Here is a 72,089-nt window from a genome sequence, read left to right as displayed (position 1 = left end):
ACACATAAATATACAATGAGTTTCAAGGCTTGACCTTTGGATGATATACATATTGTCACTATAAACTTGTAATTACGACTTATAAGCTAGAGAAAAATAGTATCACGTTTTGCAATACAGACCTCAGGCTGACAGTGCTATCCACTTGTGTGTGCTACTATCGAGCACAAGAATGTATCAAAGTACAAAAGTAAGAATCATATGCATGTCACAAGCATACAAGAGGTTAAACAAAATGCAAGTGACACAACCCACATTTCAGTAGAATCCCAAGAAATTTTACCGTAAAAGGTAAATTTTCCACTTAATGTCAACTACTAGAAGCAATATAATCCATAAACAGTATACTTTTTATGTTCTCATTCTTTATGCATTTCTTAACCTGACTCCTAGCTCAAATAACCTTCCTTCATATGACGCATGCCACAAGAACAAATAAATACTCAGAAAAATTTCCTTGAAACATAGCAGAACAGTCCCAATACAATATCTGATAAACTGATGAGAAATAGTTCATTGCTGATTGGGACTACGCTCCTTGGCTAGCTAAAACACACACTCCCCTTCTTGATCTCGCTCTTTCACTCGCCTTCTTAGCATCTTGTTCAATAACCATATCATTCCATATTTTCACAGAACTCCGGTCCACAACACAGAATTAGTCAATTTTTACGTCAATTTAATTAGGAAGAATGCATGCATGATTTAACAACTTTCCAAACCTACAATGTTTTGAACCTGCAAATACGTATCACAAAGAAAAGAAAAACGATAACAACAAAAAGCAATTTCCACACTTTAGATTATGCTAATTATAATGTAGAGCATGATTCTCAAACAATTTCCTTCCCAAAGAACAAGAAGCATCTAACTTCCATAACAAAGTTTTCAAAATTCATCATCTACAGGACTATAACAAGAGGGAAGGGGATAAAAGAAAATACGCTTCAACTACAAAACTAATGTCACTAACCTTTTGGGTGATCTTTACAAACAATGAATTTGTTTCCCAGGAAACAAATAGCCTAATTTGTAGAGAATAAATATCGTTTAAGTTTTCTGCACCAAAAAAGCTCACGTTATCCTTCGCTGCTGCGTTGAAATCATTATGCCTACAAGAAGAGTGGACAAATCAACACCAATACTATAGGAAATCCACTGCTTGGAAAATAATAGAAAGATAGTGGCAGACAAATGGCAGCCAGAAGGTTGTGGATAAGAAAGCACCGGTCGCATAAATCACTGTTAAACCATGTAGAGATAAAAATAAATATCTATTAAAATACTTTAGGAGGAGGCGGAGAAGAAAGAAAGAAATCCCTGAAAACATATTAAAAGCATTTTTCTATTTCCTCCCGCAATCCCAGACAGCCCAGTACCAAAACAATGAAATCAACACCGTTTACACTTTACCAACTTTTTCTTTAATGAGAAATAAAACTGTTCCTCGCATAGAAAAAATGTACAAAGATAGTGAACAAGGACTACACTTCTGAGAAAACATATCGGCAGCTGCTTTCAAGTGTGATAAATAACAGAACAAGATAGTGAACAAGGCTTGTTTGCCTGACCATTTGACTAGTATGATTGGAGGGGATTTTTTTATTTGCCTAGTCCCTTGAATACTAACCTCAAAGCTATATACTCCATGAAAGAGCCTATAACCAAACCCTATCCACATTCTCAGAGCATCTCTAGTCAATGGTGTATATGGAGATGTATAACATATATACATCCCTAGCAGGTAGTGAAGCTCACCAATGGTTAATTTTAAGGGAATGTAAAACACCCATCTTGACCGGTAGATGCAAGTACTTATATATTTTTTTATACATCTCGAGAGAAATAAAAGCAAAAGTCCTAGAGTTCAAAAAGAGGAGAGGGCCAAATTTACTACATCTCCCATTGGAGCAAAGAACCACATTGACATCTCGAGGAAATGTAAATGGGATGTAAACGGGGTTTTTACACTTCAAATTTGCATCTCTCCATTGGTGATGCCCTAATAAACCCTCTTTTTCCTTTCCGCCATATAAACCCAGAAAACTGCCGTCATCTTCCCGGAGATGTGCTATTAATATCATCCAAGCTCAATCATTTATGAAACGGGCAATCAAAGATTTGTGTATGCCACCGTAACAATTGAACTAAGGTGTATTTAGCAGTTCCTAAAAAGATTATCCAGCATAGTAATAGTTAACACCTTACACCAAGAGAGAAATGACACACTATCCTTCCTTTTAAACCCAATTAAAGCCTCCATTAAGACCTGCCCTAATTACATTTCGAGGGTTTTCCGAACCCCGAAACTAGCCTACTCCTGCCCTAATCAATAAAACTTAAAAATACCATAATTCAGAGCATTTCAATGAGAAATCAGAACCGCAAAGTTATCCTCACCGTATGAGAGCGCGACACCACGTTGATTCAGGGACCAAGGCGTATTCGCGCCCCGAAAACCCTTCTTCAACGACGTCGTTCTTCTTTAAATCCAATACAATTTCAGCGCCAGCGTCGTCGTCGTCCGTCGTAGCAGTGTAAAGGACCCCTCCATTGCGATCCTCCTCCGTCCGAGCCTCCTTCCACCACCTGAAACCGAACCAAAACGACACCAAAACCCAATTGGAAAAATCCCCAAAAGACAGAATTTCAGCGGGAGTAGTCGTTCCAAAACGCACCTGTAAGGAACGAGGTAGACCTTATCAACGGCATTGCCCAAAACGTCTTCGTTGTCGCCGTTGTCATCGTAGTCGTCGTGGAGGCGGGGGCGCTGGGAGCGGAAATGGGGGCGGAAGTCGAGGTCCCAGAAGGAGTCGTCGCCGAAGGAATCGGCCATAGCGTCGCGGTCGTGGTCGGAAAAGGGGAGGGAGAAGAGGGCTAGGGTTTTGGCGGCAAGGGCGCGTGCGAGGGACTTGCAGAGGTGGAGCGTGGAGGAGAGAGAGAGGTGGGGAGGAGGACAGAGAAAGCGGAGGGTCGGCTTGTAGGGGAAGAGAGAGGGTCGGAGCTTCTCGGAGATTCGTCGGGTCATAATAGGGAGTGAGTCAGGGACTCCTTTTCTCCTATTTACTCTTCGCCACACGAAACTAATTATATATTAAATAAAAAATATTGTTTTTTCTTTTACAAATAAAATTAAAAAAATAAAAATATTGTCATAATTCTATTAATTGGTGGATGACCTCATTATTTTATGATTTTTTAGCTAAAATGGTCAATGAAATTTGCATAACACATCATTTTGGTCCCTGGGATTGTCCACCATCCATTATTTTAAAAACTCCGTTAAGTGTCCTGAAGCTCATGGTCGGAAGTTTTGGCAATTTTCAAAGATTCGTAACTCAATCATTTCTTAACCAAATTCGACCCATAATATATCAAAATGAAGATAGGAAAGTTTAGAACAAGATTATGCTTTTTTGGAAGCCCAATGATTGCCGAACATGGCCTGAAAATAGCTGAAAGGTGGCTGGTCCGCGGGAAAACTAGAAACTTGGTAAACTTTAAACGTTCATAACTTTTTCAATACTCAACGAAATCGAGGGATTCAAAAACGAAAATCATACTTCTCGACGAGACGAAGAGAATGGTACCTTTCTCAATGACTAAATCACCGTGGTTTGGCCAAAACATGGCTCGAAAGTGGCTGTCTTGGGCTCAAGTTAGCCATTTTCTAGTCGTTTTCCAGCCAAACTGATATAATTAAAAGCACACCACAAAGTAGCACACCACAAAGTAGCACACCACAAAGTAGCACACAAATGTCCTATTGATTTTCCTTATTAACACTAATATTTGTCAATTGTAGCATATGAAAATAAAGGTCTTTCTCGTAGAAGATTGTTTTATCTAACTACTTAAAATGTCACAAAAACTTATTGCTGTCCCTACTGACCAGCCATCGAAAAATAATTATTAGACCGACTTACACTAATCTAAAGTCTATGAAATTTTATATGCAGATACTAGACACACAGAGCTACACTTCAACAAATGTTTGGGATTTTTGGAGTTGATTTGCTATTTAAATTAAATCGAACAAAAATAGGACAGAAACAAATTTTAAGTAGTTCACAAATTAAGAAAAATGAGTTAGGGGAATTGATATCCACCACCAAATAATCATGCAAACATGTTATGTTTCATTCAAATTCCTTTTATTTCCGAATGAAGATGCTCAAGTTGGCTCAATGTTAGAACTAAACCTATTACTCTTTCTTATATAGTATGTTAAGAGAATGGCATTTTCAACTTAACTTAGTTCCTAGCATGCAATCTAGAATGACGTGTTCATAGATTTAACAAGTAAAAATCATTAAGAACAAAAAGAGTTTGAGTCATCACAAGGCATCGTAAGTACTAGCGTTGTCTTACTTATCCTAGAAATTGGTTCACATGTTAATCTCAATTAACAAGTACTACTCTAGAACATATGTAGGTCCTCATTCGATAAGGGCAGGCACACACATATTCATAGCGTTAGAATCCTAGATATGCTTACTAAGTATGCATCTGTAGAAAACACATAAAGAATTCATCAATGAGACAAGTAGTGAATCAATTTTCATCCATTCATAAAAGTAATTCAAACAAAATGTCATAACAAACTTGCAATCATATTCGAGGCTTCAAAACAGCTCCTAATTACTAAAAATTTAGTTACATATTATTATCAAATAAAACCGAAAGAAAGACATGAGTTTGAGAAGATAAAACCGAGATAAGATAATGCCAAGATTTCCTCCTTCATTTCCTTCCTTCCCCAACGCTACTGCCTTGTCCTCTTTCCTTCCTTTCTGCAAAGCTGCCTTGTCCTATTTCTTTTATATATTTTTTTTCCTTCTCTTCTTTTTCCAACGCTGCAACTTGCTGCCCCATTTTCTTCTTCTTAACTCACCCACTAACAGTCATTTAGTGATGGCAATAAGTGAGAGGAAATGGTAAAACAATTGTAACTCTTTGGGTAGTATTTATGCCAATTACTCCCACTTAATCCTCATCTTTATTTCCATTTCCTCTGATATTTGAATAGGTGTCAGCTGACTTGTTCTTGGCTGCATCAGTTTTGGCTGCTAGATTTATTGGGTTTATTGCTTTCATTGCAGTTACAAACTGCTCAGTCTCTTGTGAACCTTTTAGTTTTAAAACGGCCATAACTTCTTCTACAAAAATGATATTAACAATCCACAAAATGGTTCAGAAAATAGACATTTGTAGCTTTCCAAGCATATAAGGCTCATTCTCTAATTCATTTTGAGTTGTTCACAACTTGCTTCCAAAGTCAGCTGGCCTACATAGGCAATTTTGACGAATTTGTTACTTAAAATCCCACTTGTGCTATTTTTCTTTTATTTGCTTGACAAATCCTTCAAAACACAAAAACAAAGTAAGTAGCTCAAAAATATAAGGAACTAACTAAGAAAAGAGAAGTGAATTTGATGTAAAATATATATAAATGTGAGCTTATCACAAACCACGGCGAATTAGCCATTGAGAAATGTATCATTCTCTTTGTCTCATTGAGAAGTATGAAGTATGATTTTCATTTTTGAATCACTCGATTTTGCTGAGTATTGAAGAAGTTATGAATGTTTAAAGTTTATCTAGTTTCCGGCGAGTTTTCCAGTTTTCCCGCATACCAGTCACCTTTCAGGCTATTTTCCAGCCATTTCTAGCAACCATGGGGCTTCCAAATAGGTATAATCTTGTTCTACACTTTCCTATCTTCATTTTGATATATTATGGGTCAAATTTGGTTAAGAAACTATTGAGTTACGAAGCTTTGAAAATTGCCCAAACTTCCAGCCAAGAGCTCTGGGACACTTAACAGAGTTTTTAACGGAATATACAGTTTTTTTTGGGGGGGTGGGGAGTTATACGTTAATGGTTTGATGTTTCTATTTCAATTCGCATATTATAATTACTATCATTTATGTTTTTGTCTTTTAATGTTGAATATACAGTTTTACTCCATTTTATTATCTGAACTTGAAGTTTCGTAACATATTAGACCCAAAGTTCTAATTTGAAAAATTGTAATAATCTTAGAACCCGAAGTTCTAAAACCTAATTCGACTCAAACCTGCAGTTATGACTATATAAATTTGTATACATATTACTTTATAAAATGTTTCACCATTTTTGGCTTCTCCCTTTATATATATAGATAACAAAAGAAACCATGACATGAAGTACTGGATCTACATCCAGCTAGGATGTGAACTTTTGTCAATTATGATTATGAGAGACAAAAAATGAAAGAAAATAAAAACGACCCAAACCCTAAGTTTATCGATCATTCTTAAATAGATTGTCAAAATTAAGAGAGGACTAGAAGATCCTCGTACATTATCTATGTAATTTATTTTTATTTTTTTTGGTGAATAGAAGGGGTGAAGACACCTCATATGAACTAAAACATATCATTAATAACAATAAAGCATCCCATAAGGGCACCTACAATGTCATATGTTGCATAAGCCATTGGAGAGGAGACTGAAAAGAACACAACCCAAGGTCCAAATTGTAGCTCTATTTAGCTAGTTTATCTGCAACATTGTTCACTTCCCTGAAATTATGCTTTAGCTCATAATGCTTAATTCATCTCATCAAATCCCTATAACTCTTCAAAAGCATAGCAAGGGGGTGAAAAGTATTTTGCATAGGCTGGTTCAACAATAATACTGCAGAGGAAGAGTCCATCTTAATGATTAACTTAGATATGTTTTTTTCAATAGCAAGCTGAAGTCTAAAATACAATCCCCAAACTTCAGCTTATATAATTTGCCCTTACCCTAGATTAATAGAGAAACCTCCCAGGCAATCACCATTGTGGTCACGGAGAATTCCTCTGGCATCGATTTTGCTCGAAACCATCTTCCGGCATCGATTTTGCTCGAAACCATCTTCCTAGATCCATCCACATTCAACTTGTGCCAACCATAAACAGGAGGCTCGCACTTCAACATAACATGCACCCGAGAAGATGGTTTATCAATTTTTTGAAGGGAATTCATCCATTCAGGATGCTGCTCCAACACTAACCTTTTTAGGATCACTAGGGAAGGAGAAATCCACATAAAAAATCTGGTAGTTCCTCAATTTCCAGATATACCAGCAAGCAAAGACAAACAAACAATTCCATTTTATCTTGTCAGACCACATTACCTTAGATGTCACATTAGCCATCAACCAGGCTTTCAAGTCCAAATTAAAAGTATTATGCAATTGAGTAGGAATCCATAGAATATCCCAAATGCATTCAGCTCTGCTACATTCCCTCATAATATGTGTGATGGTCTCCAAAGGCCAAGAACAAAGGTTGCAAAAGGAATCCACAATTAATTTTCTTTTGGTTCTTTGCTCATTAGTGAGTAACTTACCTTGACCAATGAGCCAAAGGAAGAAATTAAGTTTGGGGGGATTTTGAGAGTCCAAATCCCAAACCAATAAAAAATAGGCATGCACATTATAGGCCGTTTTTACCGTGAAAGTTCCATTTGAAATGCATCCCCATATAAGTTTGTCCTCTCCAGCACCAATAGTCCCAGTAGGTCAACTGATTATTTTTTGGACCAAGTTTTCTGGAAAAGCAGATCTTAGCTTACTAACATCCCACCAACCAACCCGAAGGAAAGATGAGAATGGAAAGTCCTACTCATGAAAGTTATTATTATTAATATGATTAATTAAAGGATCATGCAATACCCAATGGTCTTTCCAAAACTTGACACCATCACCTTTCCCAATTCTATATTTCATTCCTTTACTCAACAAATCAGTTCCATAAAGAATTCTTTTCCAAGTGTAAGAGTAGTTAGACTTCTCATGTAATTTAGTATCCAAAATAGAGCTCCCTTGTAAGTATTTCGCCTCATAGATTTTTTCCCAGAGACATGTATCCTTAGCATGAATTATCCATCCAATTTTAGTCAACAAAACTTGATTCATCTTTGCTGCTTTCTTTAATCCCACACCTCCAATGCACTTGGGCCTACAAACAAGGTTCCATTGACATAAGTGAATTTTCTTTTTTTTGCTGAGAGTCCCCCCAAAAGAAGTTTCAATTCAACTTATCAAAATGCTCACATACACTAGACGGAAGCTTAGTGGTTTGCATAGCATACACCGATATTGCAGAGGTGACTGCTTAGATTAAGGTGGCTCTTCCAGCCATTGAAAGGACATTACTCTTCCAAGAAGAAAGTCTACTCTGAACTTTATCAATCACACCCTTGTAAGTTAACTTAGAGATTCTACATTAGATCAATGGCATCCCCAATAATTTCCAAGATTATTAGACAAAAGAGATACACAAAAAATACTAATTTCTCTAGCCTCATTTTCACAAGTATTAGGAGAACAATACAACATAGATTTCTCAAAGTTGATTGCTTGGCCAGATGCTAAGCAGAATTTGTTAATACATCTCTTCATCACCCTAGCTTGTTTTGGTGTTGCATCTGCAAAGAGCATAAGATTATCTACAAAAAAAAAGGTAAGAGATGCCGAGACCAAATTGAGAAGCTTTAACAGATTTCCACTTACCATAATTGACTTCATTAGTAATAATGTGAAACAGCTTCTCAATACAAAGTACAAAAATATAAAGGGACAAGGGATCTCCTTGCTTGATACCATTACTAGGCGTAAAGCTCTCAGTTAATTCACCATTAACACATACCTGGTATTTAACAGAGGATATGTAGCCCATAATAAGATGAATCAAATTTTCAGGCAAGCCAATCTCATAGTGTAAAATCCCGTCCCATAATATGTACATTTTTCATATTAGCGGAATTACGAAAGTACTTTTATGTAAATTGCCATTTTAACGGGGTTGTAAAATGATCATTTTACCCCTATCATTCACCCAATATGGATCCCTTTTTTAGATTTTCTTCAAATTCTCCCCCTCTCTTTGACTGCCACATGGCAGCTCCCCCTCCCCCTTTTTCTTTCTTTCTTTTTCCTCTATTTCTCTCTTATTCGCCGAGTCTCTCTCAGCTCACTCACTCTCATCTTTCTTACACTCTCTCCCTTTCCCTAATTTCACACACCCACATACATCCAAAAACAGAGAAATCAACGGCAACGACGACACCACACACCACTGTGTGAGTCTCTCTCTCTCTCTCCCTTCTCCTCCGTGAAGCCCATGAAACCCATGAAGTTCCTCCGGCGAGCCCATGACTTTCAAGCCAAAATTCGGCCGGCTCCGACCACCTCACGACTTGTATCTGGTACAAAACTCTTCCTCTCATCTTGTATTTCATTTTGGTACTTAGATCGTACCCTAAGGTTGAGTAACGAAGCTCGGCAAGCTCCAGCCTCATTTCTCCGTTGAAATAGGGTTAAATGACCCAAACCCAAAGCTCAAGTCCTTTGGCCCAAATCCTTAGGCCGGGCTTTAAAGCCTAAACCCGGTCCAACCCAGAACCTAGGCCACACGTGGGCCTACACGTGGGTGCACGTGAGGTCAAGCCAGTGTTGGCGCGTGGAACACACGTTCCGCCGTCCACGACGGCTCCAGCTACTTTTCTGCCCAACATTCCGGCGACTTTTCTCGGCATGTGGTCGCCGAAGTCGCCACCTTACGGCGGCGCGTAGGGGTACCCGATGTCCCCTTTTATGTTTTTCGACGTCTTGAATCCGTTTATGATGTCCATTTTCTGAAATTCAATTGTTTGATTATAGTTTTATTAATTGGACCCTTTATGTGCTTAGGTGCAATTACTAGCGGTGTTTTCGTCCTTTCTTTTTTGTACGGTTCTTCGATGATAGAGTATCTGTGAGTGGACCCCTTTTAAAATGCATACATGAAAAGCATGATTTAATGGTTACATTTTATGAGTAAATTAGATTTAACTTTATTATTATCATGCTTTACTAAGAATATTTTGGAATACCATACTTTATCGAACTTATGTTCTTTATAGTATATATGATGGATGAGTATATACTATTTATGAACATGTTTTTACACTTCTTTATAATATATATGATGGATGACTATACGCTATGAAGATGTTTTTGAGATATATGTACTTCTGTTAGAAAGATTATATTCAATGTTTTGTGAGTATCTAGTGGTCACTGTTCTGCCTATGGGCGATTGTCCTGCCTACGGGTGTATGTTCTACCTACGGGTGTGTGACGGTCCTCCCTACGGGCGTATATCTTGCCTATGAGCGTATGTTCTACCTACGGGTGTGTGACGGTCCTGCTTACGAGAGTATGTTTTGCCTACGGGTGTATGTTCTACCTACGGGTGCATGGCGGTCCTGCCTACGGGCGATTATGATACCACTAGTTAGCACATTATATATGATATATGTTTTATGAAAGATTTTATGGCATGCTAGGGTTTTCAGAAAACTTATCACATTTTATGCTATTAGTTTTCATAAACTTTGGAAGTTAGTATGTTGTTGAACAACTATTTCTGTATTACTTATATATCAATTTGGTTCACTCATGTTTGTTTTGCACCCCCTCAGGACATAGGAATGAGGCGTACAATCCAAGCTACGAGGCATTCCCCTACCAGTGATATCGTGTCATCCCTTCTGATTTGACATCATTGTAATAGCACATTCCGCTTGTATTCTGAATTAGATGTACGCTCTGAACATTTCATGCATTATCACTATCATTATTATTGTTGGCAGTTGAATATTATTATATTATTTTAGTAAGTTGTATTTGAATTTTACATTGTGTATTTTGAGCGAAATTTACATGCATGTTTCACATGTTCTCAGTATATGCATTCATTAAATGGCTTGCGTCACCCTTGGGTGTCGCCCAGCACGTGGCCATCCCGATGTCCGGGGGACATCGGGATCAGGGAGTGTCACATAGAGCACACCATTGATAAAAGCTCCAGTTTAAGCAATCATAAGCCTTGGACAAATCAATTTTCCAAGCCAAAAAACCTTTCTTACCCTTGAACTTTCTAAACTTATAAAGAATCTCTTGTGCAATGAGAATATTATCCGTTATATGTCTGCCAGGCACAAAACTAGCTTGATTTGGGCTTATCAATTTAGGGAGAAAATGCATGAGCCTAGCTACAATAATCTTAGTTATGACCTTATATAAAGTGCAACATAAATTGATTAGTCTAAAATTTAGCATCTTTTGAAGGTTCTCAATTTTAGGCACAAGAGCAATTAACGTAATGTTTAAATCATGAAGCAATCTATGAGTTTGAAATGCTGTTTTAACCATATCAACAATATCATTTGCACATCTGCCCCATTGAGCTTGATAAAAGCAAGCAGGAAACTCATCTATACTCAGTGCTTTAGTACCTCCAATACTGAAAAAGCTATCCTTAACTTCAGCAAGGTCAATCTCTAAAAGTGATCCAATACCATCCAAATGAACAGACGGAAATAGTTTAGGTAGAGAAGTAACATGTCTAGACCATTACCCATGAGAGAATAATGATTGAAAGTACTCCACAGCAAGACTCTTTAGGCCATCAGGGTCTATAATCCATTCACCTTGGTCATTCTTCAGTCCCTCAATTTTATTTCTCCTTCTTCTCACAATCGTGGTAAGATGAAAAATTTTGGTATTACGATCACCATCTTGTAACCATTTCAATCTAGACTTTTGATGCTAGAAGATAGCTTCTTGATTGAAAATTTCGTTGAACTCTGAAATTAGTTCCGCTCCAAGTTGAGAAGAAAATTGTTTGGGCCTCTACACAGTGCTTTCTGGTACCAGTAATGCATCCAATGAGCTTCTTCTTCTTCTTCTTTAAGTACCCAAAGACATGAATATTCCATCTTTTTAGAGGCTCAACTAGAGCACAAGTTTTGTCCATGGCAAAACCATGAAAACTAGCCTAATTATCTGCAATAAGCTCATCAAATGTGTCATGCCTAAGCCACATAGCCTCAAATCTAAAAGGTCTTTAAAGAGGATTAGGGATATGAGAAGATTGAAGATTGATTTTGAGAGGACAGTGATCAAATTTAGTATGTGGTAAGTGGAAAACACAAGCTTCTGGGAACAAGTTTCTCCAAGCCATATTACATAAGCCTCTATCAATTCTTTCTAGAGTCCTCTTGTTAGTCCAAGTGAATTTAGGACCAACATATCCTAAGTCCAGAAGACTATTTGTATCCACCCAAGATTTAAAGTCTTTGATCCTACAAAGAGGAGCACCACCTGGTTTATCACCCACCTCTAACATTTCATTGAAATCCCCTGTTAGCATCCATGGCATTTGGTGGCAGTCAACTACACCATTAAAGTAATCCCATAATTTTCTTCTCTTCGTAATACAAGGGCTAGCATAAATGAACGTAAAAACCAGGGGTTAAAACCAGCTCCCCTCACACAAGCCAAGATGGATTGATCAGTGGTGCCAATGACATCAATATGAACCTTGTTGTTATCCCAAAAAAGCCACAACCCTCTAGATAACCCATTAGCATCCATTATTTCAAATGAAGGAAAACCTAGCGATTTGACCACATAAAGGGCTCTCGTACCAGTAATTTTAGGCTTACAAATCGCAAAGATCTCCATTTTGTGGTTATGCTTTAAATTAGTAACATTATTCTGAAATTTGGTACAACCAAATCCTCTATAATTCCACATAACTATATTCATGCTTAAAAGTAATACAGATTGAGTAAGCAGAGAGCCAACATCATCCAATACCAAGCACCACACCTCTAAAAATGTTGACAGAGCGCATACCCATCATAAAAATCCGACACTATCTCCTGATAGATCAAAGGTTAGGATACCCAAAAAATCAATAACACAGAAAACCCTAAAAATTTGCAGGTACAAATTAACAAAATTGTGGAAAATTACAGAAATTTGGGACGAATTACCAAATTAACTCATATGGGTCACTAGGCCGCAACCATCCACATCAACAACTGAGGCAGTAGCAACAAGGATAGAAAGAAGGATTTTCCTTCGATTAGTAGGATGTCCGGCTTGCTTTCACTGAGGAGAGAGAATTTATTGTAGGGGAGAGAGGAGAAAAATCTCCACAAGCAAAAAGGAAATATTTTAATAGGAAGGTGTGCTTGAAAAGGTGGAAGAGATGGATGATTTGACTAGGGATTTGGGGAGGAGATTTTTAGAGGGGACAAGAACAATGTATAAAAAGCAGGAACTAGAAAGAATAGGTGGAGAAAGGGCAAACGGGGGAGAGTCATGAAAGTAGGTTGAATCGAGAGGGCAGATCTGAAGGAGATGAAGAGATGGGTTGAGGGCTCACCGAGAAAAGGAACTGCAGGAAGAAGCTCACAGATGAGGGGAATTCTCACAAAAGAGATGGCCAATGGGCATTGGGCCCTAGCCCACAGAGAGATTTTTTTTATATTTAATTTAATTTAATTTATTAGAGGACTAAAAGGACCCAACGATCATACATGATGGTTATAAAATCTTCATATCAAAAACTTATGATTGCCACTTAATACTACGGTCTAATGGTATTCCTTTTTACTTGTGAGTGAAAGGTTTTAGGTTCGATTTTTATTTGAACCACATTATTGCTAGCCCGTTAGTATAGATAATATCGTTTAAAAAAATCTAAAAATAAAGAATAAAACAATAAAAAACAACATATGATTAAGGGCAAAAAGCTTTTCAATCCTACACAAACGAAGACTTGAGATTTATTCGTTCTTATAATGTATCAAAGAACATGAAGTTATTTAGTCATAAAAAAAAACCAAATATAAGAAGCGAAGTTCTTCAATTTCTCCTTCTTGGAACCGAGCTTTCCAATAATTTATTTTTTATTTTGGTACTTTGGTAGTGATATCCACTCACTTATTTTTACCTCTCACACACTCTTCTCAATTTCTAGTCCAACCGAATGAAATGAAGAAGATCAATGGATAAAAAATAACAAAGGTGTGTGAAAAGTAAAAAATGATGTGTGAAAAGCAATACCTTTTATTTTATGGCAATATTGTTTTACTTTTTTTTTTCTTAAACCAAAGCGATAGATACATTTCTTTGATAGGGGAAAATTACAAAAGATGAGCAATTACTGCTCAGAGAGCCAATCTTCAAACAAAACATCTACAATCAAATGTGGTAGTTCTTTAAACCATAAGCAGTGGTGCTGGTGCAGCAACCTCATTTGCTTGGCTTTGGATATGGGTAATGTTTTACTTTTATTGTTACAATTCAATTCTTTGTTTTATTTCAATATTTTATAGCCAAATGCTTAAAGTCCTACACACATTTCAACAATCGGAGAACTTGTGGTTCAAATTGTACCTAATCTAAAGAATTTAGGACACATACTACATCAATTTCCAAAATTTTTCTGAAAATTTGGATTTTGAGTTCTTCAATTGTATTATTATATGAATTTCTGTTTCTTTGTACAATATCAATTCAGTAGAAATTTGAACCCGAAGTTCAAACTGCAAATATTCTTAGTTTGATACACTTCCTCGAATTCAAAGTTTTGATATATATTAATATGAACCCGAAATTTATAACATTTCATGGATTCAAATAATATGAACTTGAAGTCCACGACTTTATTATTTATGACGAACCATTGGAACTATTTGGGAGAAAATTTGTACTCCGAGTTAGTTTTGGAAAAGGAATATTACACGAAGCGTGATGTTGAAATGGTCAAACATGAATTGACAGTAAGTTATCAATCTCATCTGATTTGCTATGAAAAATGTCAATTGGGTACCTTATATTCACACCTGAGAAAGGAAATAAATATCCTTGAAGGATTGTAATGTAAAAGAGCAAGTTGATAAAGAAAATATATTTGTTCGTGCCCATAAGTTGTTCTTCAGCGGTAGAAATATAGCAAACATTCATTCAACACGATCGAATAACAAGATGTTTAAAGGAATGATGTTGTGAATAACAAGATGTTTAAAGGAATGATGTTGTGAATAATATGTGGATGGCCCACATGAATGGTTTGTTACTATTTATGCACAGTATTTTCACTATTCATTTGTGGAAAATTTGTAAAATAAATAGTGTTCTCTTTGCTTATAAAATGAATGAGAGGTGAAGGAGGAGAGATACGAATGAGGATATAAGCAACATGGCTGAGAAGAGAGGAAGAATAAAGAGATAATATGGGGAGTTATCTTTGTACTCCTATTATTCCAAATTATAATGAAAGCATCACTGCTGCCCCGAGAACGTACTCCAGTCGCACTGACTGTAGAAGAATCTCGTAAATTTTGTGTCTTGTTTCGTTTGTTCCATAACACACACCGTTGATTTTACAACAGTTATCAGCACGAGAAGCTCTCATGTCAGTGGAAAACACAACGTTATAAATCCAGTGAAGCATTACCTACCTCTCACCTCTGTTAGCCAAAATCTCACAAAATAAAAGGTATGTCCATTTTCTGTCTCTCCCACCACGCCAAAAGCGTCCCACCGAATTCCAGTGATAATTGAACTTTACAACGACCTGAAGTCGTCATGAGATGAGAAAACTCGTACTTGACAACTAGTTTCCAGAGATCTAGAAGAATCTCATTAGACTTGGAAACCCGGATCGCGTCGTTTTCAACGGATCTCGAGAACTCCCATGAATACTTAGTTGTCTGAGATGGTGATGGCAAGATTGACTCCACTTAAGCCTCCCTCTCTTGTGCCTTCGTCAACCCCACTGTCATTTATGTCTCTGTAGGGAGGTTCTTGCTTTGTGATGCCATGTTCTCTAGGCCATGCATGAACAACACCAGTTTTTGGTAGCCTTTTTAGATTGAATTGGTTTTGTGTGACCTCCACAACAACCCAGCTGGCCCTGGGTTTCAAGACTGGTAAAGACAGACAAAGAAAAAAAATGAGTTTATGGAATATGAACGGCACCATTTGAAAAAGAAAGAAACAAAAGGTTTTGGTGCCTAGTGTATTTGCACCATCTAGATAATAAAATAAATAAAATAAAAAGGAATAAAACCAAAGGTTTGTTTTGGAATGGTGCAGCATGTGAATGAATAAGAATAATAATAAATAAATAAAAAGTAAAGGCTTTTGGATGGTGTTGCACCATCTAAAAAGAAAGAAGAAAAATATATATATTTATTTATGTGAATGGTGTTGGCTTAAAACACTTTCACAAGTTCTATTTACTTTAAAGCAATTTATTTATCATGGACGGTTTTACCGTCTATTGCTTTAAGTTTTGATTTATGTGAATGGTGCTGAATTCAAGCCCTTATCACAAGCTTTATTTACTTAAATGCAATTTATTCACTATGGCTGGAATTACCACTTATATCTTTAATTTACTTATTGTACTTCTCTTTTGTTACGATGAGTATAACAAGGACCCGAAGTTCCTTGAACATATCAGAATCTACAGTTTCTTAATCCTCATCATATAAAAATGATTGGACCCGAAGTTCCATCATACAAAAAGATCGGGCATGAAGTCATTTGATCCTCAAGATCAGGACATGAAGTTCCTTGATGAGCATCGTAAGTTTGAAGTGCCCCAATGCCTCAACTTAATTGTAATAAAGACCATAAGAGTCTCAGTCCACAGACCATTTAATAAGGACCATAAATTCTTTATGTCCATACTCAAAATGGTTTAGCGGAAGCCTTATTAAGCGGATGAAATTGATTACCCGCACTCTGCTCATGAAAACAAAATTGCCAATTTTTACATGGGTATATGCTATTTTACATGATGCATTATTAATTCGGTTGAGACATGTTACCAACCATCAATACTTCTCAGTATAACTCATGTTTAGGAACCAGCCAAACATTATACATTTACGAGTTTTTGGTTGTGTTATCTATGTGCCTATTGCACTGCCACAACGTACTGAAATGAGGCATCATCGCCTATTGGGCATTGATATTGAACACTATCTATCATTCAATATTTAGAACCCTTGACTGGGGATATCTTTACTGCGTGGTTTGCGGACTGTCATTTTGATAAGATAATTTTCCCGTTGTTAGGGGGAGAAAATATCGTTCCAGAAGAACGATGAGAAAATATCATTCCAGAAGAATGATGAGAAAAGATAGTTCCAGAAGAACGAAGAGAATTTGTCTTATTTTGATTCACGAAGCAATCAACATGAAAATGAAGAAAGAATAATTGAATGATGCAACGATATATCAATCAAATGTCATATGCATTTAATGATGCAACGGAAGTGATGAAATCACATATATTTGCTGCAAATGTGCCTACAAGAATTGATGTCCTTGTTGGACAAAAATAATGGGGCAGCAAATGATTTATTTGTTGCACGCCTGAAGCGTGGCAGACCTTTAGACTCAAAAGGTTTAGTCATTTGAAAGAAGAAGAATATAGCACTACTAAACTATTGCATTCCTGAAGCATAATTGTTGCATATCAGAAGCATGACAGTCGGCGCATGGATATACGTCCCAAAAAGGACAATCCGCAGACATGGGAATGTTGATGTCTCATGCATGAAGCATGATAAACGTATAGGTTCCAATGAATCAACTCCCAGAAGTAGAAATTAAAATCCAAGCTCTACAACGCTTAAGAAGAGGTTATGATCCGCATTATCTAAATAATGACTATCCTGGAAGAGATAGTGTAATACTGTTGAAGAGGCAATGGATATCCAAAAGAAATGAAAAGTTTTTATGCATGCGCATGCACATGAGAATATGGGATCACGGATTGATGATAACTAATGGTAATTTTAGTTTTTATAAGTAACTACTAAATTCATCAATGAGCTAAGTTGATATTGAGTCTCGTTCTTTTTCGTCAACGAAAAAAATGAAGAAAGGAAATTCCATTACAATTTTGTAAGAACGTAGAAAAATGGACTTATATATTTGAATATAATACAAATAGCCAAAAGATGTTGAACCAAAGAGGTTACATTGGGCAATTTGTAACACAGTGAAATACACTCACATGATATGACACAAGGTTACTAATTGAAACCTGAAATTATACTCTTGTAAACGAGTTCATATGAATGGAGAACTATATACGAAGGGTTATGAGTCGCCCACATCATATCTCCACAAGTAAATCCCTCAAGTATACATAGGAGCAAATTGTTTTGTATAAATTCCAAAGGAAAATGTGTCATGAAGTGTAGAAAATCCCTGAAAGATTCAAATTGCTTGAAGTAAGCCCCGGAAGCGTAAATCATAAAATATGTACTTAATACCAATGGATGAAACAAATTGCCTTAGTGAGTACTATCATTATGATATTGTTGCAACATCCTAAAATCTCTTGCAAGGGTCAATGACATTAAATTAGAACTCTTGAAGAGTTGATGATATTAAATTGAAACTCCCAAAGAGTATAAAGTGTTGACATAAATATTGTCTTAAACTGCAGATCGAACAATATGTCAACCCGAATATTATCCATGATGTTTATGATATTAAAAAATCATATGGATTGAAGATTATGAGTTAGATACTCAAATAATGTTGACACTAAGAATGATAATTTATCTTCGTGAGGGTAAAGATAAATTGATATTTGGTCCATAAGTACCACATCTTAGTGAAGTATATGCTTTATTGTATTTAGCACAATACATTGAATGAAATAAAGCTTATCTATTAATATCTCCGAATAATTACAGATATGTGCATACACATGAGTTAAAACAAACAAACAAACAAGATGAAGCCTTCACAAATGTTGCTCATGTGAAGCCTCAGTGCTCTACAGTACCCCAGAAGGGGGAGGCACTGAAGATTGATCATGTGGTACCCCAGTACTTGGCAAAACACCAGAAGGGGAAGGCATTAGTTGCATTCGGAATCTAGTAACGAACCTCTGGTGATCACTTTAAATCCGACTTTCGGATTCCTGCAGCTGATCGAGCTTTTTTTTTCATGCTCGTTGAGTAATTATTTGTAAGCACGTGTAACATTCTATTTTAGTGCTTAAGCCCTCTGATCTCTTGTTTAAGACTTGTCACCCAGCCATCAATGATTCAACTTGGCAAGTTTGAGCTAGTAGGCGTTGGCCTATATTGGATACATAACCCACACATTGAACATTGAGAGCCAATGAGTCTTGAACGGCCGACTCATCAAACCGTTTTGAAAGGATTCTGTTATCCTTTGGAGTGAGAAGATTCCTAGCTACCACAGTAATGGTTATGTTATTCTTCATCACAGAGTCCCTAACAGTAAAATGATCATTAGAAGATAAGAAGGACGAGCGCCAATTATTATCCTGACGTTGCACATCTATATCACTCCTAAGACTCAAATCTAAGCAAATGTTAGATGGGTAAGCCATTTTCAGAAATGATGAAGGAAAAAAAGGTCAAATAAAATCTCAGAAGTGCAAGAAAGGAAAATTTTCTACAAGCAGCAACTTTCTAAGCATACTCTTGAACACAATTGATGTCTCTATAAAAGAAGAGGCAACATAGCCACTTGTTCAGAGATCGAAGAGACATCGCTCTCCAAAATTCAAAAGCCAGATTTTCTTGAATAAAGTTTGTTGGCATTTTTTAGACGCAATCTCAGTTTTTTCGGATATCGCGTGCAACTTTGTCGAAGATCTCTAACAAAGTTGAAAACACGTAAATCTTACTGTTCTAATTACACCACAATTGCTGACAAGAGTAAATGCACAGCACCACTACTTGCTATTGAAAAATCTCTATATATGTTGACATCCGTTCTCCATAACAAGGCAAACCTACAAGAATACCTAACTCTTCTTCATCTCCGAGAATGCATCTTCAACAAAACATCTCAAAATACTTAGTTTTCTTCCTTTCTGAGAATACCTCTTCAAACAAATCACATCATAGTAAGATTATCTCATATCATCAGGGTCGAAAGCAAGAATATCTCATATCATGCTTTCTCCCTATCCTTTCCTTTGTCCTTGTTCTTACTTGCAAAGACAAGGATAAAGAAAGTGAAATATGTCGGAACCTCCAATCAAACTTTCGGTAAGGAACCAACTGTCTGGAACCTTTCCTAATTGCTTACCTAGAATTGCTCTCAAGTAGCCATCTTAAACTGTTGATGGAGCTGGGTCTCAAGTCACCAACACCATATAATAATTGGCCCGTTGTTGGCTCTTACACTAAAGCTGCCATGCATGGATGAGTCACCAAGAAGTGATGAACCATCCAAATGCAAGGTTTGCATTCCACTCTTGCATCAGTGAACAAATACTACAAGAGAAGATGCCACACATGCATGGGGGAAATCCAGGGAAAATACCACTTATGCAAGAGGAACAGATAAGGCAAGCGAAAATGATACACTAAAGCACGTAGAGACAAGTGCAACAAACATGTACTGATTCATCCCCGACAAAGCCGAAGATCACTTGCCACGTGAAGCTCCTCATGATCCAATTTCATTCACGATTAAGCCTCGAAAGTCCTTGAAGAAATCAAAAGTCTGATTCAAGATCAAGTGTCCACCACCCTTGAATCAAATTTAGCTCCAGATAAATGAAGTAAAATCAGACTTTTGGAGGAAATCAGAAGACCCTCCAGTCCAGTTCAAGAACAAGCCTGTGGAAAGTTAACAACAAGTAAAACACCTCTTTCTGCAACTTTTCTTGCTAAGATACTGAAGCTGAATGATTTACGATCAGCCTAAATGATTTGAAATCGGGGGAAAATACTCATCGAAGGGAGCATCCAAAACAAGATGTTTAAAGGAATGATGTTGTGAATAACAAGATGTTTAAAGGAATGATGTTGTGAATAATATGTGGATGGCTCATATGAATGGTTTGTTACTATTTATGCACAATGTTTTCACTATTCATTTGTGGAAAATTTGTAAAGTGAATAGTGTTCTCTTTGCTTATAAAATGAATGAGAGGTGAAGAAGGAGGAGAGATACGAATGAGGATAGAAGCAACATGGCTGAGAAGAGAGGAAGGATAAAAAGATAATATGGAGAGTTATCTTTGTACTCATATTATTCCAAATTATAATGAAAGCACCACTGTTGCTCCGATGACGTACTCCAGTCACACTGACTGTAGAGGAACCTCGTAAATTTTGTGTCTTATTTCATTTATTCCACTACACACACCGTCGATTTTACAACAAATGAGTAATTTTATGTACATCTTATTGACTCCACATTATTCCCTAAAGCGAATGCAAAATTAATTTTTATAAGTAATGAGATCATGATACTTCTGTTACTTATGTTATAAAAGTAAGAGCTTATATGGACATTCATCAAGCGAGCATGAAAATTCTACGTTATTATTTCGCTATCATGTGTTTATCAAACGTATTTGAGTCCATAGAAGAATACTTGAGAAATTGTTGATCATATAAGTAAACGAATCAATTAAAATCATGTAAAGGATCATTGACAAGAAAACTCTCACTGCGTAATACTATACAAGTAAACTTTGCAATTTGATTTGGTAGTTCATTGGATTAAAAAGCCACAAGATAAACGAAGATGGTTTCTTAGAGGTGCTTGGACCTTTGAGCCTAGCCCATTCGATTTGTTTGTGATTGAATAAGTGGTTGGACCATTGGGGCCGGCCCAGCAACTAACTAGACCACTAGCAAAGACCACATTATAAACAATTGCTCGGCCACGAAAGCGCCTAGACACCCAACCCACATTAGCCATCTTCATGTCGTTTTGCCCCAAGTTTCACAACAGGTTGTGTCAACAACACTCGACAAATTCTCTCTATATCACTCATCAGATTGCTTTAGCGTATGTCGATATCTATTGGCATGTATGCAACATAATTTGGTTGATGACAACAAGCCCACCGAATATGTGACGACATGCCTTTGCCAATAAATTGAAATTTTTTTTACACGCTTTCTATCTAAAAACTTGTATTTAACATTGAAAACCTCCAAAATTCGCATTCTAAATCCACCACTGGAGACGGGTAAGTTTCTTTTCTCAAAGACTTGGCATCGCCATGATCCTTTGTCTTGTCTATTCAAGGATCTAACAATAGATTTGTGCTTTTGTAGCCTGTCGGTGTCCATCCATGTGTGTGAAAGTAAAAAGGTAAATGTGTTGGCCAATAAGCAATGGCCGCTTTAATATTGTCGTGGTGGTGGCAGGTGGTGGAGCTCCGTTTGGTGAGGCAGATGGTGCCATTTGGTTGATTAGTAGGCTGACTAGAAATAGAAATCAAAACTATGTCGTCCAATGCCAAGGCACCATCAATCCTCCTGGGATCTCTTCACAAATATATATATATATATTATGTGCATCCACGTGAGGAGTGAAATCTAAGTGGAATCCATGGCCCTCAAAACTCTTAAGACTTCCCACCGATCACCATGACCATAATCATTGTTCGTCGGAGAAAGTTTGACTAAAGTAGAGATTAACTAGGTCTTGTTTGGAAATGTATTTAAAATAGCAAAATAACGCTTTTAATAAAAACATTTTGAAACTAATTCTTAGTAAAAATTTAAGTAGATTCTAGAAACGTACTTAAGTGCTTCTTACAAGAAGCACATACTTGATGCTTCTTTCAAAAAACACTTTAAGTGCTTTTGAAACCCAAAATCAATTTCACGAAAAATATTTTTAATCATTTTAAAAGTATTTTCAAATGAGTCATAAATTCCTACAAATATATATAGGATGAAAAATCTCGAAAAACAACTTGCATACACAAAGATGCACATTCACGTATTCCTACTTCGCTTATAACACAATCATGAGTGTTGACGGGAGAGAAAGCAGAATACATACACTCCTAGACAGGTAAGTTTTTCCTCCAGCATCGCCATAATCCTTTGTCTTGTCTATTCAAGAATTGAACATTGTCAATCCATGTGTGTAATAGTAGAAAGGTCAAGTGTTGGCCAGTAAGCATGGCCGCTTTAATATTGTCGTTGTGTGGTGGAGCTCCATTTGGTTGACAAAAAACAGAAATCAAAACTATGTCATTATCGTCCGATGCCAAGGCACCATTAATCCTCCTGGGATTCCTTCACAAATATACATAATGTACATCCTCGTGAGGAGTGAAGCCTAGTGGAATACATGGCCCTCACGACTATCAATGTTTCGGGAGGTTTTTAGTGTGATGAGAACACGGCTCTGTATATCATGAGTCATAATATCAGTGGTTAGATACTTGAAAAAAAAACTTTTAAACCACTTATATTATGATACTTGATGCACCAGACCGTCTTCCGGATAGACTGTAAAATTTCTCCAAGGCTTCCCTCCCACCACTAATGGACTATAATCATTATTCATCGCTTGCAATTGAAGGTCAAAATGCCACTTACCCCATTTCTTTAATTATTACTATTATTATTATCACTATCCATTTCTTCTTCTTTCATATCATCAATTTATTACGTATCAATTGTTTATGAAATGGATAGTGCACTTTTTAAGCACATGACTAACATGTATTGAATAAAAATGCTACTAACACTAAATCACTGGCTAATACTCGTGTGAACCATTCTTCTCTAATGATATGTTAATTTTTCATCGAATCATCCCATATAGGGTTGTTTACTGGCCGTTTCCTCAGTTTTCCATCATCAAAATTGTCACATACTCTGAATATTTCCCCATTACTTGAATGTTGAACCCTAATAATTTTTTGAGTTAGTAAAGAAAGTTGAGATTCCATCATAAAACCAATTGGCAATATGGAGAGTAGTCCAATCTCTTATAAGCTCATGTAAGGTCTCTCCTCTCATCTATGTAGGATTCATTCTCAACACGTCCCCTCGCGTGTGGCGAATTTTCAAGCCGAACGCATGGACAACACAAACGGGGCAACGCGGAGCGCGTGTGGTTGTTGGGCTTCACACGTGAGACAACCTGCTCGGATACCATGAAGAAAGTTGAGGTCACCATAAAACCAATTGGCAAGATGAGGAGTAGTTCAACCTCTTATAAGCTCATATAAGGTCACTCCTCTCATCAATGTAGAATTCATTCTCAACAGTTAGGTAGTGCGTGATATATAGACTCCTCCAAACTACTTTTTCGCAAAAAAAATGAACTTAGCTTATCAATGGATGAGGAGATTCTCCTCAAGATGCTTTATCATGTTATAAATCACTTTGTAGAGTTCATTTATGCTAAAAGTCAATAAAATGTGAGATTGTTTAGCAATTTAAGTGTATAAAAACAAATGGTTGGATACAGTAAAAATATTACGAACTGTCAATCTATTTGCTACAGTTGATTGACTAAACGACTTTATTTTAATTAATTTTTTACATAAATGATCTCTACATAGTAATTTATAATATTGAACAATTCTGATTATAAACACAAAATTTTATACATCAGTTGTAAAATATCTTAGTAGAAACTCCTTTGTAATTTTAACGAGCCGAGCAATATTCCTCTTTTCTCGAATGATATGCCAACTTTTTTATCATCTTATTAACACTCATCAAAAAATTTAAATTTCTTTTTAGGGTTTATTTAGTTATTATTTAATTGGTGTCCAGCATTGTATGCGTCGCTGCTTTTGTTTCGAAACTGCCCTTCAATTTTGTCCCGTTGTTCTAGAGAGATTTTTCAGTGTGATCGTCACACGAGATGGTATATCACGTGTTCCTATATATATGATAGGTTATATATGTTAAAAGATTAATAACTTAAAAATTAAATTTTGCCACCACTTGCATAAAAACACATAATATATCATCTTTATTCCTGTCATAACTAAAAATTTCTCGTAGTTCTAGGGTCCGTGAACCGTGGGGTTTTGGGGTTTCACAAATCACATCCTGTTTTTATCTTACATTTCGAGTTGAGTTCTATGCCTTTGATTTTAGAAAAAGACATTTGGTTCTGTGCTTAATTTCTTTCTTGCTATCAGTAACCAAGACGCAGATTCTGTGACAAATATAATTTTCTTTACATAAAAGTTTCCTTTCTCTTTTTAGGTACTTGAAAACAAGCACATACGAGCGGAAGTCGAGAAGTCGAGAAAGTTGTGCGATATGTTTGTTTCTGTTCATCAGTAACTGCTTAAGCACTGGCGGTAGCTCATCTGCTACCTAATTAATTAGTAATTATATCCAAGGAGAAGCCAGAAGAGGTTAACTGTAATTTAGGTTAAATAATCGCAGTTGCGTGCCACAACTAGTCTTTGTTCTATATGTTGAATGAATAGAAAATGATAAACTAGTCTTCATTTGATTGCGTATCTTAACGGTTATATTTTCCTTGCATGATTCTTGTTGGCTTTTACCCTTTTTTAGTTGACCCTGTTAGGGCGGGTGGGTGATATCTATCACTCTTTTTTTCACCTGTTACGCATTCCTCTTAATTTTCGACTGTGGAATCGAATAAATTAAACACTCTATCCATTGACCAAAAGAGAAAAGGACAAAGTATACCATACTTAATTTAAGTAATTTTTTTTAAATAGGTTTCTCAGTTGCAATGAGAATTTAATTAAACTTTTTTTTATTATTATTAGAAGCGATATTGTAACTCTAAACTAGACCAAAGGGAGTAGAACTTGGGACAAGTTAGTTGAAGAGAAAGACCTTTTCACCAATGCAATCTACCACTCAAAATGAAGTGAACCCTTAACCTAATCTAATAATAACTGATTTTACAACCACTTACACAATCACAAATTGTGTGTGTGCTGGTGTCAAAACTCAGATGGAGTTTGGACTAGATTTAACACGTATTTGCTCCGAGTGTTGCTTTCGACATCAGTGCCACGAGATGGCTTGAGATAATAAGTGTACTATTTTTGGAGGCTACCAACATACAATGTTTGTGTTTGAGTGCGCGTGTGACTTCTTAACCAACTGATTGTGCACTGAGTGGGGCATTTGTTCAATTAAGTTCTTTTTTGTGCCTAACGAGGAATTAAAATTTAGTGTAACATCGTGTATGCTTGCCTAAAAAGTAAATGTAAGCGAAACAGAAACTAAGACAACAAATAGAATGTAATAAAAATTCTAGCAAGATTCATACCATGAAGGGCAAGATAATGCTAAAGGAGTCCACCAAGATCACTGGTGTCAAATTGGACTTAGTACAAAACATGCTCTTCAGAGAGGACATTAGGGTGGTTGGAATTGCACATCAACTGAAGCATACCATGGGGTGGCAGAGTTGTAAAATATTTAGATCTCATAAATCATAGGCATTGTTTGCTTCGAATGGAGGCTTGAGATTGTAGCTAAAAAGCTTATAGAGTTTTGCTGAAAAGCAATTGGGTTTTTGCTGAAAAGTAGTTGGATTGATTAAAGGATCACTTGAGTTTTTTTGTTTAATTGTAGAGATTGAATTTGACGAAGATTCTGAGCTTGAAGACCTTTGACTTTATTTATAGATAGGGGAGAAGGAGCAACCTCAATCATATCGCTGAGTTGGAGTAGGGGTAGATCGGTCCTTTGGTGCTAACAGTTACTATAATTCTTGGTAGGTGGCTTTCAACGGTGTCTTGTGGCAGCTAGCACGATCACGGTAGTGACCTTAGCGTGTTAGATGATGCATACGTTTGCATTTAAGGGGGCGGGATATTCCCGAACGCTAATTGTTTGCGTGACAAACGCGTCTCGAAGTTGGTGAAAGTGCGACGTTAGCGTAAATAAATAGATAAGCCCCATAAAGCACCATATTTTAATTTGTAGCAAAAAATAATGTGTGTGTAATCTCATATTTGGTAAACACATATTAGTTTTAGTTTGATTTTATGTAAGCATAAGAAACCTAAAAGGCGAAGGTTTTCCAAACACATGAGAAGACAAAAGAAGTGGTATTCGTGATAGTTCAGTTAAGCGCCGCCTTTTCTGGACTCGGCTGCCCACCTAAACGAGCCACTCGCCCGCCTGCTGGCCTGGTGAATCCACCACACCATCCTGTTACTGGAAATACACCGGACATAGATTTAGTGAAGCAAAAATTTCAGATTCTAGCCTTGATATTCTAAAATCCGATAACATGCACAACGGCAAAATTCTACACTAACGGCACAAAAAAGTGTATTCCGAACTATATAAAATGGTTTAATATAATATGCTGGGATATATTATATTATAATTAGCTTTAATCAGGATTAATTAACCAGTTGAGGTCTTACCAGCTCTTTTTGACCAAAAAGTTGGGAGAATATTCAATAGATTAGCTAATTAATTATTATTTTATTGGTAATCAGTATATAATCGTAGAACGAACAATGAAGTGTACTGTTGAACACGTTAAAGACAAAGAGAATACTCTGAATATGTGGTGACAAACATACGTAAACCAAATCCTAAATTATTATTTGTTGAACACGTTAAAGAATTATTATTTGTTTAAGCCCTAATACAAGAAGAATCAATCAACAAAAGGCTCCAATCTTTTAAGGTTTGGAGTGATTGGTCCCGTGGGGTTCTGACTCATGGCCAGCTCTGTTTTTTGAGACATTTTCTGTTTAAGGAATTGGTTAATTAACTTTTACACCACCAAAAGTATACACAAACGATAACTGCAAGATGGGGTTGACGGTGTTGATAAGATTATAAAAATAAAATATAAAAATAAGATAAAAAAAAAAGGTTGGTGCAAGGATAATGATAAGTGCTCCCTATTTTTTTTTCATGCATATATTCGTATTTTTAACCATTAAATTGAGTAAATAAATTAAAAACAACAATATAAATAATGGGTCTGGAAAATGATACAAGGTGATGGGCAGAAATCATTTCTCTTTTTGCTATTGCGTTTTTTGCAAATGACTTTCTAAACCTTGGGTAAGAAGACATGTTCAAAGTTCTTACTCGGAAAGACCAAGAACTTTGCAAGTTGCCCTCTCAAAATTCTTCTGAATTAAAGACTTATTACAATCTAAGTGGAAAACATTATCTATAACCTAATTGCCCTATACTAAAATATGTTACATAATTCCAAGTAGGCTCTAGATTAACATCTTCTCATAACCTAGTTTGTTGATGCACAAAATCAGCGAGGACTTTGGTACAACATAAAGTGTTAAGTTTGTGACATTCGCTAGATTGCTCCGGTCACTAGTGTGGATAAGTAAGTAAATGGATAGGGACATGGAAGCAAACACAAGATGTACATGGTTCACCCAGATTGGCTACGTCCACGGAGTAGAGGAGTTCTTATTAATTGTGAAGGGTTTGCACAAGTACATAGGTTCAAGCTCTCATTTAGTGAGTACTAGTGAATGATTTAGTACAAATGACATTCGGAAATATTGTGAGAGAATGATCTCTATTTATAGAAGAGAGTTTCTAGTTTCATTCTGACATTGACACGTGCCGTGTTGTGATTGACTTCTGATGTTGACATGTGTTGTGCTATGATTAGCTTCTGATGTCGACACGTGTCGCGCTGTGATTGGCCTCCTGGTTGGAGGGAAACTCTTCTGGGTCTTTGATGGTATAACGTTGACCTGTGCTCAGTAGTTTCGGGATTGGTTAAGTATGGTACAAACATAGTTAGTTGCATCGCATAAATAATATTCTTTTCCTTTTCTATCTATATTTTCGTAAAATTTGAATTCATCTTAATTATAATCCTTGATCTCATTACTCAACTCACGCATAAAGAATAATGCATATATATAGTTAAATCAATATTTGATAGTAAAACTGATCACAGTTAAGCGACCTAATTGTTATTTGAAAAAAGGTTTAAGGCATAGTGAAAAAGGTTAAGAAAAATGGATGATAATTGTGAGTTGGTTATACAAGAAAAAGAAGGTGGCGTTGTGCGCACACATTTTTTTACCTCTCATATATCTCCGGTTAATTTTTGTCATTTGATCATTTCAATTCATTTTATTCGACAACAAAAAATTAAGAATATATATAAGATAAAAAGAAGTGTTAATTGCACCACATAAAAAATTGAAATTGACAAACTTGACAAAAGCTATATGGAGCAAGAATATGATTATTATTAACCAATAAAAATAGTTAAGTAACTAACAGGATCCTCTTTGGATTCTTTTGGTAAGGATTATAGGGATCCGTAAATCGTGTATGTTCATCGTATATATCAGGTACTGTTTGTATTTAATTTTAAATAAAAATATTTAAAATAATTTTTGATCGTACGATATACGATGAACATATATAATTCATAAATTCCCGAGATCTTCACAAAGAGAATCCGGCGATAATCCGGATTTGTTAAGTAATAGCTGAAATGTCGAGTCCTCGCGAAAATGGCCGCTTTCTCCTACAGTGAGAAGGTCGACGAATCACTCTCCGATCCAATAGGAGACATTCTAAATTTCTTACTTGACAAATGGCGTGTTTTCATTAGCCCAAGGGTTTTTCGTTTTCGTGATTGATTGTGATTGGTGTTTCTCTCTAGGCCCACTATGGTCCTTTCCTTGATTTGTGGCCACTTATTCCACGCTTTCTGGCTTTTTAGGGTTTTGGAGGTACATTTTTGAAGTGTTGTGTTTCCACCGTATCTTTATTTTAAGATTTCTATGTGCCTGCAGTATTTTCATTAAGCTGTTGATCGTGTGTTTAAGAAAAGATAATTGCAATTATCTTCTCATTTTTCGCAATACACACACAAGGTCAAAGATGTTAGTAGCTAGTTTCAACTGATTGTATGAGAAAACCTACGTAATTTGTCAAACCTTTGCAGATGGTGAAAGAATAACAAATTACTTGGACTTTCAACTTAATTTGTCAAACCTTTACAGACTGAATCTGTCTAACGGAACAATGTCAAAAGAGAAAATCTACTTTATATGGTGTATTTTCTTTTCGGAGGACTTACATTCAATGGAATGTGAAAGTGACTGGTATTTCAAACCAATTTTGCCCCTATTATGTTGAAAACTTAAAGCATGTTCGCTCGTCTTGTTGGTTGTGCAAACGATAACATTCTACGTGCGGTCGTGTTATTGATCATGTATGACGCATCAGATATAATCAAGGAAGCTCAAATGTTATTCCTTGGCTAGAAAATACTAGCAAACCCTAGAATTCTCTAAGAAGAAAGAGATTAAAACTCAAATTTGATTGATAATATCAATAAGATAACAAAACCTACACCAAGAAGATATATTTATACATTCAAAAACACAAGTTCAAACCCTAATTAATAATACTTAACGTTTCAATATGAAAGAAAACAAACAATTAACAAAGTTCTAAAAGTATACTTGAAACTTAAAACGCAATTTTGAGATAGCATCCATGATCCATGCATGGTGCTCTTCGAAACATATTTTAAGCACTATTCCAACACTGGTGATCAAACTTGCAATCTACTAGTTGCTGCTAGTTTTACGTCTTTCGAGTTGCTCTTTGATTAGTTCTGTCATCTGTTCTACATCAATGCATGTCAAGGATTCCATGCTTCGTGACCAATATTTCAAACCAATCATGTGACACCATATTTTTTTTATTTTGTAAACTTGATCGTGAGTAGAGTCACCAAGTTTGACCTATATATAAAATTGTAAATTGAACCAAATGTTTACGTTACATTATACACACGCAATGCATGTGAAATAAAATGGCATAGTCTTAGCTCTTAAGTATGTTGATGACCTATTCACTCTTAATAAATCACAGAGGCTAAGCTAAGCTTCCAGAAATGGTGGAAGATGATATTTTAATATTTGTTTCTTAAATGAACATGCTTGATTATGATATTTAAGTTACTACTATTTTAGACTATAATTTTCGTACTGGGGATGGCACGATGGGATGAAGCATGATCATATATGCAGAATTTTAACAGCTAATATATTGGAGAAAACAATATGCTATATTGACGACCTAATTTTTATGAAAAAAAAAAATCACACTTGATTGATTTAATTAAATAACGATATAGTGAGGGGCTGAGCCCACTTCCATCCCCATTGCAAATTGATAGAATAAGCTCATGCTTTAATTCCCAGTGACCTAATGAAAAGGACACGAAACAGACCAAGCATCAAAAGTCAGAATCCAGAAGCAAGCATGTGGTTTGACGTGTTTACTGTGCATTATTTTAATAGGTTAGAGAGATTTTAAGAGGGTATAAAAGTCTTTGCCAGATTTCATCATTCTTTTCGAAAACCCAATGATAAATCTAATGGAACCGGATTCCCTCCGAAATCAAAGGAATTAAGCTTATTTATCAAATGATCCGGATCATTGAAATTTGATCTAACGACTACAAGTAATAGAGTCCTCTAAAAGTTATAATAATTGTAGCCGTTGTATCAAATTTCAATGGCTCGGATCATTTGATGCTTGGGCACAGTTCCTTTGGATCCAGTTCCAAATCTAATGTCATATATTGGGCTATTTTTTTAAGAGAACTGTTATTAGTATTCCACAAATCGTCATTATGTACTTCTTATAAGTGTATTTTTGTTTATAGTTATAGAAAATTTGGAGTACAAAATAAGATTTTTAAAGTGTTAATAATAATTCTCATTTTGAATATATAAACATATACATACATACACACACACATGTGTGTTTGTGTTCTAGTTATCTAGATGACGTACATATATATATATATATATATGGGTGTAAATATTTTTTATTATACATATATAAGCTCGTTTGGAAATGTTTTTAAAATGACTGAAATTACATTTAGAAAAACGTTTTTGAGTTCCAAAAGCACTTGAAGTACTTCATAAAATAAGTATCAGTTATGTGTTTCTTCCAGAAAGCACTTCAGGTATTTTTTTTTTTTTCAGGATTCAGTTGTGTTTTTACTAAGGATTGATTTCAAAAATATTTTCACAAAAAAACTTTCAATCATTTTAAAAACACTTTCAAACAAGCCATATTTATTCTTGTTATCTAGACGTAGAAAAGTATATTGTGCATTTGTTGAAACTTCTACATTATTTTGAATAATTAAATTAGTATAGTAGTTTGAGATTGTGTCATTTTATGCAGTGATAGGAAAAGACTTCTGAGTAATGAGTGATCAAAATGATGCAAAATTTGCTAATTAAGGTGACAAAGCAAATCACATGATACCCTAAAAGTGTCTTCAAAATGCGACATATATCTAAACTAATTAAGTACGTGAGTATTATTGCTAAAACTTAAACTAGAAGAATATGAAAGTCGAATCTGTTGAGACCTCATGAAACTGTACGGACCAAATTTATCTTTGTTTTTCTCAAACAAGTATTTCTTAATTTTTTCCAACTATAATTTTATGTTGAAGTTCAATTAACTTACAAGTTGGTTGAGCTTTGTTGGAATATGATTATTATAACACAATTTTCACTATATGGTTATAAACGACTCTATATATGTTTATAAACGACTCTAACGCTTGTCAGAGAATTATTTCTTTCAACAATCTAACGACGTTGTATTAGCGATCATGCTCCGTTTGTATCACTAATTCACCATTTCCATCAAGTTTTCAATTAACCTAGATGAACCGCTCCCTCATTGGATGTAAGGCCCAAATGTAAGTTTTGGGTATGTACATAGGGTTGTTATAAAAATTTGTATTAATACATGAGTTGAAAGAGTATTATTTAATGGACAAGGATTGTTTGTCCTCCTTGTTTCCGTGCCCTCCCATACCCTCTTGTTTGTGTGGTTACGGTTAAGCCACGTCAACATTTTATATTACTATTCAATTTTGTCTTATTATCTCTATAAAAAAAATATAAACTGTTAACGTGGCTTAACCGTGACCACACAAAATAAGAGGGCACGGGAAAGCATGGGAACAAGGAGGGCAGACAATCCTTGTCCTTATTTAATCCATCACAAAAGTGCTTTTTAAGTTTCTGAATTACTCTCTCTCTATCTCTCTAGATCTCTGTATGATTTGAACAACCTTAAAGTGGTTTTAAATTGTAGACTGCGCATAATATTTAAAAACTTTTTAGGTGATGAGCAAAAATTTTGAAATGAGATCCAGCTTGTAATGGTGGAGCCAATGAATTTGTTAGGTAACTAATTTAGAGCCCACATATTTAGTAATAATAACTTGATCAATCATGATAGTCATCATCTCTAGCTAACATGATGTTATGACTCCTTTCAATTTGCAAGGAACAAACAAATGTGGTTCCCAAGTCCAAGGGCTACCTTCAAAACCAATTCGATTTCCTAATACAACAATACAAGGGTTGGAGAGTTGGGTTAACCATACAATTAGTTAACAATAATTTGATATCAAACTCGTTATTTATGGAAGTCGAAATCTGCTACATGTGCTAAAGAACACCACTAGATCATAATGCTTGTGGTAAAATCAATTTGAACTTTTAAAGTGTAAGAAAGCCAAGTTGTAAAGCCAAAACTGTCCTTTAATGAAAGAAACTAAAACCCTAATTGAGGTTGGTTTTGGTTGCCCTTTATTTTGGTTCACATAAAAGAGATAATCTACCTGTATCTGAGTATTCTGGCTTCAAAGGTCTTCGATCCCTATCCAACCCATGAAGCAAAACTGCACATGCAATCGAGTGCAACATGTGACACATGTGGTGCATATGGAGTCAAAAAGGGGCAAACCAACTTACTAGAACTCCTTTACACTTGCCGAAACAGGCAATCCAGAAGAAGAGGAAGTAAAAAAATAATAATAATGAAAAGGATTTAAAAACTTTGAGTTTTAGGGCTGGTTTGGTATTACTGTGCTTTGAAAAAAAACTGATTCTGCTGTGCTGTGAGAATAAGTAGCTGTGAAATAAAGTAGCAGAGTGTTTGGTAAACTTTTTTGTAAAAGTGCTTTTGAAAAAAAAACAATATTATAGTGTTTGATAAACTTTTATGTAAACTAGATGTGAAAAAAAGCTAGTTTTTCAAAGCTGGGTTTTGGCAGCTTTGTGTTTTTGGCTTTGTGTTTACCAAATATAAAAAAGCTCCCAGCTTTTTTTGATATCCACTTTTTTTTTTCAGAATCACCTTAGTACCAAACCAGAGTTTAATGATAAGGATAAAATAAAAAGTAAAATAAATAGTACTATGATTGATTTTTTAATATAAAAATTTGATTTTTCGTTAAAGTTCAAAATAAAAAAAATGGTTGGGTTTCTATCCACCAAAAAGAAAAGAAAAAAGGAAGATGGGTTGGATTAGTTTAGACGTTGACTCATTATATATTGCATGACTACCAAAGCATGACATCAGAAGCAAGATCACTAGAAGAGAAACGAGCGCACCACCACCCAAAATGGTCAACTAGTTTTGTGGTGAAGGAGGGTGCTTTTATTTCAATAGCCATCTTGCATTCCTTTCATATCAATGTAATGAAGGAACTTAAAAATTAGATGAATCTATGTTAACCTTTTTAGAATGCCAATAACTGTTTTTTTTTTTAAATTAAAAAAAAAAAAAAAAAAGAAAGAAAATGAGCACATTGTAAAAGAAAAGTTACACTTAGATTTTGCAATTAATTTGATAATAGAAAGGTGATGAGTAGAACAAATGACTAAAAAGATAGAAGAAATTTAGAAAGACGTAAAGTTAACAACAAAGTCAAAGCATTGTAGATTTAGGATTCAACGTCATATTTTAGACCCATAACTCACGGTTTTGAAATCTGAACCAAACTCGGTGGTTTGCTATGATATAGGGGCATTTTAGTCAAATTCTTTTGTTTACCCAAAACGAAATTTTAAGATTTTACCATCTTTATGGTACTTGATACTTGTTTATTTTGCTTTCTATTTATACTCGTGATTAATATAGGGTTAACCGACACTATTTAAGTAACCGCTAATTCTTAGCTTTAGAATACCTCGTTCAATTTATCTGTTCATTATATCACGCCGTGTCATATAAATTGAAGAATCAAATGTATAGGGAGGTTAAAATTTGAGAAGAATGGTTAGCCATTGCCAATTATGCAGTAGTTGGGGAAACTTTTAGTGGATATGGTGCATGTGAGAATAGAGTCCAACCCTAAAGCAAAAACACCATTTCTAGTGCGTCAAATGGTTGCCTTTTCCAAATTTGTTATGTTCTTAAAACCTAAAAAGGGCGATATAAACGAAGAAATACTTAGGATATATATGTCGGGTCAGGCCATATACACAAAGGTGATAGAGCCACTGAACCTAAAAATTGTAGCTGCCAGCTGGTAAAACTAATTAAATTATGTATTGCACTATTGTCCTATATTTCCAGTTGAACATTATCTTATTGAAGTTAATTATTATTAAAATTAACTCACGTACAAGAAACGAAAGTTTTTGTTTTAGGTAACAAGTTGCTTTGTGCCTCAGTTCTATACACATGTAAAAAAATGACTTGCATCACCAGTAGCGGATCCAAAAGAAGGTCAACGTAGTCAAGTGACCTGTGGTGAATGGAAAATTTGTTGAGGAACATTTTCTATGACCCCTTGATTGTTAGAGTAGTAATCACTTCGTGCACATAAGGTGTTCAACAAAATGCCAAGTACCACTCGTTAACACTTGACATCGTCCATGTGTGTTTTGCATGGCTCGGTAGATGACTAGCCTATTAACTGTTTGACGAAATGTCACATTGAAGTACATAATATATCTGTTTACAAAAATGAAGGGACAATGGACTTGAAAGCTCCATCATTTAAAATATAGTTAATATTTAACTAGAGGGGTTAAAAAAAATTATAAGTTAGCCTAAGAAATTGCAAACAAATTAAGACATCCTTGGGGTTTTTTTTTTTTTTTTTTTTTTTAAAGTGCTAATACAAGGTCATGCGTACGAAGCAATGATTGCGTGGTTATACTTCTTCAAATGATTATGGCTAGGGATGGATTTTTTTGCCAAATTGCCATACCAACCGAATTGCCAACCGTGCCATACCGATTTTGTGCCAAATTTTTTGTACCAATCGGTAATTGTACGGTATTGTACCGTACCGAAATTTCATGGTACGGTATTGGTAATGGATACCATTGCCACGGTATTACCGTACCATACCGAAAATATAATATAATATATCATTTATAAATTATATAATAGATAGTTATATAACACATATTTATAATATTCCAATAATTTGAAAATAAAACCCTACTTATATTAGCATTGTTGTTGGTGACTTTGATATCTTGAAATTGTAGAAATCAAACACAAAAGGGTTCCTAATTCTTTCACAAATAGCCAAAATATCTTTGTAACCCCCATTTCTATTGTTGCTATTGAAAATGCATTTAGCCTAGGGAGGAGGGTTGTGGACCCTTTAAGGTATCTTTGACTCCTAAAATAATGGAGGTACTAGTGTGTACTAGTGGTTGACTTAGGGCAGATGAAGTAAACTTCTACAAGGAACCAACGGAAGATATGCTTCAATTTTACAAGGAAATGGAAGAAGAGAAAACAAGAAAGATATGCTTTAATTTTTTCAGTAAATTTGTTATTAAATGGTTTTCAACTTTAATTCTTCTTGCTACTAATTAATATGTTTTCTTTGTTTGTAATGTAGGCTTGACACAAACTCAATCTTCTATAAGTTCAATGTCTCCTCCAAAAGCTTCGACATCTCAAGTTTGAATAACTGATCAATGAATTCTCCTTTTTGAAGTTTACTTCCAATTTTCATTTGGTTTAAAACTTTAATTTCTATTTGAATGGTTAACTTCTATTTGTTTTGGTTCGTAACTTCTATTTGGATTGTAAGCTTAATTTTCATGATGAATCTTGATGCATCATTTGAATTATTATGTGTGTGAATTGTGAATGATGAATTTAATCTATAATGTATGAGATAAAGGTACAAAAAAAAAAGTTTTGTCCTTGAATTGGGTTAAAAAAACAAAAACAGATTTTGTCCCAAAACAAAATGGCAATTACCATTGCCATACCATGCCAACCGAACTTTTGGCAATACCGAACTTCGGTATACCGAAAGTTTGGTATGGTAATGGTAATAGATTTTACCAAACCGAAAGTTTGATACGGTAATTGGTACAAGGGTTTTGGTACGGTAACCGTACCGAACCCACCCCTAATTATGGCCGAAAAGGAATCTCCTCACGATTGTTAGCTCTTTTGTCTTGAAAATAAGAGTTTGAATATGTCAATTACCAATATGGCATGTTCGATTAGGTCACGTGATTGATAAATTAGTACACGCAAGCAACTAAAATCAGACAATGGGACAAAGATACTCACAAATTCATTGGTAAGTTAATTGTTCACTTGCAACATACATTTAACATTTTAACACTTTTTGACAAAAAAAATTAACGCATTTACGAAAGAATAGTTTAATAATTAAACATAAAACATAAAAACCCTAATTTTTTTTTCTACACTTCTATCTCATGATGTGACGATTAATCCAAGTCATACTTCCAAATTCATTTTACTTTGAAGATTTATACACAAAGGAGGGATGTTTTATGAATAAAGCTACTCCGTTTGTTTTCTTAAACGTTTTTAGTTCATGTTTTTACGTTTGCTTAGTTACTTTTTTTCAAGACTTGATAATATGTGGAGGAATCTAAAGTTCATAGAGTATGTTTTGTTTTTTGTTTACTTAGAAGGAAAATGCTTAAGAGCTTGAATTTTTGTTCACAAATTACTTTCCCCCCCAACTTATGTGACACTTAGATGTATTGAATACACAATTATCTTGTAGACCCAAAGGTGATAATTCTGTTGTTGATACTTGATGGAGAAAAGTTGAGGGTTGCATACTGCTCTTTGTTATCCAATATGATTAATGAATTTATCATCCAGACATCATAATCGAGATCGTTTATTAATCTTTTTATTATTATTTAAAGATTATGTATACAAATAATTATTTAATTTGGAGATTTGTTAGCCATTCATATGCGTAAAACAAATGGACAGTTCATCTTAGAATGCTACTTGTTATTAGAATCGTTAATTGGTTTAACATGTACAGTGACTAAATGATCTCCAAATTAAACGATTTTTGCAGATATGATATTTAGATGATGATAAAGAGAATGGACGATTCTAATTCAATAAGGGCGCTACGGAGACACTACAAGAGCACTACAACAGTCGACTACCACAATTTGAATTACAAAGTCGACTACAACAATAATTTCATGCAACACTCCGAATGAACTTGGTTCGCTCGTGAAGCGAACTATGCGGCTAATTTAGTCACCTTGCTGGTTGTGAAGAAGACATGCCTAGAAAACCAGGTCAATCAACCTCTGTCTTCTCCGATCTTCATGTTGGCTCGTGATGGGCTGCCATGTCCTCCGCCAGCTTCATAGACTCTAGAATTACTCATAGTTTGTATTTATGGGAGTTTCCTTCTTTTATCTCTGTACGTTTGTTTTGGGGTCTTGGCTTTGTTTTTGCTGTGAACGCCTGCCCTTTCTTTGTCTTTGCTTCTCTTAAGCAATTAATAATTTCACACTCGTATTTTAATTAATAGATAGAACTTACACGTATCAAGTTCAAGCTCACGCCACTATTAATAGTTTTATAAGAATCGAACTTAAAATGTATAATTTGTATAAGCAAAAATCAAACTTATCTGAACCACTGTAAACGTGTTTGATTTATATATTTGAAGGCAATAAGTTAACGTATTGCGTTATGTTGAACTGAAAACAAAATTTTAATTTTTCAGCATAGAAAACATCTTTAAAAAAAATACGAAAAACACAGATGTATTGCCAAGTCAACATAAGACGGAGCATGCCGCACAACATTTTACAGCACCATGACAACCCCCAGATGACTTAACAACCACAAAGAGACAGTAGACTTTGAGGAAATTATAGTGTGCGTTACAGACTAGGTCAACACACCGTGTCTTTAATACGACTTTAGATTGTATACGTGAATTTAATCAGTTGATAAGGATATGTACTCATATCTTGATTTTAATTTAACGCATTTTTTCATAATAGTTATTTATTTATATTTTTTTATACAAATAATAGTGAGAAAGAGGATAATCGAACTTTGAACCTTAGGTGATGCAAGGGCATCGTAGAAAAAAAAATGCAGTATTAGGTTTTGTTATACGGTATAGAGAATACCGGTATGGGTAGAGACTACAGAGTAGAGAGTATAAACTTAACCGTAGGTGGAAAATTTAACCCAAGTAAACAAAAATGGACCCGACCCGACCCAACTCAACCTTTTCTCTTACACTAGTAATACAAACTACGGACACAAAATTTCCTCATTCCAACCCCCTCCCATATACTTTCTCTCTCTAAAATCCACTCTCTTTCTCTCTCTACAAAATTTTCATACCCAACTTAACGGCATATTCTCTCTCTCTCTCTCTCTCTGTTCTTCCTCCCACTTTTCTCGGAAAATCCGTCACTGCAAACCCAAAAGCTCCATCGGAATTATTTATTTTCCCGGGAACCAAACAGCCCCCAGAGAAAAATTTCAATTCGGATTAAGGGTTGCTTTTCTCAAATTTTCTTTTCTGGGTTGGTGGGTCGGTGGGTAGGAACTGATTCAGAGGAATGGTGGTGAAGATGATGAGGTGGCGGCCGTGGCCGCCTCTGACGACGAAGAAGTACGAGGTGAGGCTGGTGGTACGGCGGTTGGAGGGCTGGGATCTAGTGCGGGAGGGTGCAGGCGGGGCCGGTCCACAGGACCATGAGAAAGAGGACAAGTGGACGGCGGAGATTAGGTGGAAGGGATCCAAGGTCAAGGTTGGGGCTTTGAGCTCTCTCCGGCGCGCCGTCGTCAAGAGGAACTTTACCAGAGAGGTCGAGGCTTCGTCCCAGGACGGCGTCGTTTCCTGGGACGAGGAGTTTCACAGCGTTTGCTCTCTCTCGGCTTACAAGGACAATGTATTTCACCCTTGGGAGATCGTATTTACCGTCTTCAACGTAAGTTTCGATTTTTCTTCTTCGAAATTTCGCTTCGATCTTTCTAAATTTTTTTGTAATTTGAAATTTAATAATTAAATTTGTGATTTTAGAGAAATTATTGTGAAATTAGCTGGAAATTAGAGACATGGTTTGTGAATTTAAGCTGAGATAGTTAATTTTTCTTGTAATTGCTGTTGCTGTCATTTGATTTGGACGGATGATTTGTTTTGATTTTTGTTCTTGGTTGAAAAAAATAGTCTCTTTGAATAATCAAGGGGTTTGTATTGATGGAGTATTTAATTATGAATTTAATTGTGGCAATTTTCGGCTATGGGACTTTTTGGAGGGTCCTTCACACGACCGATAGTTTACTGATTGAGTTGTGGAAGGGTTATTGGAAATGATATCCTGATCCCTCAAGGGGTTTTTTATCCCCTAAGTTTTACAAGTGTATGAATAGTTGCTTCAATTGCGCATTTGTTGGTTCAAATCGCTGCAAATTTTCATCTGTTTTTCACGTAGGTTGCATGATTTCTGTAATCAGAATTGGTTGTTTTGTTATGGGTTTTCCGCAATTTGGTGCCTAAAAGCATATGTATTTTGCGGAACACCATTTTTTTTAATATCGTTTTGATATTTTCTTTTTCGATCATTTGATTTTTGTGGAATTGGTTATTTTGTTATGGGTTTTCCGCGATTTGGTGCCTAAAAGAAGATGTATTTTGTGGAATACCACTTTTCGTTAATATTGTTTTGATATTTCTTTTTTGTTCTTTTGATTTTTGGTAAACTTTGATTACCCTTTTCTAGAGAACTAACTTGTAAGTTGCAATTATAATACAGGGTTTGAATCAAGGTGCCAAAAGTAAGGCTCCTGCTGTTGGAATGGCATCAGTGAACCTTGCTGATTTTGTTTCGGAAGCTGAACAGAAGGAGCTTGAGTTACACATCCCCTTCACCTCATCTGGTCCTGCTGCTGAACTTTGTGTATGTTCCTCTCAACTAGTTTCCAGTTCTTTCTTCTTCCACATGTGCTATCCTTTCTCGGTAGAAATTAGTTTGGTCCCGCTGCTGCTTAACTTTCTGAAGTTCTAGAATTTCTGACCTCAAGTTCTGCTAAATTTTCAGATATCACTCAGCTTATTGGATCTGGGAACTACTCAGGAAATTACAGAGCCAGTGGAGAGATCAATTGTGCCTGTTCAATCACCTCCCCATTCAGCGGAAACTGTATCGCCAGAAAAAGACGAGCTTTCTGCTCTGAAAGCTGGACTTAGAAAAGTAAAAATTTTCACAGAATATGTGTCTGCCAGAAAAGCAAAAAAGCCCTGCCGTGAGGAGGATGGCAGTGAGGGCAGGTGTTCTGCTAGGAGTGAGGATGGTGATTATAATTATCCTTTTGACTCTGAGTCACTTGATGAGTTTGAGGAAGGTGAATCAGAAGAGGTCAAAGAGGATTCCAGTGTTAGGAAGTCATTCAGTTATGGCACGCTGGCTCATGCAAATTATGCTGGAGGATCAATTTACTCCAATATGAGAATCAACGATGAAGGTGAGGACTGGGTTTACTACAGCAATCGCAAATCAGATGTGGGATGCTCACATACTGAGGAGTCCACTGCACCAGTCTCTGACCCGCCTGCAAGTTCAAAACGAGGCTTACTATCTTGGAGGAAGAGAAAGCTGAGCTTCATCCGGTCTCCTAAAGCCAAAGGAGAACCTTTGTTAAAGAAGGCCTATGGTGAAGAAGGTGGTGATGACATTGATTTTGATCGTCGGCAGCTTAGCTCTGATGAAATTCTATCTCTCGGGGTAAGTATCTACTTCTAATTCTTCTTGTGATTATGGTTTAATGAGATCTTGGTGTTGTCATGATCGTTTTCAGCATCTTGTAGTTAATTTTCTGTCAGAGTTCTTAAAAATAAAAGTTAGTTGCTTAAGTTCTGATTATAATTAATATAATTTGGCAGTGGAATAAGACAGAGGAGGATTCATCTGCTAATCGGTCGTCAGTGTCTGAATTTGGGGATGATAATTTTGCCATCGGCAGTTGGGAGCACAAGGAAGTGACAAACCGCGATGGACACATGAAGCTTCACACCCAGATCTTTTCTGCTTCTATTGATCAACGGAGTGAGCGAGCAGCGGGCGAGGGTGCTTGTACAGCTCTGGTTGCAGTGATTGCTGATTGGTTTCAGAATAACCAAGAGCTCATGCCCATAAAATCCCAGTTTGACAGTTTGATTCGAGAAGGCTCATTAGAGTGGAGGAATCTCTGCGAAAATGAGACCTACAGGGAGCGATTCCCTGACAAGCACTTTGATCTTGAAACAGTCCTTCAAGCCAAAATACGTCCTCTTTCTGTAGTTCCTGGGAAATCTTTCATTGGGTTTTTCCATCCTGAGGTTGTGGACGAGGGACGATTTGACTTTTTACATGGTGCAATGTCCTTTGATAACATTTGGGATGAGATTAGCCGTGCTGGATCAGAATGTGTTAGCAATGGCGAACCTCAAATTTACATCGTCAGCTGGAATGACCATTTCTTCATTCTCAAGGTTGAAGCTGAAGCTTGCTACATCATCGACACATTAGGGGAGAGGCTCTATGAAGGGTGCAACCAGGCCTATATCTTAAAATTCGACAGCAACACGATAATTTACAAAATGAAAAATGTTGAACAATCATCTGATGATAAACCGACAACCAGTGATCAACCAATTGTGGCGGCAGAAGCAGGCGAATCTAGAAACCAGCGGGTCAATGCAAAGGAAGAAGAATCTACAGTAGAAGCAGGAATAACCAAGTCAGAGGAGCCGAAGGAGGAAGTGGAGGTGGTCTGTCAAGGGAAGGAGTCCTGCAAAGAGTACATAAAGAGCTTCTTGGCTGCAATTCCAATAAGGGAGTTGCAGGCGGATCTCAAGAAAGGACTAATGTCGTCCACGCCTCTTCATCAACGGTTACAGATTGAGTTCCACTACACCCAGTTACTAAAACTGCCTCCGGCTGCTCCAGCAGTAGAAATGACCGCAGATGCTTCACAAAGTCCCGAACTTTCAACAACAGAGGTTGCGGCATAGGAGAAACGTAAATTGTAGGAAGTGTGATTACTAACTGTATTTTCGCTTATTTTAATCGTTTTTCTTTCAACTGAGTGTGCTTAATTGGAAGTGGATTAACCGATAGGAGACCGCTTAAGCGTTTTGAGGATCATGGGAGAGGTAACTGCTGTGTGTTTCTAAGTTAGGCTGGAAAATGAAAGCGTAAGTTTCTTCTGTTTGAGGTTATGTTTGTTATGTTATGTTATCTTAATTGCCTAATCTCACTGGGAAATGAGTAATTCTGTAACATGACCCTGTAATTTCCCTTTCAGTTGACGGAGCTCTGACTTTTTTTTACTGATGTTATCCAAATTTTACTTTTTATGGCTTTTAACTTTGGCAGTTTGATGTAGTGAAAATCCAACCATTCTGTTCTGCTGGAACTTTGTGATTCCAATTTCCCCTAAGATTTCTGATAGCTTTTTATAACAGTTGAATTGCAGTTTGAGTCCCTATAGTTTACTTGGATTTTCATTTTTATCCTTTTATAGTTTCATTCGGTTAGCTTAGTCCGTTAAATGAGGTAAAACTTCTTCAACTTTGAGTTTTTGGACTGAGAAGATGTGCACAAAAATGATGGAATAATAAACTTGGCTTGTTTGGACTGCTAATGTAGAAAACATTTGACTGCTGGAAATGCTTTCAGTATACACATTCTAAAAATGCTTTTTGCAAAAAACACTTAAAAAAGTGCTTCCTAAAAAAAACATTTAGTTAGGAGTTTCACCAAAAAAAACCTTTCTACAAGGCACAAGCGGATTAATTGTATTGCCAAACATAGTTGGAAACAATTTTGGTTGCTAAACAATTTTAGTCATTTCACAAGCAATCTCAAACATGACCTTAGTTGATAGATTGATCTAAAGGGAAAGAAAACACGACGAATATGCATGGCAAAAATGTAATAACAAAAAAAAAAAGGATGGAAGTGAAAATCTGAATAAACTACAGGGACTATCAGTGCAATTTATCCCTTGGTCAACAATGCATATTTGATTGATGCCTAGATATTCCATTCTCTATGTTTGTGGAAAAAATCAGATAATCCAATCCCAAATGCGGTGCATCTCATTAGCTGTAAAGATGCAAAGGGAAAAGTTTTCCGTGACGAAAAAGATAATATTAGAGAGACTAAATTTGCAAATCAAATTATGTGTCATTAATAAGAAACAAACACGTTAATCGATACTCAATTAATCATCCAATCATCTGCAATCATATCATTTGGTTTACAAATTTAGTTTAAAAAATTTGATCTCCTATCCTGAGAAAATAAATAAAAAATAAAAAGAAAGAAACAAAAAGATGGATGATGAGGCTTTCAAGTTTTGGTGTTGGAAGCACGCAGGCTGTGTTGGAGGAAAAGTTGAGGTCTGGAATTGGTTCCACCACTAGGGCACTACTACTACTACTACCACCTAAAATAAATAACATGACATATTTTATTAGGGTTAGCTATTTGCATATGGCATCATTCAGTTGAAGGCATATGTTAGGGTTTCGGGAACTTTAACGAAAAACTTCCGGTACTGTTTACTTTAACGAAAAACCATATTTTTACACTAAAAAGTCAATCTTGGTACTATTCACTTTACCTTTTATTTTGTCTTTATCGTTAAAACTCAAAGTTTTCAAGCCATTTTCATTAGTTTTCCTTAGGGTTTTTTTTTGGAATTTTGGCCCCCCTGTAGTGCACGTTGAGAATCTATGGATTGTTGGTACAAGTTTCTGTCATTGTTCCATGTTGTTTGGTTCAACTTGCCCCACGTACATGTCACTCATAGTTTGGTTGAATATGTCATCTAATGAGAGGGGAATTCGAACTTATGAGTTTGTTTATGACATTATCAGATGGAGAGCTCGTTGGTGGGTGAATTAAATGAAAAAAATGTCGTTTCATTTTTAATAAAAATATGACCTGTAGAGATTTCAAGTATGAATGCGTGGTTCAAATTGACAGTTTGATAACATTGCATAACATAAACAAAATGTTCAAGATTTTCTAACCATTATTTTTCACATTTATAATCCTTATTTGGCCTAATCCATAAAACTGATTACCACAAACTACTTTATTATTTTACTTCAATATCTTTTTTTATATAAAAAAATAGACGATATTCTTTAGTAAATTTGTTTAAATTACGGTGGAGAGGGATTCTGATTTAGGTGTAAAAAGACAGAGTACACTGCTCTAACTATTTAGATAAGTCAAAATCTGCTTGTTTCTAATTTCTTTTAGGCAATATATGTAGGTGTAACATAATATGAGTAGATGTCTATTGATACTATATTAGAAAGTGCAAATACTTTGTCGTTCATATCACAACACGTAACTGTTTATATTAATCGATTCAGATGCTACATGACACAATAATATTTTCTTGATCCAACACGTTTTCAAAGTTAGTGTATTTATTGTGATAATTGCCATGTAATGATTAATTACCGGCTATAACCGACTTTTGAGACACTCAACAAAACAAACGAAAAGGCCAAGACATGCCTTGCCAAAGTAATTGTATTTACGACAAAAATTCACAGCTTGAATGAAACAGTTGACAAAAAGTTAAAAGCGCCATCAACATAATGAATAGAACTGAATTATTTTTAAGGGTGGGCGCAAGTCGAGTCAGGTTCATTTTTGGTTTGTTTTTCTGTAAATGAGTCTGAATTGGTATAGGTTTACATATTTTTATTAGTGGAACTAGCTCATTTGGATCGGTTTGGTATGGTTTGGTTCTTATGAGTTGAACATATTCATTTTCAATCATATATGCCGTATAACAAAACAACAATATAAAACAATCTCTATGTATTTTTGTTACGAAAGAATTGCGTCTAACAAAACCAATACCAACAAATGTTCTTAAGACTCTTTGTTTAAAGAAGTTTGATTGTTGTTTTACTTCTTAGGGTTAGATTGACATGAAAATATGGATCATGGGCTTCATTGTGGACTACTAATAAAATAACAAATGCTATGACAACCTTAACCGGTCTGTGCCGAGTTATTCACACATAAGAAATATTGGTTCAGTTTTGAACTTGTTTTTACACAAGCTGGGTCCAACTCAGAGCATTTTAAAAATAAAAAGTAAGAACCGGACGATTTTACATCCAACCGTGTAATATGGTCCGACTCCACAAGGGCAAAGACCTGCATGTCCAACCCTAAGTTTTATATTTCTCAATGAAATGAGAGGATTTTGTACTTTAGTTAAAAATACAAAGCTTTTAATATTTTCTCACTTTAGAATGCTTCATGGGCTTGGAAGTAGTTGGTGTTAGAGGATTGGGCTCGGCCTGATATACATTTTTTTTCAATCTTGTATTGGGTAGCTTTCAAGTTTAATACACCTTATTTAGACACAATTTTTTTTTATAATGCACATAAAATTCACGTATTTTATAACATTTTCAACACATAAATATCAAATAAAAAATGGCAGAATTTTTCAAAGTATCATTTTAGCAAAGTTGCCAAATAGTACATTTAAATTTTTCAGTACTATACCCGTTCCGTATTTTACTAACTATAATTTAAAGATAGCATGTTTATCAAATCATCCATATGCTATGCACTAAGGATAGAAAAAAAGAGACAATGACATAAAATTATTGTAACAAAAAGATATTATTTATTAGAGAGGACCAACGGATACACGGATCAAACATGATGTGAAAAAAAAAAATGGAAAAACAAAAAAAAAATCAGAGTCAAGAAGTACATTGCCACTTTTATGTATTCTTTAGGTTTTTAGTAATCTTCATGATAGTAAATTGCAATTCTAGGAGTGGATGAGTTTTCCCAAGTTTGTCAACGTCGCAAGGAACCACAACATCACTTCCATTGTTGCTACCTCGAAATTTCCCACCTGCATCACTTCCACCACCGCTGCTATGTCCAAACAGTCCATAACAGTGGTGGAGCTAAGATATTAGTCTAGAAGGGGTCCAAAAGTCTCAATATGAAACGCTCTCTTCATCTTTTCATGTGGTGAGTGATCGATCACCGTCATTTGGGTCTGCCATGGTGCCGTCCTTATCATTCTCTTCCTTAAACTTAAACCCCAAGCCATTCTGACTTTCTTCCTCTCTCCTTCCTCTTCAAAGCTCACAAGTAACAGATTGCTTGAACTCCACATGAGCCACCAATTTCAAATCAAACTAAACTAAAAACCTTAAAAATTATAAGCATAGCAAGAAACATTTATGCTGAGAAAAAAAATGTCAAGATGGACCTGGGATCATTGTATTCCCTTCATAGCTCTGCCTATGGTCCACAAGGCAGTCCTATATCTGTTTCAGGACCTCCTGTGCTGCCATCGTAAGGCAGATTCCCCAATACATTATTGCTACTTCCATTAGCATTCAAATATTGCAGCATCCAGTGAATGATAAGAGATAGAAGAGCTACATTCCAAAAGAGAAAGGCAAGCTTGTTCAAGAAAACGCGTGACTCGCCATCTTGTATGTTGTTAATGGCTTTACCATTGGATATGGCGCAGACGACAATGAGTTGACAAGATTGTGAGCTCACTCATTTTCTTAAACAAGGTTGCCTTTTTGGAATGTAGCCTTTCTATCTCTATCGTTCAGTATCCAGGCGAGTTTTACCTTCGTCCTAGTCATGGTTGATATGCTATTTTCTTACTAAGATCTCTCTGTTTCTATACCAACTCTATTGCTCTGGATGACACTCACAAGAGGGAATATATAGGAGCAAGGATATGACTTGACGACCTTATTCTAAAGAAAAAATTGGAAGATGAAACAAATCAGCGACGAAAGTCGTTTTGGTATTATTAAATGTCGTATTAAAAAAAATCTATACATGTAGATTTTGTGAATATGTATTTTCTAATTAGCAAAATAATTTAACTTCGCATCTTGCTAATTTGCGCAATTTGTTATTATTAAAATATCTATGACATCCGGAAGCCAATTTGTATTTTAAGAGATTTAGGGTTGGTTTGGTATTGCTGTGCTTTAAAAAAAAGCTGCTTATGCTGTGCTGTGAGAATAAGTGACTGTGAAATAAAGTTGTAGAGTGTTTGGTAAACTTTTATCTAAAACAAATGTGAAAAAGCCAATTTTTCAAAGCTGGGTTTGTAGCTTCTTGTTTTTGGCTTTTTTTACCCAAAACTGTGAAAAAGCTGAAGCTGAATGTTTACCAAACACAAAAAAGCTCTCAGCTTTTTTTGATACCAGCTTTTTTCAGAATTACCTCAGTACCAAACCAGATCTTAGTTGTATGTATTAAGCCACAGGTTAACATTAGTCGTAAGGAGAGAGAATTACAATTAGAGATAACACTAGGGGTGAGAAAAGGCCTCGATGTTCTCTTTGTTTTCCGAACCTCACTCTTTCCCTCCCAACTTTCTTTTTTATTTGCTCTCACCTCTCATAGCTAATTACAAAGCTACTTGTTGAGGCCTTGGGCTGAGAGAATCAATGAAAATAAATTCGTTTTGACCAAATGGAGCGTTCTTTCAGAACTTCTTTTCTACGAGAATACAAGGATCTTCTTCGATGGGCCCTAGTCCGACATTGGTAGGGAATAGAAGGAAGTTGCATTCATACTACTGTTGGCTTATGTGGTATGTCTAGCGGATGGTGAATCCTATCTAAGATTAGAATTGGACTTCTAAGTTCCCTTTGCCAAAGAAAGACCATAAGAAGCTTATATTTATAGGCGAGCTACCAGTAGTCCTGTTTATCTACCTCTCCAGACAATGGTTACCACATCTGTTGGTATGTGATGTTTAGGGAGTAGAGTGAAACTTGACATGTTTGGTTCATATATTGGAGACCTTGGAATATGAATGAGTTTTCATATTCATGCGTATACAGATTGTTGGAATGTGATACCACTAACATGACTCTCTTCCCCTTGGCATAACAAGAATCAAATGGACTTGGCCTTCTTGTAGGGATGTTAATGCTTTAGCCTTTTATCACTTTGTACTACAGTTTAATAGTATTCATTTTCAATTATAACTGAAAGGGTCTTAGTTGTAACTTCCATGAATGACGAGTTTAATACCAAATTATTATTGTTTGGGTTGAAACTTAAACTTTGGGCTTAGAAGAGAGTTGGCCCAAAAAGAGAAGGAAAAGCCTGAAGCTCAGCCCAAACCTAGAAAGCAGAAAGGGCCTTTTCCGACTAGGTGCAGATCATTTGCACCACTTGCTCACCTACCCAAGGGCCAAGTGGTATAGACCAGCCAGCTAATCAGCCCAAAAGTACTTTATGATGGCAATACAAGTAAATAGCTGATGAGTCACTATCCTTCAAACTGCATTCGGGCAAGATTATTGCTACAGGAAGCCAAGCCAAGGTGGCTATAAAAGGAGAAAGAGAAGTCAGAATCAAAGACACTCAAACAAACAAACAAAAGCACAAACTCTGCTCAAAGCCAGATTTGCCTTCAAAACGAAGCTGTAGTCAGCCAAGCCTTCATCCATTTTGGGACAAACCCTTTGTAATAGCTCTGCTACCCTGTTCAACACCTGCTGTAGTATCGATTTTCTTTCTGCAAACTCATTTCCCAACCCCTTTTCTAAGCCTTCAAACCTTCTGTTAACCCACAAAGATAGGAAGTTGCAAGATGATCAGCCTTGCCCGACAAGGTTAAACCTTGCCTGACCTTCTTTGTCTTTGTCTTTTCATTCATTAGCCTAGCAATATGTTGTATACTTCAAGTTGTATCCAAGTTATTTCTAGTAATATGGCTATTAAAAGACTCTCTCAGCGCTTGAATCCGATTTGAATATGTCTTCACAGTTTCAAGCCAGATCTAAGTTCTAAGCCCTTGGGCATATAAGATTTGATCATCCTAAAAAGTCCTTGGCCTCAAGGCATAAAAAAGAACCTGATGTGGACTTAACCCATCCACGACAAGCTTTGATAAACAAGAAGTCCGAAGTTACTTGGGGCGCAAGTAATCGACTTGCCACTTAGTTTTATTTCTGTTATATTATGATGACCATATAACGTTCGAGTACGGGATGAATTCTGATGGGAAGCCTCAAGGCCTATGCAAGGCCCCACAAAGGCACCTATTTGGATTCATCTTATTTCTCGGGCAAGAATGTTCGAGTACGGGATAAATTCTAATGGGAAGCCTCAAGGCCTATTCAAGGCCCCACAAAGGCACCTATTTGGATTCATCCTATTTCTCGGGCAAGAACATTGAGTACAGAATAGGTTCTGGTAGGAAGCCTCAAGGCCTATTCAAGGCCCCACAAAGGCACCTATTTGGATTCATTCTGCTCTTTGAGCTCAGGTAATCAGAAGTATGATGGTTATAAGACCCATATAACCCATAAAAGGAACCTTATGTGTTTGAGTACTAAGTTAGTTATTTATGAGAAGCCTTAAGGCCTACACCTAAGGCCCCACAAAGGCACCTGTCAATAACTAACATAGTCTCTCGAATGTATATAATTAAAACTCAAACATCCGTTCTACATCTACCATGCTGAAGATGGTAGTGGCACGCCTGAGCAATTCAAAGTTAATCTTGATCGTGAGCCTCAAGGCCTACACCTAAGGCTTCACAAAGGCACCTTTCAAAGTTAACTATGTCCTTCTTTTTCAGCCTTGCCCGACAGGCTTTGCCCGACAAGCCCCCTAGTAAAGCAGAAGCCCGACAAAAAGCATCAACCGGCGCCAACCTCTCGGGGAGCTGTGTGCTCGTCGGCCAGGAAGCATTCCTCACGGAAATTCTCGTCACGAACAATTATGACTTAATGTTGTCCCTAAAAATTACACCTACGTGATGTGAAGTAAGTAAGGAGCTAATGACGTCCTTCAATTGTTGATTGCTAATGCGGGCGTGCCAACTCACTACCGAGCTCAGTCGGGCGAATGTCGCTTTAAACTCTTGAATCTAGCGACTTCGACCGAGGAAGGAACACTTTCGGCCTAGGGTTTTATAGCATGAAGACAAGGTTATGCAAATCACTATTAAGTTCTGGATCTTGTGCACCAAATTCGACAGCCTCAACTATATTAGTAAGAATATATGTCCCCCAAACTGGTATCAAAATGTACGGACAAAGATACTCAAAGGAAATGAGTATCTTTATTGTAAAAGTGGTTCAACCGTCTAAATGCCGAACTCTAAACATGAGTTGAGAATATCCAATCATAAAACCCTCCACTTCGCTAAGAAGGCTAATGATGTGATATCTCCGGCGAAGAATCAAATACTCTTCGTAGGCGGAGACTTGAGATAGTTAATTAGTCGAACTTGAGAAACTCGTCGTCTAATGAAGTGGTCGAGACTTTTAAGTCAAACTAATTCTTCAACTCCAGAGCCATCTAACTAGGCAATCGCCTTTGCTGGTTGCCTCTGGAAAACCTCATCTAACCAAGCAATGGTCGTCCGACAATTGCCAACCCAAATCTATCTAACTAGATTGTATTCATGCTGATAGTTAGTAAATCATTTAGTATTTTCTCAAAGGGATGAAGGGGTTCGCATATAATGTTGATTCGTGTGTTGAGTTGAAGGTTATCCCTACATTACAAATCATCTTATATTTATATGAATAAACTCCTTCATACCCCAGTCCACCAGGTTGTAGAGTATTGATAATACTGCAATTCCCCAACATCACCAATCCTTCTTCCACCAAAACTCATCACCACCAAGTCTTATTCGAATTCAAATTAGGATTTTGAATTTGATTGCTTTAGATGATAAATTCAATCTTCATCCATAAACCAATCATGATACTTTGAAACCTTTATCCAAGGATCAATCCTGAGCCTCAAATTTTTTTACGTCATCTAGGACTCGGCGACTCCATTAGCACTGCACCATTGGGCCACTCATTGTGAATTTCGGACCCCAAACACTTAACCCAAATCTCTAACCCTTAGAGCTTATCTAATGCATGCAAACCAGCTGGCAAAAATGTAATTTAGCCTCAAATGACAGAATTTAGTTTTTAATGAGGTATATCTAGCCTAGGCTAAACTAGCCAGGGCTCTTCAAATAGCCAATTTAGTCTTGGCTCTTGAAGGGTCAATTTAGGAAAAAACCAGGAGCTAATGAGAATAAATCATCTAACACCATATAACTTCCTAACCTCTCACACCATTAGAACAACCAAATTATGAGAGTACTAGATTTCACGAATATTAATATTTTGAGAGGCCAAATAAAGCCTCTAGCCCCTAACCTTTGCCATTTCCACTAGACTTGCGAGGAAAAATATATTATTGTATTAAAAATACAATAATTATATGCTTCCCTTTAACTTTAAGTTCGTCGGCCTCAATGGTTCATTACTGTGAGCCCACAGCACCCTTTAGTGCATAAAACTTTTTAATAACAATCGCAGACTTTCTGTCCAAAGTTTAGGAAGAGCCATGTGCACGGTCTTCCATAGCCCATCATTTCATAACACAATTATAACTTTGATCTACTAAGCAACCTTACTTAGCATAATGAAATACTAAACACTACAGTATAATGACATAATCCAAAGAGAAATTCTGAACAGACTCTCTTAAAAGTGAGATTTTTCATGGACTCTTTGCAGCGACCTTATATTTTTTATACAATGTTTTATAATGTTGACACGAAAATTAACGTTAAACTGTGAAGTTGTAGAAAATCCATAAAAAATCCCACTTTGAGAGTCTCCTTAGCATTTCAATAAATGCAGTATTCCTTTGCGTCCGAGGGCTATTGTTGAAGACATTCGGTGGATCTCTTCCTCTTTTGTACATATTTTTTACGCCAGTTTTTTAGACAAGCAAATTTTCTTTCGTCGCTACTGCCCGCGGTGCACCTACTTTTTTGTTTGACAAACTTGGCTCCGGTTGAACTAGTGATTTCTCTCCTTCTGACGATTTTTTCTCATAAAAACGGCTGTTTTGCAGTTGTTTTGGTTCCAAAAATCGAAACGACTGGAAACGAAATCTTTTCCTTATGAACAAAACATTCCAAATATTGCAATCTACCATATATATCAGACCTACAGCTGAAATTCTACAGCATCAAATTGTTAGTTCTTCATATTTCGGATAAGCTAATGCATCACAAACACTAAGCGTTTTACAACTCGACAAGTTATAACACGAAAACAGGAAACACCAGTTAAATTTTCAGCAGCAGATGGAGCACTTGATCAAACCATTTTCGTTGCACTCCGGACATCTAATGCACAACTCATCGTTTTCGTGATCACCATCCGTGAAAACTTTGCGACTGCCATTGCAATTGAAGCACACAACGAAGCGCACGTTGGCACAGCCGGTGCATGGGGAGCTAGAGAGGTCAATTGGGATTCCTTCGAAGAGCTTTTTCAGCTTTCCTTGCTCATGAAGTGCTGTAACTTCTTCAGCTCCACCAATGTACCTTCCCTTGATGAAAAGCCTCGGAGGGATCACTCTACCGCCAAATATCCTCCACAATTCTTCCCTGAATTCCATGTGCATCGAAAGGTCCCTCTCATACACCGGTACTTTGAAACTCTCCAGCAAAAACCGGATTGCCTTGCAGTCCTCGAACGTTTTCCTAACCCCTGTCACGCTTGTTGAATATAGAACGACACAATCGCCTCCTCCTGGCGGACACTTTTCCTCGAAATCGAACAAAGACGGAAGTTCATCATCATCCTCTGCATCATGAAAAATGTCATCCTCCATAACTGTTTCTTTGGTTTCCATTGAGGGCGGTGTAATATTCTCCTTACAGACATTAGAACCCAGTCCCGTATCTCCATCTTTGAGCTCTTTAAATACAAGCTCCGCCGATAGAGTGTTCTTCTTCTGACAATCTTCATTTTTGCGAACGAGCTGAGACAGTGTTTGGTGGTTCGGATTGGAGAACTTTTCCGCAGGATCGAGCTGAAAGAGCAGGCCATGTTTCAAAGTGTTAATTGTTGGGATGGCCTTCAATTTCTTGAGAAACTTTCCTCTCATTCCTTTCATCTCAGACTTTTGTTTTGGTTCTTGGAATGGCATGTGATATGATCGCATTGAGATGATCGCAAAGAGTGGGAGAGGATAAAAGGAAGAGTGTTTTGGGGTGAAAAGGACTGGTCAGGAGATTGAATGTCCCTAGTTGATGACATTTTCCCTTTTGGTTTCCAGTTGCTCCAAAGCGACAATTGAAAAAGTTAAAAGTGTTGGGATGCCTTTTAGAATTTTTGGTGGGTGGCTGGGGCACCCCCTCCTCCTCCATTAGAGCTAATTGACCCTTCACCAAATATCATTCATGATTTAAGTGGTCTACTTGTGATCAATTCTACCACATAATGCGTAGAGTGAATCAATCAAATACATGTTGATGGAGGACTCACATACACCTCATGACGCAGTTTTTCGGGCTAGTAATACAATTTAACTTCTCACATGACGAGAGGTGATGGTTTGTGAACAACACCACCTTGGTATCCCGATCTCCACTGCATATTTACCTACGAGGAACAAATATGTTGGATATTCATTCCCTAACATATCCTAGGTTCAGTAACACAAGAAGCGAAGAAAAAAGTGGATCCCATGTTGGGATAGGTATGCCATGCTTAAAACAATTCAAGATCACCATTTAGGGTTGTTTATCTCGTACCTATATAACCAGGTACCATGTGTAAGAATGTAAACATACCCTAAACAACCTTTTTATTTTGTTTTTAATTAGCACATGCAGTGTACTGTATCTCTAACAAAATAAAAAACATATGTCACTAGACCAAATCATCATGAGCGTAAACTAATTGGTTATGTGTCACAGGACAAGAATTAATTCCGGGGAGACAGGTTTGCCAATTTGGCCATGATTGAATCTCAAGTGAGCAAAAGCAAAGCTTTCCTTTTCCTCTTTTTATCAGTTAGGAGGAACCCCTCGAGATAACAGCTAAAGCGTGGCTCAAACTTTTTGTACGCGCAATCACACCCAACCATGATGATATCCATCATGTTCAGCTCAAAACCCTCCACAAATTGTGCTAATTATAAAATTAACCATCAAGAATATCCTCACAACAATGTAGGTTGCTTGTAAACTATTTGTTAGCAAGTCACTAATGCAAGGATACATGAGTTCATATCATTTGGTATAGGGGAAATATCAATATCTGTCTTCTCACGTGACACGTTAGAAAACGAGAGTACATGTATAAACCCGGAATAACCAAGTTTATCGGCTCATTGATAGAGAATAAAGTAGAAACCAGGAATACCTAAGTTTTCGGAGAGAGGATGAAAGGGTATAGCCCGATATACGCTATGGGGCACATCAGAGAGAGACTATGGGTGCGTTTGTTGCACCGGACTGTCTCAGACTGGACTAGCTTTAGGGATTAAGCTAGACTGGCTTAGACTAGACTAAGCTGGATTAGCTTAATGAAACGTTTGGTGCAGTGTCGGACTAAACTATGGACTAAATTATTTTTTGAATCCAACTTAGTTTTTTTATCATTTTTTTAATTTACTTTTGCCTTCAAAACGAAAAAAAACAAATATTATGGTTATAAAATATTATTTTGTAGCTATTTAACTTTTAGAAACCTAATTAATGTTTCATCCAAAAGCCTGCGGAGGCTTTAAGAAGAGAACTAGATATTTTGCAAATCTCTCTCTTCCTCGTCACTGCAAATCTCTCTCTGCCTCTTCTATTCATCTCACAAAATCCCTTGCAAATCTTAAAATCAAAGGTGAGAGATGGGGTTGAATCTGCTTTCGGTTTTTGAGTTTTCTGGGTTTTTGGCTTTTTTGGGTTTTCTGGGTCTCTGATTTTTTGGGTTTTCTGGTTTTCTCAGTTGAAATTTTGGAAGTTGGATATGGTATTGAAAAGGGAAAGGCTGCAGAAATCCACGAAATGGGTTTCTTAGAGAAAGATTTTCTGACCACAGATCCATGGTGGCTTCGCTGGAAGAGGAGTCTTACGGGAGAAAATAGCAGTCGGGAGGGGGAAAGCAGAGAACTGACGAAGAGTGAAGGGGAAAGGGGTGAAGGAGAGCCGGTCTTAGCAATCCGCCCAATTTTGGGGGGCCTCGCTAAGACTGCCTAGTGAGGCGTTTAGTCTAGGCGAGTCCCCTTTAGTCTCATTAAACATTGTCCCGACTGCTAACAAACATGGGATTTCACTCACGGTTAATCCTAACTAGTCCAGTGACACTAGACCTCGTTTGGCAGCTCGGACTGTACTGACTATTTCAGTCGGATAGGATAATTTGTCATCGGATAGGATAATTTGTCATCGGATAGTACTGACTATTTAGTTGAGCGTACTGACTATTTAATCGGACGTTTGGTGCAGTACCGGATTAAAAACTCAATTAATCAAAGATTATCATGTTCATTTACTTCCTCAAAAGGAGATTGAAGAACATTTATGGCACTGAGTTTTACAATTTAAAACTTGCAAGAGAGATGGAAAAAGAGCCAGCTTGATTTTGTTTTTAGCGACCCGACTAATTAATACCGACGATTTGGAGTTTATAAGTTTTCCGACGTACGTCGTATAAAATAGGCCGGACCGCATAAATAATCCGGTGCTAATTTAATACGGAATGGCACCAAACACCGGATAGTATTAAATAGTACTATCCGATGTGTTATCCGGTATGCCAAACATGCCCTTAGTGAGGGCAAACAAACACCCCCTAGGGGTATAAAACTGGTATACCCAAGTTTTTCCGCACGTCTGAGAGAGAACAGGATTGGGTACAAACCTGGCATAGCTAAGTTTTTCCCTTGGGCATAGACATCAAACGACTATGTGTTCAGGCACTTCGAGGAGGTTGTTTTCGGCCGGGACCTGTTGGGTTGGGCTGCTGAACCATAGAAAGCATAGTCCATAAAGCCAACCCAGTTGTGTTTCGGACATCAATACAAGAGCGAAGACTCCGAAGTTGAGACCTCCTCTCACATCGGAAAGAATTTTACCACCAGACCAAGAACAACTTATCCGTCATCATTACCATAGAAGCGTTCACTCATAGAATCTGCCATTTTACTGAAGGGGTGTGCTATCCACACACCTCTTTTTACTTCTTACACAACCTTTGTTAATTTATGTCCGTTGATCTTCTTCAATTCTTCCGATTCGACGGCCGAAAACTAAAAAGGTGTGGAAGAAGTAAAAAGAGGTGTGTGGATATCACACCCCTTACTAAATTACTATATGGTGTTTGAAACACTATACAAAGTTTCTGAATGAAGGCACTCTGGGGCTATTCAGCGAGTTGGCAGATAGAACGAGCCGGAAAAAAAAATGCTTTTCTTCCCAAGATCACACTCTATCACATATACCGTAACAAGATGTCATATTTTAAATCATGTTCCATTAACTTTCAATAGTCTCAACAAGAAGTAGATGGAACGATAATAATATACAGATCACAACATACCAGCGAAGTTAAAAGTATGGAAGGGGATAATTCTTCTTACATGCTGTATAACATTGTTTAGACAAGTATACTAAAAGACAAAATATTTGATGCACTTAACTATCAGCCACAGATGATGCAAACCCGATGTCAAAATCGAAGGCAATGCATGTCAGCTCATGGTTGTTTCCGTCAAACAGCCTCATTTTAAGAGAGTACGAACCCTGCATTTTGACGAACTTGGTCAGAACACAAAACATAGTAGACGAATATAAACAAAGAGATTACAGAAGCGGCAATGTTGATGGGGACAGGGTGATTAAAAACAATGCAGTAGCAATTTGATTTATGAAGCAGAATCACATATAATCCATATACAGATTATCAAAGCATTATACCATGAGCAATTTTCTACTGGTTTTCTGCAATTAAAATTGTAAATGCATTAGCAACATGCCAACATGGATGATCATAGTAACTTTGGCACCAAGGGAATGTAATATATGGAGTATTGAAGCTTGAGACTCAACTAGACTCTATTAGACCAACTCTGAAATAACTCTTTGATAGCAATATCTTATAACTGACCTGAAATACTTTATGATAAGTAAGTGGAAACTGAATTAAACATGCCCAAGAGAAAAACCAGATTAAGTTAAGTAATTCTTAATGTATTAGTTACAAAATAAAATCGTCATTGAATTCCTAAGACTAGGCCTCCTTGGTTCAAATAAGTATATATTCCAGGGTTATTTGGGAGTTGGTCAAAGAGCCAACAAGCCTCTGGTGAAATCAAAATAGTGTCAATCCAATAAAAATCAATGTCGGAATGTAAGACAGTTTTGTTTGTTTAAGAATAGACCAATTAAATTTTTTTTAGCTTGGTCACCAAGAAGAAGGGGTAATGTTACACATGCAAAGATAGAGAGAAAAGAGTAATGTACTGCTAGAAGCCTAGAAGAAGACAGGACAGAAGTGGGGACATGAATTTTGACCACAGTGAAGAACAACAAACTTTCTTGGTTTTATGTCCCTTTTTTCGCACTATACAGAATAAGCACGATGAGGAAGATTGGCAAACAAACAACACTTTCCAAACATGTATTCAATCAAGTGATCACCTGTGCACCATGGTTACCAAACGTGATAATTGCCCCTTTGTATTACTTAGAATATGACATTTAACCGTCTGCATCCTTTTATAATGTGACAATCTAACAGTTAAGCATAAACTATTTCATTGTACTCAAAAAATTCAGGTGGGATCAACTTAAACTTTGTATTGGCCGAAACAGATACCAACAGTTAAACTCATAGGCTTATTCAAGTTTGTAGGGACAACTCACAGGTAACACTGAAAGCCAAAATAATATATTAAGTATATATGGCAAGGAGGACTTACAGGTGGAGTATATCCTGGTAAATCTTGCGAGTGGGCAATCACAAAATCACCAGTTGAAACAGGGCAAGATGTTTCTGCGCAAAGGTCATGAGTCTCACTGTGGATGTGCCAACCAAAGTATGAAACCTCAATCACCAATTTCCCTCCAGAGATTGATGCACCTGTTACCACATATAGGAGTTTACTCTACTTAAAACTAAACTCCCAAAAGGTCTTCAAACAGAGTTGGATTATCCGATTCGTTTTTGTGTTTATCTAATGACAATTACATGTAAACAAAAACTCACTAAAAAGGTTTTAAGTGTGAGATAGAACTAGGACCTGCAGTTGCAGAAATGCTGAAGCTGGCAGGCTTGCCTCTTGCCACGGGGTAAGGATTAATATCAACCGCAGAGACCTTGACATCATAGTCAACCTTCTTATCTGAACATATTCCACAAATCCGCTTAAGTTTCATTTAACCAACATCAGTATAACAAGAACCAAATAAACCATAACAAAATTCAACACCGAAACACCATTCGATTGAATACATACATCCAATACCAAAACTATCGAAAGAGAAACAAACCCAGATTTTATATTTTTGTTTAAGTAATCTGAAATTGCAAATACATATCAAAGATGTTAACTTTGTCTAATCAGCTAGAGAGTGTAGATGCATATACATATTTAAAGATTCCTTCTTGTTGTGATTGTATCAAAAAACAGAAGAACCCAAATCGAATTTGACAACAAACAATGAAACAATCAGTTGAATTACAGTAAAAAGTGGAAAATTTGCGATTTTCTCAGGAAACAAACAGAGAATTGAAAACTTGTTCCGAAAGTAAAGTATCATGCCTTCATAAATTGAAAGGAAAAGAGAAAACGGTAAGAGTGAGAAACCCACCGCAGTAGTTGACGTCCTTGGCTTGGACGCGAGGGGCATCCAGACAGAGAGAAATTAGGATGATGAGGGGGACGATGGACTTCAACTGAAGAGCCATATCTTCACAGATTGCCTCGCTCCGATTCGCTTTAACAATATTATCTGTAAATTTTGTGAGAAATTAGGGTTTAAAAAGGTAGACGACAGAAGAGAGAGGAATTTGGATGAAGGAAGGAAGGCGTAGGATAGCTAAGAAGAGAAGAGGAAGAACGAAGAAGTAGTCTGAAGGAGCGACGACTTTTTGGTCGAGAAAGACAGAAGAACGGTGGTTGGAACCAATTAAAGACTTCTTATTTAAGGTTTTCTTCGCTGGCTCGGACTCTATTTAAAAACTCAACTATTTTCTTTATATTTTCTTTTGTTTTGGTTGAAACAATTTTTCTCTTTCGTTAGAGTTTTTTTTTTAGGGTAAATTACACAGTAGCCCTTCAGGTTTGAAGTATATTACAACTCCATACAACAACTTTAAAACATTTCACTTTCATACCTCACGTACCATTTTATTTCAAAATAATACATCTGTTAGATTTTCCATCCATTGATCTGTTAAATGCTGATGTGACATTAGTGGATCCTGTTACACGTCAGCCCACTCCCTCCAAAACTTGCACACGTGAAATTTTATAGTCCATGTGGAGCCATGTGGATTGACAACATGGCAAATTTAAAATTAAAAAGTTTCTTGAATCTCTAACCCACCATTCCCGTCCCACTAACCAATGCAACCCCACTATCATTGAGCACACCACCATTCCCAAACCCAGAATCGAAAAGGATGAAGTTTTGGTAACCTTAGCCCCTGTCGCGAAACCTTACTTCCGTCACAAAACCTTACTTCCGTTGTGAAACCCTGTCGCGAAACCTTATTTCCATCACTTTCCACCCGTCGATTTCCTATCGGCGTAGTACCCACTACCTATAACAACCCTTAACCTGCGACCCGCAACCCACAATCCACAACCCAGAACCAACTCCTGACTGCAACGATAATCAAGTGGTTCGAAGTCGAAGGCTGAAAATGACTTGGGAAAGGAGGGAGGATCCGTTAGATCCATTCCCAACATACAGTTAGTGCTTTTTGGTTTCTTTATTTTGTGTTGTTCGATATTGGACTGTTCGAAAATGTTGGGGATCTGAAATTGTGTGTACTTTATAATTTTGGATCTATATTTCCTAATTTTAAATTGCTTTGTTCGAAAATGGTGGGGAACTAAAAATTGTTTGGTGTTGTCGGTTAATGGAGGACTTTTGTCCTTGTTTAATCATGTTGGAAAAAAGCTTGTGAGTTATATATGTTTGACAGTGCTTTGTTTATACCTTTATCTGTGGTATGATGCTTTATTTATGCCTTTATCTAGGACACCACATTGTCAATTGTTGTGTGTCTTTATATGTGAATTGTTTTGTGGTCCTGGGTCTTGAAGTTTAGGTTTCATCACTTTAAATAGGATTTTTTAAAGCAGAAATTAAGGTTTCATCAGTTTATAATAGGGTTTTTTATGCTGCAATTTCAGGGAACAATGAATTATTCACAATCAAAATGTATCACGGTGGACAACTCAGTGAAGACTTCTATGTTGGAGGGAAGGTGGATTTCTTTGACTACTGTGACAAAGATTTCATGTCATTGCTTGAGGTTGACAATATGGTTGAGGAACTGGGATATGGGAATGTCTTCATGAGTTACCAGTATAGGATCCCAGGGATGGAAATTCCAAATAGGATGAAGCCTTTGATGACAGATTCAGATGTTATCAACATGTGCAAATTTGTGCCAAACCATACTCTGATTGATGTGTATATTGAGAAGATAACACCTGAAGAATGTGTCTCTCAAGAGATGAAGTTTATGAAGTCATTTGAACCGGTTGCTCAGAGTATGGTGGTTATTGAAGAACTTAATGGTGATGATGAAGACCAGTGCAATTTGATAGAGGAAAGGCCAGTGCAAGTGAATAGAGGAAATGGCAAACTAGCCATAAAATATCCAATCAATGGCCTTGGTGGTGTATGTAGTGTGCCTTCCCAATGTGTGACTTAAGTTATTGAAGAAGTGGCTGATGAAAGGGGTGATAGAGTAGTTGGTGAAGGAGTGGCCGATGAAGGGGTGGTTGATGAAGGGGTTGATGAAGAGTGGTTGATGAAGGGGTTGATGATGAAGGAGTGGCTGATGAAGGGGTGGAGGATGAAGGAGTGGATGATGTGGGTGATGAAGGAGCGGAAGAAGAAGATGAGAATGATAGTGACTTTATAGAAGAAAAATTTCCTATTGATGAAGATCACTTACAATTTATGAAGTTTGTAGATGATCATGTGGATGCACAGGAAGATGCAGTGTTGGCTAGCATTAGGGAACAAAATAACCCACAATATGGGGATGGATCTTGGCAACAAAGGGAAGAATTTGAAGAAGAGATTGATGTAGATCTTGTTAGGGAGCCGGATTACAATTCAGATGACCTTCACCATGTGCATGAAGATGAAGACGGTGGTCCAAGCAACAGTGAGCATTATCCTGAGTTTAATGAGAAGACTGACATGAAGAACCCACACTTGTCCTTAGGGTTGATATTTAGGGATTCCACACAATTCAAAAAGGCAGTAGTTATGCACTCTATCATAAATGGGTATGGGGATGTCCATTTTCCACGGAATGAGAAGTTCAAGGTTGATGCAGCATGCAAAAAAGGTTGTCCGTGGCTTGTCAAGTGTGGGAAGATGCACAATTCAAACAGCATGCAGATAAAGAAGATTTTAGATCACCACACATGTGGTAGATTATGGATGAATAGGAATATGAATCAGTCTTGGCTTACTGAGAAGTACTTGGAAAGGATCCAACTTAATCCAACATGGCCTATTGAGTCTTTTATGGACAACATTCAAGCTGAATGGAAACACGGTTGCTCCAAGATGAAAGCTTATAGGGCTATGGTTGCTGCTATGAAGATTATAGAGGGTAAGAATTCTGAGCAATACACAAGATTGTGGGATTTTGATGAGGAAATTAAAAAGACAAACCCGGGGAACCCTGTGAAGATAAAGTTGGATGAATGAAGGTTTCAAAGGATGTATGTGTGTTTGGGTGCATGCAAGGAAGGTTTCAAGCATGGCTGCAGACCCTTGATTGGTTTAGATGGTTGTCATTTGAAGTCTCAGCATGAGGGTCAATTTGGTTGCTGTGGGGATAGATCCCAGTGATGAAACTTGGGTGATAGCTTATGCAGTTGTTGAGATGGAGAACAAAGCTTCCTGGATTTGGTTCTTGGAGATTCTGGCCGAGGATATTAGGATTATAAATCAACATCGTTGGACATTCATTAGTGACAAGCAGAAGGGTTTAATTCTTGCATTCTTGGCGGTTCTTCCCGATTGTCACCACAGGTTTTGTGTGTAGCATTTGTACACAAACTATAGAGAACAGTTTAAGGGTAAGGCACTGAAGGATGCTTTATGGGCTGTTGCTAAGACCACTATAATTCCACACTTTAGAAGAGCCATGAAGGAGCTTAGATTGTTGAGCAAAGATGCATATGATTGGCTCATGAAGAGACCTGCCATTCACTGGAGTAGGTCCCATTTTCAAAAGCATACCAAGTGTGAAATGTTGCTGAACAACTTGTGTGAAAGTTTCAATGCCGTGATAGTGAAGGCAAGGTCGAAACCAATTGTAACCATGTTTCAGATCATTCATACCATGTTGATGAGAATGATTCAAATGAGAAGAGACATTATGATGAGAAAATATGGAGATTTGTGCCCTAAGCTTTAGAAAAAGTTGGAGGTTGTAAAAATAGAAAGTGGTCGATGCATTGCTCAGTGGTCTGGTAGGACTAAATTCTAAGTGGATGCTGGAGGAGGTGAACAAATTGTTGTTGACTTGACTGAGCGTACATGTTCATGTCGGGGATTTAACCTCATTGGTCTTCCATGCAGCCATGCCATTGCTGCCATTAATTACAAGCGGGATAAGCCAGAAGACTATGTGGATGTTTGTTATTCCAAGGTTATGTACTTGGAAATATATGGACACTTGATCCAGCCAATGAATGGGATGTCAATGTGGGAGGTCACTGAAAATCCACCTATCCAGCCTCCTCTATATACTAGACAACCCGGAAGACCCAAGAAGAAGAGAAACAAAGAGGCTGCAGAAAAAGAGAAAGAAGCTAATCTTACACAAAATGAGGCTACTAACACAAGTGGAGATATTCCACAACCACAACAGCTCTCAAGGAAAGGCCAAAGGACAGTCAAATGTGGAATATGTAAAAAAGAGGGCCACAATACCAGAACTCATCACAGGCATCTTCCTACAAGACATGAGATGACATATAACCTTATACAAAGTTATATGATTTCTAAGTTGATTTAAGACTTTATTAATCCTGAAATCCTTTAATTTGTTTTAGGTATCAAGTTCTTCACATGGAGCATCTAGTAATCCAGGTGGTGTACCAAGGAAGAGGGGAAGGAAACCCAAGGTAAGCATTGTTTCACTTGTTTTATTTAGTTAAGGTTTGTAAATGAATTTGTGGCCTATATTGTGATAACTTAGGGATTCTTTTGTATGCATTGGATGTGGATATTCTTTTGTGATAACTTGTGGCCTATATTGTTGTTGATTTGGATATTGTTGTATTGAACATTGGATGTAGGCATCAAGCACGGCTGGAGGTGGTAATTCAGAGGTTCAAACAGATGGGGGAGTGAAGAAGAGAAAGACAAGGCAACCAAGAAAGTGAAGTGTTGCCATACAAGAACAAACTGGGTTTTTTGATGTTGGAATTTTTTGCTAGTGGCTAGAATTTTTTGTGAATGTTGGAAGCAGCTAGAAACTGTTTTTTTTTTCTTAGCTAGGAACTGTTATTTTGCTCCCAATTGGATTTGTGGTTTATTAGGAACTGTTATTTTGCTACTGGCTGGATATCCTTTTGGGAACATGCTAGCTTGTTAGGGTTTTTTGATGGTTATATCCAGTTGAACATGCTTGTTATTTGGTTACCAAGAAAGTGAAATATATTGCTATTTTAGTTGCCTATTTGGATTTTGGAATACATTTTTACTTATTCATTGATTACTGTGGGAATATGCATTTCTGCATTTTGGATTGCATCTGATGCAATTGTTCATAATTTAGCAGCCAAAACCCATAAAGAAATAGGAATTAAAAAAAAAAAAAAATTGGCGGGAAAAATTTGAAATTTCAAAATTTGGCCACGTGGGCACTTTTTGCTGAGTTAGCATGACGTGGCAGCTGGATATCCACGTGTACAAGTTTTGGAGGGAGTGGGCTGACGTGTAACAGGGTCCACTAATGCCACGTCAGCATTTAATAGACCAATGGATGGAAAATCTAACGGAGGTATTATTTTGAAATAAAATGGTACCTGAGGTATGAAAGTGAAATGTTTTAAAGTTGTTGTATGAGGTTGTAATAAACCTCAATACCTGAGGGGCTACTGTGTAATTTACCTTTTTTTTATGAGAGGTGCAAAATGTCTTAATATGTATTTTATATTTTTTGTTCGTTCGAAAACTCTCAAATAAAGAGATGCAAACTATTTATTTCTGACGAAAAATATAAATAACAGCTTAAATAAAATTTCTGATGGTAAGTTCTGTCAATTAAATAGATAAAATCTCAAATGATTGTAGACTTATTTGATTGAATTGTATTTAGGACAGAGAGGGAAAGGGGCCGATGGCAACAAAGAAAGACAAGAGATATGTAATTCGTGTGTGTTGTATCACCCTATTATGCCTTTATTTATAGTAGTAGAATAGGTAGAATCCTTACTCTAATAGGATTATATCTCTAATAAGAATTAAACTACTAAAGGGAATATACAAGATACTTCAAGATACACTAGGTTTTACATAATCACATTCTTAATTCAATAGGAGTGCAACACTCTCCATTGAGTGTGTAAATACTCAAACAAAACGTTGCATCAGATCTTCAACAGATTAGGTAAACAGTTGATGAAGTCGTTGACACAACGGGTGAATGCGAGTCTCAAATATAAGAAAGTAAGTATACATGGGTAGTAAAACTCACAAAACCTCGCTATGGTAAAACATAAGGTACGCAAAAACCCATATACTAAGGAGAAAAGTGAGAAGTATGCATAATGTCTAAAACCAACGTTAAACAGGACGAAAGTAGTGAACTCAACGGAATATGATCATCCCATGATGAGTGCCTCATTAAAATCTCGTGAGGTAGCAAAAACCCAGTGGGAAAAATGTTCCTAATCGTAAAAAAAAATACATTAAGATCAAGTGAGTATGCTTCAGGATACTTCCCCTAAGTTAGACATAACTTCCAAATAAGAGAACTACAAGCAATTCAACTCAGATAATTTACGCATACCGATTCCTTGGACGTGCTTCTAAAAAGTAGACTTGGGCAATGACTTAGTAAAGAGATTGGCCAAGTTGTCTTGGGAATGAATTTGTTTGACTTCAATGTTCTGATGCTATTGTTGCTGGTGAGAGTAAAAGAACTTCGACCCTATGTGCTTGGTGTTGTCTCCCTTGATGTATCCTTTCTTTAATTGCTCGATACATGCTGCATTTTTTTTCAAAAATCGTCGTAGGAAGGTTAACGATGGAAAATAGTGCTTTAAATATGTTCCATAACTACTCTAAACCAAAAGCACTATTGCGAGGCTTCATGTAAGGCGAGAATCTCAGCATGGTTCGAAGAAGTCGCAACTAACATTTGCTTGGTAGACCTCTAAGATATAGCGGTGTCTTCAATGGTAAAGACATAACCCGTTTGAGAATGTGCCCTATGTGGGCCAGAAAGATAACCAGCATATGTGTAACCAACGAGGTGGGAATCAACCCGAGGTCCGAGGGGGACGGCGGTTCCTCTCGAGGATTTTTGGGTGTAGAACAAGCCCAAATTCGTCGTACCTTTACAGTAGCGGAAAATGTCTTTAACACCATTCCAGTGTCTGTGCGTAGGCGCCTTACTGTATCCAGCCAATCAGATGTCAAGTTTAGTGCATTGAGCCAAGTACAATAAAGTACCAATTGCACTTAGGTATGAAACTTCAGGCTCTAAAATCTCTCGTCATCCTTGGGACAAAAGGGATCTCGTTTAGCATCTAGAGTTCGAACGACCATAGGAATACTCGAAGGCTTCGTTTTATCCTCATTAAAACATCGCAACACCTTCTGGGTGTAATTCGATTAATTCTAGGATTCCATCCTAACAATGCTCGATCTCTAGGTCAAGACAATATCAAGTTTTCCCAAGATCTTTCATCTCAAATTCCGATTGCAAGTGCGCAACAATTTCCTCAAGCTCTGCGGAAGTTTCGATGAGGTCATGAACACACATGGGCATAATTCGTTGTTCACATAACCCTGACTTGTAAAATATTCACTCAGACAGTTATACCACATCCATCCGGATTGTTTCAATATGTAGAATGGTTTCCTCAATCCCAAGATGTTAAGAGAGCCGTGCGCCACGAAGCGTGCTTTGTATCGCACTATTTCATTATTCTCATTACACATCCTTATGAAAACCCACTTGTAACCCATGGGCTTCACTTGTGGTGGAGTATGAGCTATAGGCCTAAACACCTTACGTTTCGTAAGCGAATCGAGTTAGACTTGGATTGCTTGTTTCTAGTTTGACTATTTTGTTTTACGTCGGCATTCATCAACAGAACATGGTTCAATGTCATCACTAAGCATGATGTCAGAAACAACTGTATACGTAATGCATCATCGACAACCATCTTATTTCAATTCCAAACTTCATCCAAAACTACGTAATGGATCGAAATATCTTGATTCTCGGGAGGCCGGGTTGTCTCATCTAGGACATCATCGTAATCTAGAATAATCTCATGCATTGGAACAAATGAGTAAGCAATGGTTGAATCCAGACTAGGTTTACTAGTTTGTGCCGTTTTCTTCTTCCGGGGTTATGAATCCTTTAAACCAGAAGGTCTGCCACGTTTCAGGGTAGGAGCAGATGATTAGCTAGTCGCCAGTATACCATGTCGTGTAAGAGGTACAACAGCCCCACCCTTGGGGTCGGTCCGGCTTTCCACAATGGTCGTACGATGTACGTTAAGTATGTTCATCCTTACAGGTGTATTTGCAGCGGGTATATGTGATATCGTCACCTTTGTTAGATCAGTAAAAGCATCCGACATGCTTTGAGCAATGCTCTAAAGATCTAGAATACGTCACACTTCAGTTTCATATTGAAGGGTGCAGGGATCAATGAGACATAATGGGAGTAATCCACAACAATTCACTGTGTTCTATAAGAACGTGAGTGATCTTATCTCCCCATAATGACAGGAAGACTATCTTATCGAAGTGATAATCCGTAAAATGTGCGGTAAAGAGATCTCCTGTCAATGGCTCTAGGTAGCATATAATTGATGGCGAATCATAGCCGACATAGATTCTTATTTTTCTCTGAGGACCTATTTTGGTACATAGTGGCGGCGCTATTGGCATATAGAATATGCACCCAAGCCCATGTAAATGTGAGACATCAGGCTCGTATCCAGTAACCAACTGTAACGGTGAATGAGGTAGGGTACCGGTGGGCCTTAGGCAGACCAACATAGCTGCGTGCAATATTGTATGGCCCTAGGCAAATACCAGCAAGTTGATTCGCATAACCAAAGTTTAAGCTATCATTTGAATACACTTTATGAAAGTTTCTACCAGGCCGTTTTGGGTGTGAACATAGGGTACAAAATGTTCTACTTTAATCCTAACAGACATGCAATAATCGTCAAAAGTTTATGACGTAAACTTTCCAGCATTATCCCGTTGAATCGACTTAATCAGATAATCAGGGTGGTGAGCCCTAAGCTTAATAATTTGTGCTAGGAGTTTCGCATATGCAACATTGCGTGTGGACAATAAGCAGACATGTGACCATCGTGTCGATGCATCAACCAACACCATGAAGTATCTAAATGGTTCGCATGTTGGTTGGATAGGTCCATAAATATCCCCTTATATCATCTGAAGAAACTTAGAGAGGTTGTGAATAATCTTTGTAATTGAGGGTTTAATGTTCAACTTCCCCAAGAAGCATGCTTTGCAAAGTGGATGGCTAGATTAAGATTTTAAGTGATGCCCAAGTGATGAAGATACGACACATTATATCTCATCCAAGGTGTCCTATTCGATCATGCCAAAGTAGGGGAGTGCTTTGGAACCCAGCCATAAGGCCGGTCACATGGTGTGTCTTGAGGGCTCGAATAGTTGTTATATACAACCCACTCGGGCAACGTTCCAGCTTCTCGTGAATATTCTTCCAACCATATTCGTAGGAAGTGATACAAAGAAATTCAGAACCATTCTCTTCAATAGTTTCAATATGATATTGATTATATCGAATATCTTTAAAGCTTACCAACGTTTTTCCGGAACGTGGAGAATAGAGTGCCTCTTTAATGGTTAATTCAGTACCATTGGACAACATAATACAAGCCTTTCCATATCCTTCTATTAGGTTGGATGGCTTTGAAAGGGTTGTCAAAGGTGCATTCTTAGGTACGAAGTTAGTAAAATAGTGTTTCTCACGCAATATGGTGTGTGTGGTTGCACTATCAGCGAGACAACTAACTTCCCCACTAGTCATACTTAGAAATAAATTAATTGAATTGGTCACATGCATAAATATAAGTCCATTCATTCAATTAATCAATTCGAGAAATAATATCCATAAAATAATTATCCATAATTCAAAACAAACCAATCCAAACAAATAATTCCAAAGACTTAGAAAAATTGTCCAAAAATTAAACCATAAACTGAATTTTAGGGGAGGTTCGGCGACTAGGAGTGTAAAAACACCTTAACATGTCTCAGAAAAATAAAACTTTATTCTTTTATAGGAGTGGATGCCTCCTAAAAATCTGAAACCTACATAGTTGTAATAGCATATTCAGGATGTTCCACATGCATAAAGTTAGTCTCACGACAGGAACGATACTTGGCAATAGCCTCGGAGGTAGCTCGGCATACACGTGACCAATGATCATTTGATCCACAGCGGTAGCATATGTCTAGTTTAGTGGAATCCAATTGAACGGTAGCGTTTCCCTTGTTCTTGAAGTTTGGGGCTTTAGGGGCAAGGAGTTGGCGCTTCTAGGTCAAGTTTCCTCCCTCGGGTAGGCCTCTGTTCGGTGGACCTTGGGCTCGTGGTGGGCCTTGCTGCCCATTACCAGGCCATAACGGGGTTTCTGTCGGTTGTGGTTACTAGAATTAGTCGCATACTTTTCAGGCGGAGTGTTCGAGCCAGTAGATCGAGCTTGATGATTCTTCATCAAAAACTGGTTTTACTTTTCAACGAGAAGTATAACAGATATCAAATCTAAAATTAGGTGAACTTTTGTGCCCTATATTGTTGTTGCATGACAATATTGGTGGCATTGAAGGTTGAATAGGTATTTTTCAGGAGATCCTGTTCAATTAAGTTCTCTTTACAGAACTTAAGCAGTGATCGGATTCTACAAACTTCAGAGTTGTATTCATTCATAGACTTAAAGTCTTGGAAGCATAAATGCTGACAGTCATGTCTTTCTTCAGGTAAGTAAATGTCTTTCTGGTGGTTGAATCGATCGGCTAGAGCGAGCCAAATGGTACGTGGATCCTCCTCTGCGAGGTACTCAGTTTGCAGTGCATCATGGATGTGTCTTCGGATGAAGATCATAGCAGTAGCTTTTTGAGCTTCGTTGACGGGTTCATCATTGATTAGTTCCTCGATTGTAGCTCTAAGACTCTTTACAGTAAGATGAAGCTTCATGTCTTGAACCCACTTCAGGTAGTTTCTTCTGGAGACTTCCAGAGCGGTGAAATTGAGCTTGTTCAAGTTCGACATGCCCCTAAAACAGAGGGTACAACATAACATAGTTAGTCATATGGTAATCCATAGACATACATTGTAGAACATTCAATTCTATAGGCATGTATTGGTTTAATTTAAGCATGAAAACTACGGGTTTTATGTGGTAAGTTTTGAATGAAACATTCGGGTTTCAAAGGCATTAAATTCGAAACTACAGGTTAGATTTAGTTATGAACTTTTAGTTCATATAGGGGTATGCTATGATTTTTAGTACCTGTGCAAATAGGGTTAAAATCACTGAAAATACTTGCAAGAATATAAGGTAACTGTCATGTAGTTGCTCATGTAAGGTCGTTGTCCCCAAAGATTGTTTGACTAATTTGTAATTAAATTAACTCCTAATTAATTATTAAAATTTGAGATTTTTGAATTTGAAAAGATTAAATTAACAATAAAAGAAATTTGGAAGTTTGGAAATAATGGCAACAAAGAAGAAAAACGTTTTTTAAATTAAACAACTTTGGGAAAGACTAGGGTTTAATCATTAGCATTACAATCCTATGCAATTCTACCAAGTACTTATGAATTTTCACATACATGCTTTGAAGGTTAGGTTTTCTTAATGCATATTTTCCTCATGATGTTCAAGCAAAAACGTATATCAAACAGGCAACCCGTCTGTGATATTCAGATCGAATATAAACATGCAATACTCATTAAGCTTTGTAAAAATCCTTTGAAAAACCATGCAACCCTTAAGAGCATTGTTGATGCACAAAACCGGAAGTCTTGGAACAACGTAAACCTGACCGTGAATCTGCATGAAATGTAAATAACACAAGATGTATCGTGGTTCACCCTAAGGTTTGGGCTACGTCCACATTGAATGTGTATTTATTTGAGGGAAAGAGAGCTCTGAGAGTGAGAGCGTTGAGAGAGGGTGAGAGGGCCTAGGAATTGGCCTCTCCCAATTGTGAGGGTGATGGGTCATTTTATAGAATAAGGACTCCTCACTTATTACATATTTACCCCTTCCTTTATCACATAATTACATTTAAGTCCCCCGAGTATTTATACGAGGTCTAAATACGAGGCCCTAAATATGGTATAAACAGTAGTCCCCCAAGTCTTCTGTCAAGAGAGTCTTTTGGCTGGAGGCTTGAAATTCAGTCCATGTGTGGGCCAAAGTAACTAGATGCTGTCTTGAACTGATGCTTGATATGAGGCATTGCTCAATCTGAAATGACGCTCAACTAGAAGTAGTACACGCTGCGAGGCTGCTCGGCTCGTGGCCTATGTTGCCTTGGTTGGCTTGGCTTGTGGTGTTTGAAGGTGAGGAAGTCCCTTTTATAGAATAAGGGCTCGCTCCTCAATACATGAATGATGGGCTAGAGTTGATGCTCTCTAATGATGGTGAGGGAGTCCCTTTTATAGAATAATGGCTCGTTCCTCAATACATAAATGATGGGCTAGAGTTGATGCTCGCTGCGAGGTGGTTGCTCAGTAGGCGGCGATGCTTTCTAATGGTAGTGAGGGAGTCCCTTTTATAGAATAAGGGATTGCTCCTTAATATATAAGTGATGGGTTATGAGTAATGTTCGCAGTGAGGCAGTTGCTTAGCTGGCGGCATTGCTCTCTAATGATGGTGAGGGAGTCCCTTTTATAAAATAAGGGCTCGCTCCTCAGTACATGAATAATGGGTGCTTTCTAATGAAAGTGGGGGAGTCCCTTTTATAGAATAAGGGATCGCTCCTCAATACATATGT

At 36.9% G+C, this 72,089-nt stretch overlaps 5 protein-coding genes across 5 annotated transcripts in view; 1 reads left to right on the top strand and 4 right to left on the bottom strand.

The window, feature by feature from the left end:
- The window catches only part of LOC103449578 (ubiquitin carboxyl-terminal hydrolase 8-like), an 8,463-nt gene extending 5,399 nt beyond the window's left edge, over nt 1-3,064 (bottom strand). Inside the window, exons 1-3 of the mRNA XM_070810033.1 lie at nt 2,679-3,064; nt 2,401-2,589; nt 974-1,112 (exon numbers count right to left, since the gene is read on the bottom strand). Coding sequence (XP_070666134.1) covers nt 974-1,112; nt 2,401-2,589; nt 2,679-3,028 — 678 coding nt within the window. The 5' untranslated portion in view covers nt 3,029-3,064. The remainder of the gene's footprint in view (nt 1-973; nt 1,113-2,400; nt 2,590-2,678) is intronic.
- A 35,955-nt stretch (nt 3,065-39,019) lies between these two features.
- Nucleotides 39,020-43,080, top strand: LOC103449577 (uncharacterized). Its single transcript, XM_008388900.4, has 4 exons — nt 39,020-39,700; nt 40,526-40,669; nt 40,811-41,494; nt 41,653-43,080. Exons 1-4 carry the CDS (start codon nt 39,329-39,331, stop codon nt 42,760-42,762), a joined length of 2,310 nt encoding a protein of 769 aa, XP_008387122.2. The 5' UTR covers nt 39,020-39,328; the 3' UTR covers nt 42,763-43,080.
- Nucleotides 43,081-52,748: 9,668 nt separating this feature from the next.
- On the bottom strand, nt 52,749-53,996 carry LOC103430253 (uncharacterized protein At5g39865). The gene has a single exon (XM_008368384.4). It carries the CDS (start codon nt 53,786-53,788, stop codon nt 52,913-52,915), a length of 876 nt encoding a protein of 291 aa, XP_008366606.3. The 5' UTR covers nt 53,789-53,996; the 3' UTR covers nt 52,749-52,912.
- Nucleotides 53,997-57,082: 3,086 nt separating this feature from the next.
- Nucleotides 57,083-59,847, bottom strand: LOC103449575 (uncharacterized). The gene is made up of 4 exons (XM_008388898.4): nt 59,439-59,847; nt 58,868-58,969; nt 58,547-58,707; nt 57,083-57,368 (listed from the first exon to the last, which is right to left on the bottom strand). Exons 1-4 carry the CDS (start codon nt 59,533-59,535, stop codon nt 57,261-57,263), a joined length of 468 nt encoding a protein of 155 aa, XP_008387120.1. The 5' UTR covers nt 59,536-59,847; the 3' UTR covers nt 57,083-57,260.
- Nucleotides 59,848-69,628: 9,781 nt separating this feature from the next.
- Nucleotides 69,629-70,356, bottom strand: LOC139189779 (uncharacterized). Its single transcript, XM_070809003.1, has 2 exons — nt 69,994-70,356; nt 69,629-69,808 (listed from the first exon to the last, which is right to left on the bottom strand). Exons 1-2 carry the CDS (start codon nt 70,354-70,356, stop codon nt 69,629-69,631), a joined length of 543 nt encoding a protein of 180 aa, XP_070665104.1.
- Between the last annotated feature and the right edge of the window lie 1,733 nt (nt 70,357-72,089).

This window comes from Malus domestica, chromosome 12 (genome assembly GCF_042453785.1).
Source record: "Malus domestica chromosome 12, GDT2T_hap1".
NCBI classification, from domain to species: domain Eukaryota; kingdom Viridiplantae; phylum Streptophyta; class Magnoliopsida; order Rosales; family Rosaceae; genus Malus; species Malus domestica.
This window is presented reverse-complemented; position numbering and strand designations above follow the sequence as displayed.

Excerpts from the sequence above, each read along its gene's own strand:
- LOC103449575 (XM_008388898.4), bottom strand. The coding sequence starts at position 59,535 with ATGGCTCTTCAGTTGAAGTCCATCGTCCCCCTCATCATCCTAATTTCT. Across the intron at positions 58,708-58,867 it reads CAGCATTTCTGCAACTGCAG|GTGCATCAATCTCTGGAGGG; the intron begins GTCCTAGTTCTA and ends ATGTGGTAACAG. Across the intron at positions 57,369-58,546 it reads TACCAGGATATACTCCACCT|GGTTCGTACTCTCTTAAAAT; the intron begins GTAAGTCCTCCT and ends GTCAAAATGCAG.
- LOC103430253 (XM_008368384.4), bottom strand. The coding sequence starts at position 53,788 with ATGCGATCATATCACATGCCATTCCAAGAACCAAAACAAAAGTCTGAG.
- LOC103449577 (XM_008388900.4), top strand. The coding sequence starts at position 39,329 with ATGGTGGTGAAGATGATGAGGTGGCGGCCGTGGCCGCCTCTGACGACG. Across the intron at positions 39,701-40,525 it reads TCGTATTTACCGTCTTCAAC|GGTTTGAATCAAGGTGCCAA; the intron begins GTAAGTTTCGAT and ends ATTATAATACAG. Across the intron at positions 41,495-41,652 it reads ATGAAATTCTATCTCTCGGG|TGGAATAAGACAGAGGAGGA; the intron begins GTAAGTATCTAC and ends ATAATTTGGCAG.
- LOC139189779 (XM_070809003.1), bottom strand. The coding sequence starts at position 70,356 with ATGTCGAACTTGAACAAGCTCAATTTCACCGCTCTGGAAGTCTCCAGA. Across the intron at positions 69,809-69,993 it reads TGAATGAATACAACTCTGAA|TTTTTGATGAAGAATCATCA; the intron begins GTTTGTAGAATC and ends AAGTAAAACCAG.